Raw genomic sequence first — 57258 nt, 5'->3', positions numbered from 1 at the left:
GCTTGGTGTCATCAGCAAACTTGCACCCAACACCATCATCCATGTCACTAACGAAGATGTTAAACAGTACAGGTCCCAACACTGACCCCTGCGGAATGCTGCTCACCACCGAACTCCACTCGGACATCGAGCTGTTGACCACCACTCTCTGAGTGCGGCCATCCAGCCAGTTCTTTATCCATCAAGTGGTCCATCTGTCAAATCCATGTCTCTCCAGTTTCGAGACAAGGATGTCTTGCAGGACAGTATTGAATGTTTTGCACAAGTCCAAGTAGATGACATCAGTTGCCTGTCCTCTATCCACCAGGGTCATGACCCCATCGTAGAAGCCACCATATTCGTCAGGCACGATCTGCCCTTGGTGAAGCCATGCTGGCTGTCACCAATCACCTCCGCATTCTCCATGTGCCTCAGCATGATTTCCAGGAGGATCTGCTCCATGACCTTGCCAGGCACAGAGGTGAGACTGACTGGCCTGTAGTTTCCCAGGTCGTCTTTTTTTCCTCTTTTAAAGATGGGGGTTATGTTTCCCATTTTCCAGGCATCAGGAACTTCACCAGACCACCATGACTTTTCAAATATGATGGAGAGAGGTTTTGCAACTGCATCCGCCAGTTCTTTCAAGACGTGTGGATGTATTCCATCGGGTCCCATGGACTTGTGCACCTTCAGGTTCCTCAGGTGTTCCTGAACCTGAGCCTCGCTGACCAGGGGTGGCTCTCCAATGTCACATTAACATGGGCCAGATAACATGTCTGACCTCCATAAAACCTGCTCACTGCCATTGCATTTCTCCAAAACAATAGCTCATGCCAAGTTGGGAGGTATCTCTTGTGTAGAATACCTGTTCTACCTCACCACTGGAGAGATGAAATCTCAGCCTAGACTAAGAGACTAAGAGAAATGGTGCTGTTAAATACAATGCAATCAACACACTTGCTGAATACTGAAATATAGCAAGCTAACCTAAAATGCAGAATAGTAACAGATATACCATTGAGAGTTACTTTAAAGTGGTGAGCTTTTCACTTTATGATATTTTTACTTTGGTTGGTCTTTCCATAGCAAAAAACACAGCAAAATCAAATCAAAGAGTTTATTTGCACATGAAAAAGCAAAAATAGCACCACTGAGAGCTACACAGTAAAGACTGTTTAACCCTGGCATATGAACACGTTATTTAATTTCATTTTTCAGTAAAACAGAGGCAAATTTTATCTGCTACTGGGTGAGAAAAAGACTCCAAGGCTGGCAAATGACTATCTCTGGGCTTTAGCCTCAGGTTCTGATTCTGGGGTGCTTATAGACAGCTGTGGCTTCTGCTCAGCTTAGCCAGCTGGGAAGCACCATGCCATATGGTGAACATGCCAGGAGGGCAGGGTGCCTCTTTTCCATCTCCAAAAGACCTGCTGAGATTTCCAAACACATTCAGCACTTAGTGCCTGTGTCAGGTTCATTACTCCCATCTCTCACCACAAACTACTTTGAGCAGAAATGTTTTGAAAATGCAGGTGCTTTGTTGGCTGGCACATATATCTGAGGCCTGATCACCTCCCACATCCCCACCCTTGTGGGTGGGCATGACTTGGTGAGAGGATTAACCTCACAAATGAGCTATTCTGAAGGTCTTTTTCAGACTCCATCCCCTCTTTACTTTCTCTTTACATTCACAGGCTGATTTTGGCAATTAGCTGATAGGGGAATAGGGCCAGCATCTGACTTTCTGCTTTACCCCTCAAACGCAATTTCCTCTAGGTTTCTGAACACCCCTTTGCTCTGCCCCTTTTATCAGAGATCAATCTCCTCTTAGACCAGCCTGTAACTTCTCACCCACCCTCTAAAACACAACCTTCCCAAGTTCTTCTCATAATAGATCATCCAAAATGGTGAAGTTGGGTCACACTTGGCTTTCTAAAATTTTTAATAACGGGATTTTCTGTGCTGCTCTGGCTGATTTTTGGGTGAAAGAGTGGTAGGGATTTAGCATCCCTGAGCTGAGGACAGCATCAAAGATTTTTGCAGAGGAACCTCCCTGAAGGAAGGAAGACAAGCTCCATCTTGTAGAACAAACCCTCTGAGTAGTGAAGGTTTTGCACAGGGAGCAGTGAGAAGATTTAGATCATCTCCATGGTCTCCTGAGGTCTTACTGTGAGATACCACATGGTCCCATAAAAAGTAATTCCTATAGAAAACAGATTCCCTTATGGGAAGAAAAACATTAAATTTAACAGGCATTTTCGGGGAAACACACTGGCTGTCCAGTGTGGGTTGAACATACTGGAGACCTCTTTTTCAGCTTTGGCGTGGCTTTGCCTTCCTCCCCTCCATGTGGATGGCAAATAGCACCAACAATCCTGCAATCAACCTTTGTCTCAAAGTTAATGCCCTGGGATGCAGGATTAGATTTCAGTTTCCAGGCTGAGGGGTAAAGCTTTGGAAAGGATTAACCAGATAACAGACAAAAATTTTGGCATCGGAATGGTTTTGCATAAACATCTACACAATGCATTGATATTATATGCTCTTCAAAAGAGGAAAAAACCATTATTTTTAATGTTTTAATTTGCCCTGATGTTAGAGAAAACGAAAACAAATTGACATATCACATCAAAGATAATAATAATAATAATAATAATCCATAAAAATAATCTGACCGACCGGCAGCATTTGTTGGCTTTAGAAGGCCTCCCATGAAAGAAACACAGCTGAACACATCTGAGAGCTCTCGGCTGGCGTGATGAATTCAAGTTTTAAAAACAAGTCTGGGGATACTCCCTGTGTGCTAGGGCCCTTTGACGTTGGCGGGTCTGGCAGCCAGGCTTGCATAGTAAGCACACTGAGTGGGGTCACACTGTCCATTGGCTCCCGGAGGTCCCTGCGGGCCCATGAGACCAGGTACCCCAGCTTCGCCTTGAGGGCCAGGTGGTCCTGGCATCCCATCTTTGGCATAGCCAGGCTCCCCTGGGAGGCCTAAAAGAAAAACAAAACCACCCTTGGTGAGCGGCACTCCCAGGTGCAGGACTCAGCAATGCAACATCACAGGAGATGGCTTTGCTGCCAACCTGGAGGCAAACATCAGCTTCCACAGACTGGAGTCTGGGTGGAATATAACTACAAGGATGTGGCAAATGTGTCTTATAAATGCAAAATTTCTCACCCCCTAGGATACCCTTGGGCTGCAGAACTGTGTTATTGCTGTTCTTCCTCTGTCACCAGGTCACTGAAGTTGTGCAGCTGCACAAGCCAGCTAATGACATATAGTCCTCCCAGAGAGAAGGTGAGGATGGGAAAGCTTGAGGCAAGACCCAACTTCAGGAGATAACTCATTTATACAAAGCGTAGTGGGTCCATTGTTGGTTTAAGGCAATGCAGGGCCAGTATGCCAAATGCAGTTATGAAGGCTTCCCATAGTTTTCTTACCCAGCAAAGCAGGGTGTAGGCAAAATGGATCAATGTCTCCTAATTTCAAATTAGAAACAAAATATATTTGCTGCTCCTTTGTCAGCAAATGTAAAGCACAAGCTGTATGCCTGAGGCACAGGTTTTGGATATAACCTTTTACAACAACTGAAGCTACCTGGGTTTCTGGGTTCAGCTTGGTCACAATAAGATTCTGGCAAGGGCAGATAAGGCACTTCACTGTGTATCTAGTAATTAAAGCTTTAGTTTAGATTCATCCCAAAGGTCAGTTCACCTAGTTGTTACTGAGACCGATCATTATACCTGTCAATCAGGCTGAGGAAATAAAGGTGGTCAGATATGATGCCAAGTGATACATTTTTTCCCTTTGGGCCAATTTCTACTGAAACTGTGTATGCCATATTTATGTTATCCTGATCATCTATCTAATATGGCAGAGACCTCTGTCCTTGTAGCAGTTGTGAATTATGTGTTTTGTGGGACATTCTGAACAAACATACCTGGAATTCCAGGAGGACCTATCTCCCCTCGTTGGCCAATGCCAGTATCTCCTTTCTCACCCTTTGATCCTCTTTCTCCTGTAAAGAGGGAAAGAAAAATAATGAACTGGTATGATCTACAGAACTAAAGAATACTACCATACATATTCCATCCAAACTAAAGCCAATATATTTGCTAAAAATAGTTCCTAATTGTGGCCAATCCTCTGAGATGAGACATTAAGTGAGAATGAAAACTCACTCCACTCCAACCCTGGACAGACATGGAGCACATGAGCAATTGCTGGTTTTCAGCAGACTGAGGCTACTTCTAACACATGCATTTTAAGGACCACTTCGATGCTACTAAGAGGAGAGGTGGATGACAAAATGTGGTGGGGACACTACTTTACTGGACTTTGCAAACACACCAAGTTTCACTCACCTTTGGGACCAATTGGTCCAGCTGCCCCTTCAGACCCAGGCTGGCCAGGCCGGCCAGGCTCTCCCGGAGGGCCAGCTCTTCCTGGGAGTCCTTCCTTCCCAGGAGGACCAGGAGGACCTGGTCTGCCATGGGATGCTTTTACTTGTGCAGGCTGTATCTGAGCCAGGAGATAGGCTAACTTTGCTGTGAAGAGAGGGAAATGGATTTGTTAAACTAGAAGGTCAGTGCTCCAAGACATGGAGAGTCAGAACCAGTGGCCCAGTAAAGTCCAAGTATTGTCAAATATCAACTTTTCAGGGCCACCCATTTGTTGTCCCCTTGCAATCCTTTCTCATAAGCCATGGCAGTGTCTCCTTGACCCTCTCTAGATTATTTAAATCTCACTTCTTAGTGAGAAACCTCTCCTAAATTTCCTACTTAATTCTAAACACCTCTCTCATTCTCTGCTCCTTGTCCACCAAAGATCTGAAATGTCCTTTCCCTTAGCTAAGCTGCTGTGGATGTTTGTCAAACTGCTGCTCAAAAAAGAAGAGCCAATTTCTACTTTGCTGCACAGAGCGAGGTATTACATGGCTGCTCTGTAGGGAGAAAGCTTACTTTTCCTGTTCTGGGCTGTTACACATGTGGAGTTAAAGCTTATGTCCTCATTTCTGGGTGTGAAGTTAGAAAATGTAACTAAGGCAGCGCCCTGTGTCAGCATATTCTCCAGTATCCATGCAGGCATATTGCTTGCGCCTTCCAGAATCAGACCATGAGCAGCATAGCAAGCTCTTAAGACATACTCAGCATCACAAAAACACCCTACAGAATGGAGAAAAAAGGGTTTTCTATCTTCTCTTCATTGATCTAAAATCTTGAATGCTTTTAGATCGGCATGGAATTTGAAGTCTGAGAGTGTGTAAATAACATCCTTCACATAAATCATTCCGCTGAACCATGTTCTTTAACCTCAGGAAAATGAGCATAGCTACATTTCAGCTACTCCAAGAGCTGTGCGAGAACAGCAATACAGCTCAACATTTCATTGTAGATGGGGTCAGTAGTGATCTGCCATTCACGTACTTTGAGAGAAGAAGCAGATCACATCTACTGCACACCCCCTTCTCATGCTGATGAGTATTAAATGTAACAGCCAGAAATCAGGAACACTTCTCCTCCAGCTGCCAACTTCAAAAGCAAGTTTACATCCCACTCTGATTACTTTTTCTTCCAGGACCCCAGATTCGTATCTGGTTTAATTTGTATCTTCTCTTGTCCTGTGATCTCAGCTCAGGCATCTGCAGGAATGAGTCTGCAGCAAAGCTCTTTTGGTAGCAAAACACCACGAGGTGATTAGCACAGGCAATGGCCTTTGGTTGAAGAAGGGAGAAAGCCCTTGTAATATTGCTGGGAGCACAAAGCCTGGGGGACAGTAAAGATTGCTAAGCACATTTCATTTTACACACTCCTCTTTCCATACAGGTTTGTCACTGCATTGCTTTCTGTAAGCGGTAGAGGTTAGGGTACCACAGCTATGGGAAGTGGCATGCCACACCACTACAGCTATCCATAGTTCCTTCCTACTCTCAGATATATTTACTGGCTTCCCAGAGCTGTTAACTTACCATCTAGCTGCTTGTCTAACTCCTCTTGGATGAGTCTTCTCAAAGTCTCTAGAGATGGGGGTTCCCCCTGGAGAGTAATAATCACAGGAGTAGTGAGACATAGTAATCACACCCAGGGGATGTGCAATCCCTCCACAAAGGGTTTGGTAGGTTGCATTTCATCACCCACTGCACACACAGGACTGCAGGGCCTGCATGGAAGAAGAATGTAAAGGGACACAAAACAATTCCCAACCTGCTGGCAAGCCATGGGCTCAACCGTGTAAGCAGGGAGCCTGGACAGAAGGCATAGTACTCTGTCCCTGTCTTCTAGAGAAAATCTCTCTCCTATACACTCGCAGGCAAAGTAGTAGAAACCAAATCAGGAGACAGCCTCTGCCCTACTAGACCATTGTGGGAAGCCTACCTCCTTTTTCAGCACTGCATGTTTCCCTGCAGAGGGAAGCAGGCATGCCCCAGGGCCGTTAAGGTGGGTATCTAGACTTGCTATAAACACTCATACTGGATGCATCGCCTGCCAGCACGTCTTATCTCTGGAAACAGAAGCTAGTTTACATATATGATACCCATTCTTCCAAATGAGGATAATGTTCTGCCTGATTTCAGGCTGCTGAAGGGAGACAGGGGATGTGGCTGCCTGGCTTTGGTTTCCTACCCAGCCTCCAAGGGACAGTATCTTTCATCTCCTCTCTCAACTCTTCTGTGTGGCATTGCTGTTGAACAGCTGTAATAGCTGTCAAAACTCAAAGTTATGTGAACAACAGCTCAGGATGATGCAACTGAAAAAATGATGAAAGCATTTTTAGGCTGTGGCTTTCCATGAAGATAAAAAATAAGGGGGTTTAGGTTAACCAGATTCTTGTCTTTGCATAAAGTCAAAAGAAAAAACGTAGCTGTATCTCAAAAAACATCATTTTGAACCACGACCAAATATTTTCCTTGTAAATCAAAGTGAGATGCTTCACTTGAAATACACTTCATTTTTTTGCTAAAATTACCCTTTGAATTCCTGCCAGTTTTGAAAATACTTCTGGTCAACCTAAAGACTAAATTCTTTTATGTATGAACTATTTGCATGAAAGTGTTGCTTTTCCCTCACACCAATATTTAAACATACAAGGATACAGTCTGTCCTCTGCGTTTACAAAAACCTTGTGAGGTCTTCTGAATCAGAAGTTATTCTTCATTAAGAAATGTAGATTTTATTAAATAGTTAAGAGACATTTCAATTTTAATCAATAACATTGCTAGCAAGTACAGAGTTGGTCCATTTGCTGCCTTCTTCTCAACACAAATTTTGCATGTGAAAAAGACATGTTTATTGGTGACAAAAGAAACAAATATGTCATTGCTACTAACCATTTGTGATGTAAGTAAACATGATGGTGGAACGTACTTTGAAGGCTTAGAAATTATCTTTCCAAGCTTTAACGCTCCATAATCTCTATGCTGCTGAGACACACTCAGAAATTTTTTGTCTAAAATTTATCCAGCTTTTACATCAGAGATTATTTCACTGTTTATTCCGCTCTGAGGTAATGTCAAATTCATCCTCAGGACGGGCATAGCGGCTTCACTAGTGTTGGTAGTTTTTCTCATTCTTCTACATACATTACCCGCCGGCACTCTCAGCAGTGAGATTGTTTCCCGTTAGGGAAAAAAAAAAAAAAGAGAATATTAAACAAAAATAGGATTTAATGAATTCTGATGAGCTGACTCCAGGATTTCCAGGAATACAGCAGTGACCTTTCCACGGCTCAGCATTCTGTCTCTCAAAACAACCTGCAGCAGACGAAGGCATAAAACCTCCATATGAAATGCTACGCATTAAGATCCTTACAGAAAGAAGCTTCTTCAGACTCCAGAGCCAGGGCCATAGTCATGACCTGATTTAGGCTTTTTGGGGTTACAAGGTGTTAAGGACTGGCTGCCCTGGCTGTAAGTCCGGACTGCTCAGCTCTCCTGAAATTCAACCCAACACTCCCACAACACACCCCTGACGTATGCTATAGCTCTCTTTCTTATGTATCAAGAGATAAAAACACTGCCTCCCCATTATAACACACACTTGCTTTGGCTTCTGTCAGCCTTACTGTTATCTTAGGAACTTTACTGATCACACATTGCGGCAGTAAAATGACTGTAGAAAGCCTTTCTATGGCAGTCTTACCCTTGGTCCTGGAAATCCTGGCTGTCCTGGGGGACCGGGAGGTCCAACTTGCCCAGTGTCTCCTGGGGGGCCATGAGGACCCATCAGTCCTGGATGGCCTTTATGACCAGGTATCCCAGGATCACCTGGAGGGCCCTTTTCTCCAGGAGGGCCTTTTTCGCCTTTGATGCCAGGTTCCCCCTAAGTGGAGAAAAAAAAAAAAAAATGCCAACACAAAATAAGAGGCAAACTTCTGATTTCCAAGCACAGTGAAACAGAAACAGCTGAGCTGGCAGAGTTACTCACTACAACATCTGGTGCATTACAAATGGCCCACGAATTATTACTGACGGAGAATGATTAAATAGAGGGCTGGGAGGGTGGGGAGCACAGCAGATCTCTACAGGCCATGCTTCTCTCTTGAATGACCCTTTCCTCGACCCTTAACTCAAAATAGCTCTCTTTATTTCAATGTAATGAAATAAGTAATAATATTCTCCAACCTACCCTCTCTCCTTTGGAGCCAATTTCACCTGGTTTCCCTGGTGCACCCTGCAACAAAATAAGGGTGAGCATGAAACAGCTATCCATAATAACAGCAAATAAGAAAGTGCATGCCTTTGCAATGATTCTTATGACCTGGGAAAAATTTCTTTCCCTGTCAGTCTCACAGGTTCCTGAGAGCTCCCTGTTTGCTCTCAAATATCAGCAATTCAATAAAAAAATCAGTTTATAGAAACGCATGCAGCAACCTTGAATGTTTTTTTGGGGTTTTTTTCCCCCAAGACACCAGGCTTACTTTATAAGAACCGGGAATATAACTTACCTCTTTTCCGGGAGGACCTTTCTCTCCGGGTTCTCCCTGAGAGATACAGAGAGTAAATTTAGCACCACACTGCAAGTTGGAAGAAAGACCTTACCTAACGACCACAAGTCTTGCTTTCTGTTAAGAGTCCAAGTTTTCTGCTACACAGCAGTGGGTTTGCACAATTTATCCTTATCCTACTACTATAGGTTATTCCTGGAAAGACACATCCTACCATTTAGAAAGCAGTTTTTAGTAAAGCTGCCTACCATGTATGTGTTTGTAAATAAAAAAGGAAGTAATTTCTACCGAACCAGCCGAGATCAGGACAGATGTTTCACTGAAAGTGTGTTCCTGCTTTCAACACATTTTATTCATTTTTCTTACAGACGTTTCACAACGCTTTGTACATTTCACTTGGGCTGGTTTAGTTTAAGCAGTGCTAATGTTACAGCCCTAACAGTCTAAAGATGTAAAGGAAGTAAATTTTGTAAGAAGAGGTACCATTTTGTATGACACCAGCTGAGATAATGGATAGAGAGCCAGTGATAAAGCAAGTTTGAGCCTAGAAGCTTGCTTGTGTTTCAGAATTATATCATAGAATGGTTTGGGCTGGAAGGTTTAGTCAACCTCCCAATATCAAATAGCGTCAGTTTAAACAAGCACGCTGTTAGGATTTTTTCTCTATACTCTACATTTATAATGTGATAAACAGGCAATACAGTCTTTGCATTTTAGCATTTCAGTTAAAAAAAATAAATACTGCAGTTCTGAAGTGCATGGATAAAGCAAAGAAAACATTAAACAAGTTACTGCTAAAATTCTGCCCTGTTTCCCATATAATCAATGGTAAGATTCATCTTTATATTCCAGTTACAATCCACACACGTGATCGTATCTATAATGTGTGCAAGCAGGTGGTGTTTTTCCCACAACCTGGAAAGGAATATAACAGCTTTGACAGTGCTAGCATACATCCATGTATGCATGAGCAAAGTAACTAATCACAGATGTGTGATTACGTCAGCTCCAAATTAGGCAGCATCAGACTCACTCAAGTATTCCTTAGGGCCATTTCAGTTTTAAATGGCCACCACGTTTTAATTGCTGTTTTAAATTAATTTTCCAGAGAAGTGTTTCTTCATCACAAAACTCCCTTTCTAATCATAAAAATAAGGAAGAAATAAAGAATCATCCAGTGAAAGATTCAGCTCTGCTAATTCAAATGAAAACCTTTTAAATCTCACTTTAAGTCACAGCAGAGCCAGAAACAAAAGTATTTACCTAACATTCATCTGTTCCATCTTTCCAATGGAATGTAACATGTTTTACTTGGCTTAGAAGGGCTAAAAATATTTGATTTCAAGGCTATGATATTTTTATGTGTGTAGGTATTGTTTTAGACCACTTTGGGGTGTATATGAATGCTTTAATTGTGATATACTTCTGTTGCTGGCAAAATACCTGTATTATTATCAGCATTTAAAATTTCCCTATTTATTCCTTTTGGGATTCATGCAGAGATATAGCCTGAGTAACCTACACACCCCATACCCATATTAGGAAGACTACTGATCCATCTGATCCATGCACACATTATTAGGGCTGACTGACAGGTACCAGTTCAATAAATGAGATTATGGATGTTCATCCATAAGAAAAATACTATTTTTGCAGTCCAGTTTCCTTTAGATGTAAAGAGTTTGGTTTCTGGATCTGTCAGATTTCCTCACTCTGTTTTTTACACAGTTAAAGATGACTATGATGTCCCACCTTCATCAGTCTAACATTTAAAAGCAGGCAATGAGTGGGTCTAATCCATTCCCATGCATACTTACAGGGGGTCCTCGGGGTCCTATGAAGCCAGGGAGTCCTGGGCTGCCACTTTCTCCTTTATTTCCTTTAGGACCCTTAGGACAGAAATGAGACAGACACTAGTAGCCCCTTCTCCAAAATATCCTTCCCAGAGCATGCATTTACAGATACATTGGACTGGGAAATTTCACTTTAGCAGCAGGACTCCCAGAACTGACAAGGAAAGGAAGAACAAAGTCATTTAGAAAAGCAGATTGCAAACACCATGTTTGCATTATTTATAAGCTATGTGGGGCCCCTGTGGAAAGATGAAAAGGAAGTGACAATTATGGAAGTGACAGGAGGTCTGTTCAGTGGCTATTCTGGCGCTGCATGGCTTATAAGGTGGTGTTGCAGAGTGGAAACACAGTGATGTGCAACAACAGGGAAACAGTGCAGATGGCCACGCTGCTCAAACCTGAGAATACAGTCAACAGACAGCTACTGAGTTGCTCCTTTGCCTTTATTTCTAGGTGCAATTTAAAACATGTCTGCCTTTTCCTTATCTTCTGTGATATTCTGCCAAACTATCCCTTTTTCTTACACATCAGGGCAGCTTAAACGGCAGTTCACGATACAGAGCCATTTCACATACACTTCTGATTCTTTTTTCACTCCTATTTTAACCCCGTCTTTCACAACTTTGTCCCCTACCTTCTAATCCAGAACATATCCCTTTACCTTCTTAGACTAAAACCTGTCTTCATTTTAAGCTCATCTTGTGTAACATGAGCACCAACGAACCTGACAGGCACAAAGCACATGGCTTTTGGGTAAGCAGTCAGCCCTGGAGATTCAGGAGCTGGGCTGCATTGCTGTGCGCAGGCTTGAGCACGAGCACTGTGAAGTGCAATGGGCACTGTCAAACAGCAGATGCAAAAGGAGAAGGGTCCTGAGAGGTTTTACCTTGTGATTACAAGTCAGCGATGGTGAAGGTGACCCTTATTGCCACGATAACCTTTCTTGCTTCTCTTTTTTTTCAAAATAGAAATGTAATCTATTGGCTTGTCACACCACATTGTGAAGGAAATTAGCACGTTTCCAGACAAGGCTGAATATAAATGGACTTGTGTATAGCACAAGGAAATACTTCCCATAATAACCTTTATGAAAGGGAGAGGATTCATTTTAATGACAGAGAAGGATACTGATGAAATGACAGTATGTTCTGCTGACCAACACTGCCTCATTGTTTCCCTGTTCTCAACCGACTGACTTTATCCTTTTTCAATCTCTTACGTTATTTTTGGACTCTAAATCCTCTGGAGCAGAGACAGCTGTAGTTCTGTGTTTGTGCAGGAAGCTACCTGGTGAGTGCCTGGGACACTAGCTGACGGTCCAGGTAATGTGATAACATGATGGTGATTAAAAAATAACCCCTTTTTGGCACTCACAGAGCATCCCAAAGCCACAGTGGCCTGGTGAAGACACAGAGAGCCAAAAAGCAATAACAGGAACTGGGAGCAGGGGTAGGTGTAATGAGAAGAAATGAAGGTTGAAAAGGCAACAGCAGGTACATGGAGTAAGAAGCAGTGGCAGTGGTCCCAGGAAGGTAAGAAGAATTTATGTCAAGTGGAAAAAAGCAGCAGCACTAAGTCTTGGCTGCAGAAAGGCTGAAAGACTGCAACACGCCTACCCAACCTGTAATCTGTGAGTTTTCACCTCCCCATGAAGAAAAAAGGTGCTACTTCCTTCACTGAGACTACTTAGGAGGAGACATACCTGCAGCAACATGTGCTCAGGGCACACGACTGTGGCAAGGCTGAGGTTGCTTTATAGCACTGCAGGGGTTACAGAGTGCAGTTCTGCTGCAGTTTTTCAGATTCTCTTGCTATGCCTTTGTTTCTATCTAAATCGAAGAGCCCAGCAAGCTATAATGTCTAGCTGGACAAAGAGGGAAGAGTCGTGCATTGTAATAGGTGCTACTGGACACAAAGGTACATCTGCATGGATTTGCTGAGCCCTGAACAATTTGCAGAAGCAGAACAGAGAGAAAAAAAAAAACCAACAACAACAAACCCCACAACTCCTCACTGTCCTCCTTACAGCTCTTCATTACCATGCTGTTCTTCTGCACAGGATGGCCCCAAGGGGATTTCATTCTGCTTCGTGATCTTGGTTTACTGCCCACTGTTTGCTCTTTCCCCAAGTGCCTGGAGAGAATTTTTCTGCTGCTGCTATTCCTCGGTGGCAGTCTGCCAACTCCCTGAGGTCCTCTCCTTCTTTGTGACAATTCTCTGCTGGCTGCACAGTCTCTGCTTGGCAAAATTAAATCTACCGGCAAAGATGAGGCATGCCAATCTTTTTTCCATACTACATAGTCAATCATTTCCTTTTTCTGTGAACACTTAACTTTTGATGGGAAAAAATGATGACCCAGCTAAAAGCTCAATTCCAGAAACGTAGCCAAACCCTCTCCAGTGTTGTGGCCAGACAGTGATTTTCAGATTACCGATCTTCGGACATGGCAGCTCCAGGGATGGTAAGCAGCTACATATAATCCACTCCATCTACACTTCAGTCACCTCTCCTTGACCCAACTGCTTGCTGCATGAGTTTCCCTTCATGGTACTTACTGGGTTACCTGCTGGGCCAGGTTCTCCTGCAGATCCAGGTGATCCATTCTTGCCCTGTGTCAAAAGGAAAAAGGTTAATGAATAGTGTATACTACAATTAAATTGTCCACCTACTGCTACCAAAGAAGGGATTTCTTTAGCATTGTCCAACCCACTCTCTTGGCAGACTGCAGGGTAAGGATCTCTTACTTCCACTGCACTTGACGCTACAAGTTCTTCATCCCTGATTGCATGGCAGATCCCATCTCAAGCCAAAACTTGAAAGATGTGTACCCAAAATCCCCTAGTCTGAGGAGGACCAAAACAGCACTCCTTTTCCTCCTTCTTTTCTTCACCCTTATCCCTATCATATACAGCATCTTCCTGGACACATGGAGCCACCTACTGTGGCTACTCCAAGTCACCAGTGTTCAGAGAAGCCCCTTTCATCCATGAAGGGGGGATGCACCTTGAAACACCTCTTGGTAACTCACTGATCAATGTTAAAGAGCTCTGCACTAGCCGATAGATATCTCCAGATCCTCCCACATCTTAGTCTTTTAGAAAACTTCATCTCTTTAGTGACTATGTCCTGCAAATTACTGCCTACCATCCTCTTCTCAGGGCCATTAACCGAAACACGGTCCAGAGACCAAGCATCTATTTTTTAATCTTCTTGGATTCCCTTTTGGGGAAGGGAGAGAAACACTTATTCTAAAGCCTTGAGGCATTTCATACTTGCCTGACACCAGACAACTCAAGAATGAGCCAAATTATCCTTTAAAAGGACCAATTTCTCACCATTCCTTATCAAAGCAGCTGAGATGACCATCTACACTGTTAAAAGTTTGGTGAGATGAAATTCTACACCCTGCTTCTCTCTCCCCTTGACTCACCATGCAGAGATGTTTTCCCCTGCATTGGAGTTGATCATAAAGACCAACCATTTTACTGGCAATATTCAAAATCATATCTCACATTCCTTTTTAGAGAAGAAAAAAAGCAGAGGAAGAACAAGAGAAACTGATACTTTTCCCTCCAACATACAAAACTCTAAGTTGCCCTTCTCCAAAGAAGAATATGGCCTGGAGTTATGATAAGTTCTGTCCCCTCAAATCTTCTTATTCATTGCTAATGTTGTGCGGGGGCATGACATGTTAGTGAATGATGCCAGCAGTACAGGAATAATGAGATAAATTACAAGGTAGACACAAGGAGCTCTCCATATGTTCCTGCAGCCTAATTTTTAAACCCCAACCCTCCCAGCACAGAGGGACCTGCTGCTCCAGTCTGTGGCATTGCTGGCTGAATCAGCATTTTGCCCTGATTATGGAACATGTTGTAGAATCTGATTCACTAGCAAGTCTTCTGAAAAGGAAAAGAAATCATTCACTGCAACTTATTAAAGATGTGCCTAGGTTCAGCAACAGAGACCTGCATTCAAATTTGGAAAAGGTTGATTTTTAAGAGAAGATTGGAAACCCCATGAAATTAATAAAAGTAATTTCTCAGCCATCCCAAATGGCACTTTCTGAAATGTCAACTAAATGGCCATTTCTCCACTGACGTCGTAATAAAACTCTACAGGTGTTCAATTAAACAAACCTTTTCTTAAAATTACGGGGGTTTTTTTCAGAAAAAATTACAGAGAACATGACAAAAATGAATAGTATCACAACTAGACCCCACATATCTCAAACTGGGCACCCGCAATTAGTGTCTGTCTTTGAAACCTGAGGACATGTGAGAAGCGAGTGAGATGGCAGAGGCAGGAGTGGAATATGAGCCCTTCTGACACTGCAGTCCTGGCATATTCCACTAAACTACTCTTCCCACCAAGTCAGCAACCATCACTCCATCGCACTATTATGAGCCTTCATCAGTTTCTAGCAGCATCATGCTGATTTGTCGTTCTCACAGTAGGCAAAGTGTTTTAATCAAACATCATCTGAATCTTGCTTAAGACTCTTCTTCCACAACAGACTTCTGGTCCGCAGGACATTCCCACTATACACAGGGTACCTCCAGAAATGGCTTTGTCAGGAGAGAAAACTCACCGGCTGCCCTCTGAGTCCTCGAGGGCCCTGAGGTCCTATGGGGCCAGTATCACCCTGAAATGAAGAAACGTATTATGGTGTGTGAGGAAGATCTGCCACGGAGGCAAGCAAACAAGCATTTAAAACTGTTCCTACCAAATTACACAGTTCACACATTAGGTGGAAACAGCGTTAAAGAACCATCCCTATCCTCTTCCAGGTATGTATGAGGAAGACCAACCTTTTCGATTTTAAATATCTACCACTAAATGCAGTCTGATTACAGGCAGAAACCATGATTATCAGATAATCTTTAAGCTGGATTTCTCAGTGTCGTGGTTTAGCCCCAGCCAACAACTAAGCAGCACACAGTCGCTAGCTCACCCCACCCCCTCCCCCCCCTTGGGATGGGGGAGAGATTCTGGAACAATGAACTAGTGGGTTGAGATAAAAATAGTTTAATCGGACAATACAGGCAAAGGAATATACAAAACCAAGTGGTGAACAATGCAACAATTGCTCACCACCCAGTGATCAGTAGCTCATCCCTGAGTAGCAATCACCCCCCAGCCAACTCCCCTCAGCTTATATAGTGAGCATGACACCTTATGTCATGAAATATCCCTTTGGTTAGTTTGGGTCAGCTTTCTGGCTACATCTCCTCCTAGCTTCTCTACAAGAATCTGAGAGAACAGAGGCAGTATGAGAAACAGAAAAAGTCCTTGGCTTAATGTAAACATTGCTTAGCAACAACTAAAACATCAGTGTTATTGACATTCTTCTCAACACAAATCTGAAACATAGCCTCATACTAGCTACTATGAAGAAAATTAACTCTATTTTAGCCAAAACCAGCACACTCAGGAACAGAGATGCTCTAGTATTTCTCAAGAATTTACTACTTTGGTCTTTCTTGAGGGAGGCTTAAGACCTGCTTCTATCTTCTCTGAGGGCTTCCCTTAGGTCTGTCTTCCATTTTACTTTGTCTAGTACCACTTACAGCACAACAGTTTTCCAGTGATACAAGGGGATGCAAATGAGAAACCACTTCCCCAAGTCCTGTGGCAGTGGCACATCAGCCACTCGGTACATTGCTTAGCAGCTGCTGCAGGATCCCACGCCAGCTGCACTCTCCCAGGACTTTGTTACGTGACTGCATTTGACACTAATAATGTCAAAGGATCTGTTTGTACCATCTTTCTTTCCTCTGAGCAGCATCATCTTATTCCATAGGTATTTCATAGACTTCAGCGGAGCTACACACTCAGTAAGGTACAAATTTTGCAGAGGAAGCGTGACAAAACCTGGCCCAGTGGGACCTGCAGAACGAAGCACCGCTCAGAGAGGGGTGACAGAAATCAGGTCCGTGGCTACGCAGCACATCCTGGGATTCAAACAATGCAGTTTTCTCTGCTTTCCCAAAGATACTCATTTTAAGTGTCAGCAGCTAAGCAGTGACAAAGGCCCTCAAATTCTTTGTTACCCTAATGATCTTTGCACAAATCATTCCCCATCCACTGCTGCAGTAATTCACTCTTTATTGCAGTTTCTGCAGCTGTTTTAGGACAGGGTCACTGTGAATGAAAATCTTCATTTGTCAGGCAGCAGGAAATTAGTTTCTGCTTAAAATGGTACACTTACATCCTTCCCTGGTGGCCCCTCACGTCCAGCTGGACCTGTCGCACCTGGCTCCCCCTGCAATTCAGCAAAAAGGAAAGAAATATCAGCTCAAGGTCAAAGACAGACCAGTAACACCACTGTAAGTGGTATGGAGTTTCTGCAATATTGGGCTAAGCTCAGTGAAAACTTTTTAAAGCCAACAAGAGCCTCGTACATCATACATGACACACAGTTCACAAAAATAACTCAGAAGCATCTTCTGTAACTGATGCACAAGGCAATGCATTACTTTCCAGAAGCATATTTGCTACTTTGAGTGCAGTCAGTGAAAACCACCGACCTATTAATGATACAAAAACTACTGTAAAGAGGAAGAGATGAGGAACTCCAGCACTGGATTTTTCAGCTAAGCTCCTGCAAGCAGAGCATTTTATTTCATAGAACCATAGGATGGTTTGGGTTGGAAGGGACCTTAAAGATCATCTAGTTCCAACCTCCCTGCCATAGGCAGGCATTCCACTAGCCAGGCCCGGGTTCCCCAAAGCCTCATCCAGCCTGGCCTTGAACACTTCCAGGGATGGGGCATCCACAGCTTCCCTGAGCAACCTGTTCCAGTGCTTCACCACCCTCTCCATGAAGAATTTCTTCCTGATATCTAATCTAAATCTCCCCACTTTCAATTTAAACCCGTTACCCCTTGTCCTTTTCCTACAGGCCCTTGTAAAAAGTACCCCCTCAGCTTCCTTGTAGGCCCCTTCAGGTACTGGAAGGCTGCAAAAAATTTCCCTGTAAAAAGCCAGAATTAGGCAGAGGGACACTCAGTTTTGTATTATATTTTCTACATCCAGGAGCTTTTTGTACTGTAGTGCTCAAAACAGAGAGGAGACCAATTTTTCATACAGGACATGAGTTTTGGACTTTATGATCCAGAGGTAACTAAGTCAAAGCACTAGAGACATTTCTATTCTCATTTCTGTAAATTTTGTCCCTCAACTTACTTTGCACTTTTGGGCTTTCTGAAGGAGAGCTAATACTTGTCAAACAAAGTGTAGTAGTCTTCACCTTGCACATCAGCATTTTTACCAGAGGGATGTGGTACGGAGACATCCTTCAAACTTTCTCACAAAGGGCTGTCTCAAAGGGAACATCAGAGGACTCAGCTCTACCACCTGCTTCACCTTATCTGGAAGCAGAACTTCAGCAGAGGGAACGAATTCAGCTGCTGTGATTTTATACTATGTGTGTGGCCCATGGAATTGAAAACAGGGCTGTCATCATTTTTATCTATTGCCTCAGAAAGGTCAACTTCAATTCATACAGTCTTTCTCCAAAGGATCCTCTTGTATGTGTTACTTACCCGTGGGCCTGGGGGACCTGTATCTCCTCTCTGTCCTTTGAAACCCTACAAAAGAGAATGAAAGCAACAATCACCCATTACTCTGATGCATGAAATGCTAAGAAAACTCTATACTGAATCTGCACTTAATAATCTTCCCAATTTTGCCTGAGATTACTGGGGAATGGTCAGCATTGAGCTGTTGTGTTCCGGAGAGTGATTAGGAAGGGCCATATCAGAAGGAGAGAAAAGCCCTTTCCAGCGCTCCTTATGCTGCAGGCCAAGACTGTACCATTTGTATTCCTGGTGTGACTAGCCCAAAGATTATTTAACCTTAAATTTCCTTGTCCCCATCCTTTCAGAGGATGTGTAACAAAGCACAAGGGGTACAGCTGTGACAATGCCTTCTGGTAGAAGGGGTGTCATGAGGTTATGTGCTTTAAATTCTAGGGAAGGGACCTACTCTTCTCCAAGTGTAAAGAATTTGGAAATGCCTGTGTTTGATTTCTGTTGGTTATTTATTTTTTTAGTCACAATGCCATGACTATTATTAGCCAGGCCAGCCCTTTGCTTATATGTTTGCATCAGTAAAGACCTTCATCTGCCCAACAAAAACTTCCCAGTTACAGTACAGAAAAGTGACTGGATTGAATCCTTCAGAGCAGCACCTACCGGTAAGCCCCTGGCACCCTCCTGCCCTGGGAGCCCTGGTTCTCCAGGTTTTCCCTATGGGAAACAAGCATGTTCATGTTAGTGAGAGTATCAGGTCCATCTCTGTCCTGTTGAAAACCTCCTACTCTCCTCCTTCAGATGAAACATGACTGAGAACTGTGATTGCCCAGGGTTTCTCCAGCAGCTTTGGAGTCTGAGTGTGCAAGGAGGACAGTAGTGACAGACATTTCCATACATACCCTTACACACACTGTCATAAATGCAGCCTTTGAGGTTCAAAGACAGCTGAGATCTTTGGACTGCTGCACCTTTACAATGCTTTAATGTCAAAATGGTAATGTACAGCACTGCACCAATACCTAGTAAGCACGTACAAAATCAGCATCTGCAAGTAGGAACCAGGTGTTTTGATGGTAGAACACAACTGTCTGCAGCTGCTTTGGCAAGCACTGCTCCACGTACTGCTTGTCCTAATGACTGGGGACTTGGCTCTTCACAGAACCACTTAGTTCCTTTTCACAAGTCAAAGAAAGAAGCTGGCAATTCCAGATACTGGAAGCACATCCTTCATATAACAAACACAGTTGCAAGGAATAACATTCACTGCCCAATTTAAAACATTTCCTTTTGGCTGACAACTTCACGGCTCAATTTTTTTTCCCTCAACAAATGCAAATATAGACTAAGTAGAGAAAATAAAAAGTCTAATCCTGGATCACAGAACTGTATTCTTTACACAAGTATTCTTTAAAGACACTTCCTCTAAACTTTTTATGTCCCATAATCTTCCACCTAAAAAATGAATCACTAGGTTTAATGTTACAAGACAACCTTCTGTCTCTGCAATATTTATGGTAGCTGTAAAAGTGGAACCACTGCGTTTTAGTGTATTTATGGTAGCTGTAAAAGTAAAAGAAACCAGTTTCTTTCCAAGATTGCTAGTGTGTGACTCATAAATTGCTCAAGACAATATAGTCCAACTGGTGTTAAAAAAAAAGACTTTCAAACACGCTCCCTGCCACCCTCCCCACCAAGGAGTCCACAGATAGGCAGCTCCAAAAGCAATAACTAGATGCAGGCTCTGATTGCTTGAGCGAAACAGTTTTAAATTACATTACCGGTTCCCCAAGAGATCCTGGCTTGCCATCTTTGCCATCATTCCCAGCAAGGCCCTGTAAATGAAATGCAAAACAGGGTATGAAGAAAGAGTCGAAAGAGAATATTGGTGTTGTTTTTGTCAGTGTGAGTTTCACAGTGACAACTTTGCTTCATGGCATACTTAGGTTTGCCTAATCCTCCAAAAACTACCCAATTTCTATAGCTCAGCTATAAAAGTCCCCTTGCCACACCACTGTAACTTCATAAACTGTTTCCACTTCCAATGTATTAAGTCTAAGGGGTTTCCCCTTTTGAGTATGATGAGCACTCCAACAATCTTAAAACAGGATTCTAAAAAAAGCTGTTATAAATCATTGTAATGCCATCATCTTCATTCAACTAGGCTACTTTACACTAGAAATGTACCCTATCCCTATGGCAGATTAAAAATCCCCAATGTTGTACTAATACATTTTCCAAAAGAGAAGAGTCTATGCCCAAGATGCACTTGAATTAGTGCAAGGGAATTATTTCAACAGTAGATTCAGATGAAGACATAGTCTATGAATTTTTGTGTCCTCACACTGGAGCTATTAGTTGATCTTGCTCTGCATAAGAGTGTTTCTTCCAATGAGAAGGCAAATAAGGAACAGACCTGATTCATGTTGGTAATTAACACCTAGATTTAAAGTGATCAAAGACAGCATTCACACTGTCCTGGATCAAGGACATAACATCAACATGACAGACACCATTACAGATCATGCATAGCTTTCAGAGTACCTCAAAAATGTCACCCTTGCTCTACACACTTATGTGTTTATGAACAGTCTAATGTATGGAATTAGAAGGAGCTGAATTGCACTCACTGGAAGTCCAGGCAACCCTGGTGGGCCCTGTGGACCTGGAGGGCCATCTTTACCCTGGAAAGAAAGCAGAAACACTGTGGGTCAGTGCTTCTATCAGATGAAGATTTATCAAATGTAGAGTTTGATAAGGGACAACTGTGAGAAGCTGGTCTTGTAGCCCGTGTCATAGAGTGTATGAGGTTTCCTTGGATTCCTTCTAGCTTAAACTGGAGGTCTTTATTTTCACATAAAATATCCAGTTTTATAAATTATTACACAAGGGGAAAGCACTGAAATCACTGGTAATTTTTCTCTGAAGTTTAATTATATTTAGTCCTTAACTTCCTGCATGAGGTATCCAGCCAGAAAGTTGAAGACCTTTATTTTATACCTAACAAATGAGTAGTTATGATAAGTGCCTTGCTGACAGTCCCAAGAAACCTCCTTAATTTACGGGACTGGACAATAGTATCCCAGGTCTTTCACAGTGTCTCAGCCTTGATCATCCATCTGAAAGGGAATTTCAGCCAGCCTGTCCATGTAGTCTCTGGCCTCTCTGCTGACAGTGCCCACTGATTTCATAACAGACATCAGAAGGACCATCACTGTTCACCTATGATGAAATTCAGGTTGAAATGGATCTGCAAAAGGCACTTTGCTCATTAGGAAACTCTGCTCTAGAAATTAATCACAGAATTACACAGTTTTAAACTGTTCCAGCTCAACAGCGGGTATTACTCAGGGAAGGTTCATTTTTCCCTTTTCAACCTGAAGTTAGCATTAATCACATTGCTTATCTCTCCCAGGGGTTTCTGATGCATTACCATAAAACAGCATCTGAACACCCTTCGAATGAAACAGAAGTAGAAAAATTCTTCATGAACTCCTCAAAGGTTGCATCTGTACTAGTATTTTCAGTGGTGCCAGAGAATGGTCTCAGGCCCTGGCTTCTGAGCAGTCTGTGCTGTGACATCCTTCAACAGGCTGCTGGTTTCATTTTGGCTATCCCCACGCACAGTTCAGGTGCTAGCCTGGGTCATGAAGCATCTTAACAGATTTAGTTGTTCTGTTCTAAAGGCTAAGAGATGTTAATAGCAAGGACAGATGGACAAGTGGTACAGAAACCTCCTTAGAGGACACATGGACTGGATTATACTCTGGCTAATGTGGAGTTTCTTTTGGTGAGTGTGCTGGATTCAGCCAGGAAAGAAAACCACGACAGTGAGTAAACAGAACAGCAAGAACACAGTAACCTGTGGTTATTTGTGGAGGTCCTATTTGCAGGTGTAGAGTTGATTCAGGCTGAATAGTTTGGGGAGCTTTCAAGGGACATTACATGGGTTCCAGCTCAGCTTTACTTCACACAGCTAAATAAAGGTGAAGCTGGTGGTAAAATACACAGCTTAATGCTTACTATGTCTCCTGGGTTTCCCGCTGGTCCTATTGGTCCTGGTGCCCCATCTGGTCCCTAAACAAAATAAACCAGAAACAGCATGAATGATTAATGGATTTTGTACATTTGTCAATAGTCCCTACCACAGCTGGATGGCAACACTGAAGTTTTCTTCAGTCACTCAGTTCAGCATTCATTCCATCATTTCTTCATTCATCAGAGAAAAGCAGTGCCAACCTCTGCATTCAATCAGCCTCCAAAGCCAGAAATAGTCAGATATTTGAGTTTGGTCCTGGCCCTTCCTTTTCAAGATAGGAGACAAATAGGAAAAACCCAATCTTGTGACAAAAATAACTCTGAAGAACAGAAATTATGGGAGCAGTTTGAAGCACATTCAGTGGCAGGCAAACTCCCAGAGTCACGAGTCAGTGCAGACAGAAGAAAAAGTCAGCAGAAGTTGAAGAAAAAAAAAAATCATCAGGTTTTGCTCTGCTTTGACAGGCTCAGTTTTACTTTGCGCATTTCCTTTGACTGTGAGTTATTCAGAGGGCCTGATAAGACAATTTTAAGAATTTTAATCCTACTAGAATAACCCTATGGCTGTGCCACTATGAGGTTGTTACAGATACAGTAAAAGCTTCCCCTAAAATAATGCTTATAGGAGCAAGAATGACCCACAAAGCAGGTCCATGTGTCATCCCAGTGGCAAAGCATGCAGCATCTTTTAGGGTCTGCTACCATATGAAAACAGAGTTGTAATCTAATCCTCTTTTCTGATATGTCCTGTCATTTAGTCACTGTACTGTGAATTCAGCTTTGAAGAGACTGTGCTGATCACCAGGACAGAGGAAAGCTGCACACCTTTAGCATGGCAGAGCCAAATTGCACCATAAGCAGTGATTATGACAGGCAAAGAGAGGCATTTTGGAAATAAAAGCCTTTCTTTAAGGAGAAGTCCCAACTCTTGGAGGGCAAGCAGCGGTACCATAGGCAGGAGAGCCAAGTTATTTCAGCCCTGTTCTGCACTGTCACCCCTTTTTAAATACAAAGAAGCACAGTTGTATTTATGGAGAGAGTAGAGCTAGGAGTGAGAAGGTATGTGATGGAGGCGTTTTAATTCAAAAGTAACTCACAGGATATGAAAATTGAAGAAAATCAAGTCTCATACCACTGTGTAAAACTGAGAACTACAATACTCTTAGAACTGCTGGCTGTAGACTGACAACTCATTCCACATGTAAGAAAACACCTATACACATACTACTAAGTAGCCTCTGCGGATGATCTTTAAGGTCCCTTCCAACCCAAACCATTCTATGATTCTATGATCATTGTCTTGTATAAAGAGAGCAACTGAAGCTTTGTATCGATTTACAGTGTGAGCTGAAGCAATCAGTGAAAACTGGCCAATGTATTAAACAACAATTATCATGAGTGGGGGACACTCAGGGGACCATTAGGAACCCAGTGAAAAATGCAAATACAATGCACAAAGAGGTGGGAATGGTCCTTTCTTTCCATATGGAGCTCACAACAACCTTTATTAGTAAGGAAAAAAACAGGAACATCTTTTCAACAGAGGAACTTACAGGTGGACCGGGATTTCCAGGAGCCCCTGAGAAGCCAGGCATTCCAGGATGGCCCTGCAGAATGAGAAGAGGGACTTTCTTTATGCATTACGTACATCTCTAGTTGCATGGAAGTTGCCTGTTGATTGAACATTGTGAAGTAACATCAAAATGAGACAGCACACAGAGAGCTGGTTATAAGGAAATAAGGAACCATGGCTTTTTAGAGCATAATTTATTTGCAAAGCATGCACTTCAGAAATAAACAGTTACATTTAAGGTGCACTTTTTCTAATGTGTACTTTAGTCTATACTATTGGGAGATGAGAACAAATATTGTTGAATTGTACAGGCCAGGAGATCAGGCAGGAAACCTGTTTAAAGTATCCTATACATATAATTGAAAAGCTGCTGATTTGCACCTTAAACTACTGACTCTGCCCTTGGCAAAATTAATTGTGAAGGTTTCTCTAATTTAGATCATTCTCCTCTTTCCTGTGGCATCTCAGTCCCTCCTGAAAGAGGTAATTCTTGCATTCAACTTCTAGGACAAACACTGTCTTTTTCGACCCAAAGACACCTGACCTCCTGGATCCCGTCTACACATTATCTGGGGATGTCATGAAAGGTTGAGTAATGTATAGAATTGAATGCACTTAATCTAGAGATGAGGAAACAGATCATAAAGGAAGGTATTAATTGGAGATGGGGATGGAAGCCTGTGGAAAAGTGCTACAGTTCCACTCCTTAGCAAAGCCCATTTGACATTTATTAGTGATGAAGAGCTGCCATCTTCCTCCTCTGCTTCTAAGAAGGGTATTGTTCTACTGGCATCACGGGAGTTATTGATGAAGGAACAACCACAGTGATATCATTGTTGGAAAACATATTCTGTCTTTACCTGTTCACCTTTTTCTCCTGCATCCCCAGTCATACCACGGTCTCCTTTAGCACCCTGTTAATGAAAAAAAAAACCAAACCCCAACAATGAAAGTCACTTAGAATCAGTATTATATCAGCTTTTGACCTATTTCATAAAGCACTTGGACATTTGAGCATAAAACACATAAATTAGGACTGAATCTTACTTGCCCTTCTCTTAAATTCTTTCCTAGACTTTCACTACCAATGTTGGAGTCAGGAATATATGTGAAGAATGGCCTTTGAGAAAAACCATCATAGCTCTTATTTTTTAAATATTGTAGTCTCATGGACATGAAGAGGACTTCCACATCCTTAGAAAGTAGACAGGTTGTTAAGAACTTCATTACTTTAGATCTTGGCAAGGCATCCTCTGGCCCAGCAAAGGCATCCACAGTATGAGCTAGTAATCTCCTGTCCCTTCAGGGACAGCACCAATAAAAATGGCATTTCTAAGGTACCATACCATTCTCATACCCAGAAAATGTCCCCTCTTTCTCTCTCTCTGCCCCAGTGACAACAGAACAGAGGAAGCTAACTCAAATGTAGGTTGTATTTATCAGTGCTTGAAGTAAGGCAAGATGAGTCTCACACAGTGAACAACACTGAGATTATGGAGTGCAAATTATGAACAGTGCACAGAACACCAACGAATTGCTGGCCATGGAAATAATACTCTGGTTTACTACATGAAAAGAGACAAGTGGAGGAGGAGGGCTGCTATGTACTAATTAAAAGAGGCCTAATTCCTATTGCCTGAAGGTGTGAAGCTGCTCATGAGCAAAGATCTGTTGTTCTCCCGCTCTGTTTCAGAATGGGACCTAATACTAGTTTGGATGGTGTTGGTAAGAACAACATACTACATGTTCAAAAGTTCAGAGCTCTTTGGGTTTTCCACTGCAAGGATCCTCCTAATGGATTTAGAAAGGAGTCACAAAGACTGTCTTTGTGCTTGCACCTTCTTAGGGGTCTTACAATATTTTAACATATGCAAACTCTGCGAATATACCTTTTTATTAAATACAAGTTAGAATATCAATTACTTGATTTTATTTTATGTACAAGTAAGTTTTAAAATTGGTCCTGTTACTTCAAGTAAACATTTAATCTTGCTGCCCAAATCTCTGCTTTCTCATAGCATTCAAGAAAGCAGAGGCATGGTATATCTCAGACTGTTGGCATTTCTGCCAGTTATTGTCTTTATGGGTTACTAATTCTTTTGTAAGTTTTCTCCTGGAATATTCTTTCATTTTGATCAATGCTATATTTACTTTTGAGGCTTTACTGCTCTCCCCACTACACTTTTAATTGCAAGATATAAAATTAATACATGAATCTCTATTAGCCTTTCCTACACTCTAATTAAAGTGCAAATACAAAGACGTTAAAATAGCAGGAGCTGTTTTAGACAGTAAGTCAGTAATGCAGGGAAGTCTGGAGGAAAATGTGGTCCATCATAAAACCACCTTATCTCTTCCTCCATTGATTTGCTTTGATTTATTTCACATTAGGCAGTTGTAACGGTTTTAATTGTGACTAGGCACTGGCATTGTGAGCAGACTGATGACAGACCTCTTCATGGGAAATGCTTGAAAGGGATATTATTGAAATCCTTCAGACACTGGAAATTCTGTGTTGGCAGAAGTTAGGCCAACTGTGTTGGCAGAAGTTAGGCCTAGACTGTTAGGCAGAAGCACATATCTGAAACAAGGAGTTCTTCCTATAGTGTGTTTCAGGAAACATTCAGGGTCTGTGGATAAAACCACTATGGAAGAGAGCATATATGGAGCTCAGCACCCCATTGCATCACCCTTAATTTAAGTTACTGAAGCATATAGGATACAAAGAGGAGAGGAACCTGAAAGGCGGCTACTGCAGAGGCTTTAATTTTTTCCTCTCCTGATTTGGACTGAAACTGACTCTCAAGTTCTTGTCTTTCATCAAAACAACAATGTAATGAAATTCAGCATCAAGAATCAGGCTTTTCATGTATGTGCATGTGTGACAACTGCAAAGGGATAGCAGAAGACACTAAGTGAACCAGTGTTCATGTGGGGAGCTGTGCAGTTCTGCATGCATGTGCAATTCCAGTGAATCGCTAGTACAGGGTCCATGCAAGAGGCCATCCTTACCCCATTACACAGAGATGGATGTCACCAAGATCTTGCTTCATCCAGTGTACTAACTAGTGACAAGTAAGTTTTCATTAGACAACTAAAGAAAATCAACCAACCTTTGGGCCATCCAGCCCAGGTGGGCCCGCAGGACCTCTGGGACCAGCATTTCCCTGCAGTGCAGAACAGGAAGAGTAAACACCACTTCAGTCCATTGACTCCACAGACATATAAAAACAATTCAGCAGGTTGTTGATGGGAAAAAAAAATACATCAACCATCTGAAAACATTGTAAGAAAAACAAGGTTACACCACATCCAAGACATGGTCACTTACCATTTTCCCATCCTGTCCATCTCTACCTGGTGGTCCCCGGAGACCTTTATCACCTTTGAAACCTGGGATGCCTGGTAGCCCAGGTGGGCCAGGAGGGCATTCACTGCACACGTCCTAGGAGAGAACACAGAGAAATAAATGAGCAGTAGACTGAAGGTGCGTAGCAGACCCTGCAGACCCCCCCTACAAATGCAGCAGTGTGGTGCAAGTATAACGTGTAGGCCTGTGCAGTTTGAGCATGCAGGGGAGGATCTGGGTTACTTTGCCTTACAGAACCGAAGCGAGGGTAGCGTGGAGCAGAGCAAGGGTCAGCAGCTGAGCTCACACAGGCTCCCATGGAGAGTTTCCTATCAGCTCTAGTTGGACAGCTCCTAACTGATATACAGGATCAGGAAACCAAGGAAAAGCTCTTCCCAGTGAGGAAGTCAGACAGCCTCAAAGCAAGGCCAAGAACAACTTTGCTTTGACGCTACAAAACTAGTAGAAAACTCTGTCTATACCAGTCTGAAAGAGCTGGGTTACTACTCAGAGGGCAGATTGCTAGGAAAACCCCAGGTGCAGGACAATGTAAGAAAGGATTCTCGGCAAGGAAAACTATTCAGCTGCTAGCATGTCCAAGGAGAACTCATCCAATGGAGTTTATGAAGACCAAGTGAATGTCACAGTGTCTTGGCCAAACTGTATCATGAAGAATTACCACCTCCCTCCTTCAAAAACTCTTTGAAGCATCAGCTCAGTAGTCTTTACATTTCTGTTATCCTCAGGAAACAAAATACCATGGGTATGATATTTCCATTTCAAAAGCAGGCTCCTTTCAGCAGAATGGGAGTGAATCCTGCCAGTAAGAGACAACATAGCCCAACAGACAGATCATCAGGCCAAGAGTTAAGAGATCTTACTCCAACACCCAACCCTATCAATGATCCATTGCAAAACTGTGGGGCAAACCATCTTTCAAATCCTCAGCCCCTTCATGCATACTTTTCTACTTACAATATAAGTGCTTTAGAGACACCAAGAAGAACAGAGCCCTAATTTCATCTGGAGTTTCAAGGTGCTGCTTTACATAGAGCTGTACTAAGTGTGGAGTGAAAAAGTACTAAACAGAAAGAATATGCAAGGCACGTGAGTGTGTTTAACCATAACATAATCAAAGGAAGAAAACAAAGGAACATGAAAATGACATCCTGTTCCCCAGAATCAGTTCACTGCTGTTGTCCTGACCAGAAATCCCAAACAATACCATACAGTGGATTCTTTGGAAAAATACCTGGCTCCTTAAAACATACCTTCAACAAAGAATTCAGTGTAGCAATCCTAAAAGGGTTCTTTTGTTAATGGGGTTGGTAAAGAAAGGTAATTTTTCAGCTTCTTTTAATCAATAAGAAAAGATTTCTTGCCATGTCCCAAGACTGCTTAAAATCTCCCAACTCAGACCATGTAGATCTGTAAAGATTTTGCAGTCAACACCTATCAAATACTGACCCATTTCCCAGACAACTCTCTACAATGGAGAGTAAAAGCAGACAGACAGATCATCACTTCTGAAGCATGAGTACATCTGGGGTTAATTACCTGCATCCTTTTAGATGCACTATGCAAAATGACTTTGCACCCACAGTTCAAACCTATTCCAGTCCCTGCTGAAGGTATGCATGAAAAATCAGACGTTTTAGTAAAATGTTTTCCATTTGCTAGTTTAGGTAATACAACTTGACAATGTTTATTTCTCATACATGTCTCTGAAAGAGCTGAAAAAGTCTCAGAGCTTTTGTAACATACACCATTTTATAAAGATCTTTGTAGGTAATGTCACTTCTGGGGACAATGGACAGCCATTGGATTTTGATCCCCAGCATGTGCCCTAGGGTCCCAACACCAGTGCGAGTGGGTGACATGCAAGTTTCAAGCTTTGACAGTGTGTTTAAAGGGACCTTTTGCACTTGTAGCTCATGAACTTTGCCATCACAGTGTTTAGTCAGGTTTGAATCAAACATACGTACAAACTCCTTCCATCCTCAAAGGCTGATTACCTTTACTAAGAGATTTATGTCCTCTGGAGAGAGCAGGGGTGAGGAACCCTGTGGAATGAGAAATTAATTATCTCAGACTGTTTTAAAAGACATAAAGGTATAAGAAATTTTTCTGAACATGCTTATGGACTGTCCTTGGTTTACCTTGCTCTGTCCAGGACTCACTAAGCCAAACACATACTTGCTGCCCTACATTACCAATGCACATCATCACACCTGAGATCGGTTTAACTCTTCATACACAGGAAATGCAGCTCTTGCCAAGGATACTGCATAGTGGTGCTAAGAAACTGCCTTTAAAATTTAGTTTTATTGGCATGCTATTCCAGTTATTCACATATTAATCCAAAGCTATCACAGATAATTTGATCGTAACTCCTTAATGGTTAGGGTAGCTGAAGTTCATTTCTGAGGTAAGGTGTACAGGTGGAAACTGAGTTCAAAGTAAAATGTAATGTAGAAGTGAAGTGACATACTGGTTTTCCAGGAGGTCCCCTTTCCCCTGGATTTCCAGGTAGACCCTGCAGATCAAGAGAAAGAGAAGTTTGCAAAATTATTACACAGTAACCCCCTGGTTGATCCCACAGTCTGTTGACTGCTCTGGACTAGCACACATTTCTGCTTTCTGCCACTGAGCACCACTGCTCCTTGTATGTGGTAAACAGTAAACTCCTTTAAATAGCTGCAACTTTAAAAGTTGTGTCTCTTGATTTTTTTGCCATCGCTTAATCATATCCTCTGCTCCCCTCCTAAATCTCACTTATTTACCATGTGGCCTTGTTAAATTCATTTGAGTCACACAAAGACTGAAATTGCTTTAGCTTTTCTTCCGCTCACAGGAAACACTGAACTGCAGTAGTGTGAAGGATGAAGTTTTAAATCCCTGAAGAAACCTATAGCATGCAAAATCAAGACCTTGTTTTGCATGAGCCTTGCAAACAGGTCTCTTGTGCCTGAAATAGCAATGAGCCTTTTTGTTTGTTTGTGGGTATGTATGGTTTATCAGTTTTCATGAGACAGAGATATAGAAATGACCAGCATTCTTAGAATTTGAAGTCCAGGAAGTCATGGTTTGGAAAAGAGACCTCCCCCACCCCCTCAATGGGCATTTCTTATGTTGTACCTCAATGGGTACAACAATAAACAAAACAAAACAAAAGATTATTTTTGAAACTTTGCATAAAGTAATGCTAACACTGGAAAATAAATCTTTTGAAGAGGACAGTTGGTCACTGTCCAGATGGTGACAGAAATCTGCATTGCAAGGATCCTTGCAGTGGTGTTTTAAGGTGGCCTGGGTGAGATTTCCCCAAACCATTCTCTGCTAAATGCCTGTATCCAGCTGTCCCGTCACCCTGTGTCATCACTCAAGCATATGCATGTTCTCTCCATCTTAAAGAACATACAAAATATCTTCTAACTCTTTTGACCACATCCCACAGGCTGTCCTGCATGGACATTTTTATATCTGCAGGACCAGTTTCTACTCACCATTTAAAGGCATCTTATCTGTGTTCAATTTCATTGATTCCTCAGTAGGACCCACCTGGAGAGGTCTCTGGGATGGCACCAGGTTCCCCACCCAGGATGTCAATCAACACACTGAAGATACAAGCAGTGGCTCTCAATCAGTCTAGGCTCAGCAGGAGCTACCTAGGGGACTCTCTGAGGCTATCCAAAATTTTCACCTGGAAAGCTCCTTTAAAAATTGGTCAAATGCTTTGTCAGGAAGAGGATTAGGCTTGTGTTAAGGCAAAGTTGTGATATCCTGCTACACCATAGTTACAGCTGTAGAGCAAACTTGAATTTCATCCTTGTATCTCATTTATAACTTAAATTCCATATTTCTTGCTAGAGGAGAGAAAATGAGAAAATATATTGATAGTTCTTTTTCTATGTCCACATAAACACTTCTGGGTGAAGAACAACCCAGTAGTGGATTACCTTGGTATTCAGCATGAACTGAAGTGGAACTAGAGTAGTGCTGAAGTCCATGGAGGAAAGCTTGTTTCCCAAGTTACTAAACCTTCTACAGGTGAGAACCAAGAGAAGATAAGTTGTGAAGGAGATTCTTAGGGCATAATTCCCCACAAAAGTCCTTCTGGGAATTGAGTAAATATAAGGAAACATTGTAACTATTTATAATTTCGCTTATTCCACAGAGCGACAATGTGGTGGTTAGAAGATTGTGGGATGTCCCCCTAGTCCCTTTACTTTCACAGATACTAATTGTCAGGTCATGCTTTTAGCATCTTCTCCATTGTGTTTCTCAACCACTTCTGCAAGTGGGAAGAGGGTTGCCTAAATAATTACAGAGATCTTACGTTCCCAGACCTACTTTGTTCAGGAAGACTCACACAGCACTTGCTTTAAGGAGTGCAATGCAAAGCAAAGACTTGAGCCGTGAGAATCATCCTGGATCAGAAAGCAACACAGAAAAGACAGTTGAAAAATATTTTTTATGCTGACTATTAACACAGCTACAAATGAACTATTTCTACCATAGGGTTTGCTGACAACCTTTGCTTAGGGATCTGAAACATGAGGTGATGTGCTGCACGTGGCTGTCTGGTGTTTATTCACTAGCTGGGGTTAAACCACATCACATGGTACTAGAGGTGGAATTGGAGCATTTAAAGATTTATTTAAAGAAGAACATTGGAAAAGATACATAAGAAGAGGGTAATTAAAACTGAAATCCCAGGAAAGATTTAAGCATGGCTGTGATATGCACATGGTATCAGAGTGCCTTGAGACAAAGAGGGATGGATTCATTTCCTTGGTGTGTGATGTGGAGCTGGTGAAGTCTTTAACAGGACATAAATAAGCCAGGAAAAGAAATTAAGTTATGTGCCAAATCTGAAAACCACTGCATCCCCAGGAAAAGTCAAACAGTTGAAAGGTACAAGACTGCAAAAGAGAGATTCCTTCAAGGAATGCTTGTCCGAGCTGAAAAGAACAAACCAAATGTAGGATGTTGGCACTTCAGCACGTTGCATTATTAGAGAACAGGTAACTGGAAGAAGAGTCCAAAGTAAAGGAAAGATTGCTGGACTATGGAGACCTGGAGTTAGGAAACGGTAACAACAAAGGCTAAGCTGCAAATATTGCTCAGAGCATAATGAAAATGCTAGAAGGCGGCACAGAAGGTGTAACTGCAACTGAGAAGCTGGCTAACAGGGGAAGAAAAGGAAAAAAGGGAAAGTCACAAAGAAACTGCATGGCACTGAAAAGAAACGCTACTAATGCGATGTGAGAACATGCACAGACCTGAATACCGACGAGTGTTGGAAAGCTCATAAAGTTTGAACACTCAGGAGTCTGCAGCCAACAATGGCTGACACAAAGCAGAATATGCAGTAAGCAATACAACATACCAGTGCAGGAAAAAGATGTCCACAACGAGGAGATATGATGCACTGGATCCAGAGTACTCTACTGATCCGCAAAATCTGACCCACAGCATTGTCTCTAGCTGGGAAGCGATGGAACCTGTGCCAATGACACACTGAAAACTGATGCTCAGGTATGTGATGTACATGAAAGAGAAAGTGTATAAGGAAGCTGGTCACGCAGGTTTATGGTGGCATAGTTCTATTACAAGACTGAAAATTAAATTTGAAATGCAATAGCTTAAATAATTTATAAGTCCCAGGAATAAAAAGCCAAAAGGAGGTTTAAAAGGTGTACTCTGGTTTGGGGTGTATGTACCCTAAAACAAACACAAAGGTTCATGGAACTGTCCTTCTAACTCTATGGGAAAATCAAGGCCAGAACAGAAAACTCTGCTTTTCAGATACAATGGCAGTAATGCATGCATCCACAAAGTTTTCATAATTATGAAAATAAATGCAGGGGAATATTAACTTTGCAGTAATACTGGAACTTAGTTATCAGAAATAATTAACATAATTAAAAAGTGATTCATTCAATGTTTATGTTAATTAAAACGATCATAATCAAAAACCAGAAAGAGCCTGTTAAATGGGTGCCCTCACTGCTCATAGCAGGACAAGAGACTGTCTCATTCAGCTTGGTTTTTAATCTAAAGGAACTAAGTAGGTATGTTGAACAGGAACAATGTAACTCCCAGCAGACAGGCAGAGGAGAGTGGATGCTTCCTGAAAAGTGTGTAGTGTAAGGGAGTTTGGCCTGCTCCTTTAGGGCAATCTGGTCATGGACCATTTTCAATACAAGGGAAAAAAAGAAGGAAGCTGCATGTAAGAACATACAGGGACAGAAACCTGACCAACGAATAATAAGGGAGGCAGTGATAGGAACCAAATCTAGGCAGTCACACCAATTGATGTGGGCATGGGGTGTGGGAGGATGTTTATTCCAGCAAGGTTATCTGATCGGCCATGCACACTTAACATGCAGAATAATTTTTTGCAGCTTTCAGAATATGAGATAGATTTGCCAATTTCCCTGAATAATGTACTTAAGGCTTTTTAATACTCGCTACAGGAATACTGCCAGCTTAAAATGTGATTCAGATGGTTTTTCTCCAAAAGCAAGTACAAACAATATTTGAAGTAATGGAAGGCATGAAAGTTGGCGTGATATGTTGTAGTCCTGTTACAGAGCAAATTAATCCTACTATAAAGAAAAACAAAGAACACAAAAAACCTACAGAAAGCACTTTTCAGGCTTTAAGAATTGGAACTTTAGTTAAGTGGAAAAAAATGCAAATTCAAATACAAGAAAACAAGGTACATGGGACAAAGACAATATGTCTCAGCTTTGTCCCAGAAGAGAATCTGTAGGGGTTTATGGACACAGTGAACTCTAGAGGGCAGTTCATACAAATAAATACCAATCCTTTTGCTAAGAGTAATTGAACAAAGCCAAACCAGCATGACTGTACTGTAAACCTGGACAAGGATTTTCAAAACCTAAATTTTAATAAAAAGACAGTGTCCTGAGAATGCTTGATATTTGATCAAGATGCCAAGAGACGTTTCAAAAGGTGACCTTGGTCAATGCTATTGCAAAAAATACCTATATATTCACCTATGGGAGATAATTTGGGCCAAAGCTATTGCAAAAGAAGTATTGACTCTTCCACCTCCCCAAATACAACTGTAAATCTCATTTGGAAACATCAGGGAATACAACAACTTAAAATAGACACACTTCCAAGAACATGTGATGAGTCTGCAACTGGAAAAATAATGCAGAGCATAACCTAATGTATGTAAATGTGATTTATAAGAATTATTCAGTCTCAGAAAAAACATGGAGTATATTTGCAAAGGCCACAGCAGAGCACAAGACATTAAAGCAAGTCATTAATGGCAAATTTGTATTAGCAAATCAAATTGAAGCTTTCCTAACTGATGACATACTGTTTAAATACAACTGAGTACAAAAATGGGCATGCTTCAAAGAATGCAGGAATAGTACATTGATATGGAAGAGCGCAAATCAGAACAAAAAATCCTTTGTACTAGTCATAAATAAAAGTGGAGATCAAGAAACTGCAAATGCATTATCTTGTCAAAACACGTATCCTTGATGTTATACCAAGAAACATTAGTGTGTCCTGTAGTTACGCTTCCTGAAACACAGGTAGAATTACTTAATAGGTGATCAACCAGAATAGAGGCAACTCCTAAAAGACATATGGAGTGCAATTAAAGCAGTTAGTGTAATAGAGGATGTGTTTTAAAACACCATAAGGAATGGTTCTGTTTGGGTAATTTTCTGCAGGGGAATGTAAAGATGCAATGGCTGTAGTATTGTCTCTCCAAGAGCTGACCAGCCAGTGCTGATCTGAGTAGAGCCAGGAAGACTCGGAAAGGCTGGCTCTGACACACCTCACACACAGTTGTAACAAACCCTTCTGTTGCATCTCCTGTTTAAAACCTCTGGGTTAAAAATCTCGACCATCTGAGATAAGGTGAAGATCTCTAGGGGCAGTTAGCAGGACACAATCAAACCTGAATCTGTGGCTGCTCAGGGACACAGGGTGATGGAAGCAAAAGACTATTTCTACTGTTGTGGGCTGCGATAATAATTTGTCTCATGACAAAGTAGGTGGGAAGAAAACAAAACCTTCTTCAGATGCTTCTGGAGGAAAGGAGATCCATCCTGCAGGAGAGTACACCCTTTAGGCCAGCCGATGTAAATCAGTAAAGCAATATTAGGGATGAAAACCACTTGTAATGGATTTATTGAAAACTGGTACCCATTTCAGACACGGCAGTATCATTTGAAAACCTCAGCAGCGCTGAGGAGGAGAGTTACAGAAGGCCACTGCCCCCTCCTCACAGCGTTTCCTCAACAGGCACAAATCCAAAGATCAAGCCTTTCAAAATGTTCAGAGCCCCCTTACTGGTTTTCCTCCAGCACTGTTTTCCACATCGCAGACCTGGCTGACCAGCAGAGAAAAAAAACCTCTCCCATTTCTGATTCAACACTGCAACAAAGCCAGGCAGTGAGAGGGGTCAGCTTTCCAGCTGGGAGTCTGCCACGTTTCTCTCTATCCTTCAGCTCCATGACTCACTCACTGAGACAGCAGGAGTGAGGACAATACACCAAGAGGTAAAATGTCATCCCTCATGCTCAGCAGCAGCAGCAAAATGAACCCACAAACAGCTTTTTAACAGCTGTGGCCCTGTTTTTGTAGAAATAGGTTACTTACATGAGTGGCTTCTAAGAAGTTCCTAGACAGCTTAACAATCATCCTTTTCCAGTGTGGGATCGTTCCCCAGTATATGCTGCCAAGTCCCTTCTCCAGTGTCATTTTAAAATGGTTCAGTGGTAAAATCCACCACTTTTCTTGGGACAAACAACCTTAGCCTAATTGTTTTCCTCTCTGACATCCTAACATGCAAAAGCTCCATTTCTGTGAATCATCTCCCTTGGACCACCCTAGTAACACTCAGTGATAACAGTTGAGTATGAGCACAATTTTTAGGGAAATAAGAATCAAGCATTGTCTATTTTCTTGAGCACTTACACTTTCATTTTACTTACATCCTGGCCAGGAGGCCCCTGTGGTCCAGGGATACCAGGTACACCACGAGGACCCTGGTAGGAAGAGAACAGACAAGCCTGCTAATGTGAACAACACTTATCAGGTGCTTCTTAGCTGAAGAGAAGAAATTCTCAACCCAATAGTTATTGCAAAAAACCCCCAAAAAAACTCAAAAATAAATAGCAGTTAAGCAACTATGACAGAGTTTAAGAAAGAAAAATTAAATCTCACATTGCACTATCACGAGGGACTTCACATGCATCACTAAAGTCAAGACTCACATACCAGGATTGGAAAGGTAATGGTGACTCTATAGGCGAGTAGGTTTAAGAATAGGGAGAAAATATCAGCGAGAATAGGACTGTAGAGGAGAAAAGAAGATCTAGCTCCTAGTGCAAAGCTAATACAATTGGCTAGGACTGCCTGTAGTGTTGGAAATTTATGCCATTGTATACTGAGAGCACAGTACAGTTATTTGTGTCACACCAATGGATTGCATCTTTGTCAAACTGCATGTTGAGGAGCTAGATCTGATTGGTGAACACTGAAATGCAGGGGTTTCTGTAACACTTAAGTGAGAAAAATGCTTTAAAATGGTTTATTTTAAAGCTCTGAGACCTTGCTATAAGGAACAGCAGTGTGCCTTGAATTATGTGCCTTGAAATACTTAAACAAGTGATTCATTCTTTCTTTTGTAGGACTATTGACAGGTAAGGAAAAGTTGTCACCATGCTGAGTCTTGATCAACTCTCTCTGTCACAACCAAATATAGCAGACAAGTAGCTGATAATGCACAAGTGAAGTCCCCTTTGACCACCACCCTGTGACCCTACCACCCTTGGGCAAAAAGAAACTAATCAAACATGCTTTTGTGAAATTACTGGTAGAAACACAATTAATGCGATTGTCCCCTCCCCATAAAATCTGTGTGTAGTTACAAAGACATACTGTACCAATGACCCTTTGTCTCCTGGGGGTCCCACAGGGCCCTGCAAACAGAAAAGACACAGCCATCAAAACACTAGTGGAGCTTAAAATTATCAGGATGGGTCCTGAAGCACCAAGATAATAAACAATGGAGAAGGAAGGATGAGGAAAAGGAAAAATTCTGATAGGCTATGCAGACGGACATTGTTGGAGTGTGCAATACTCACAGTAGGATGTTTGGGGAAGGATCAAAGGCAGACTAAGGAAGAATTGAGGTAGATCATGGAGGAAAACGTGTGAGGAAAAAAAGAGAGATTAAGGGACTGAAGAGGCCAGCTGCATGCTAACATGTTGCTTGTCTCACTGAGCTCTGCACTTCACCACCACAGTCCATTCTGTGTTCTCATTAAATCCTATTTGTAACACTCTTCAACACGGGTCAGCTCATGAATTTGAGCTGATGTGGTTGAATGTTAGCAAGCTTCAAGCCAGATGAGATGGTGCACAGGAGAGGCGTGAGTGTCAGGAACCGGGGTGCAAGGCTGTGAACCCAAGGGACTCGCAGGTCTGGGTGCTAGCAATTGGACACTGGGGTGCAGGACCCTGGGCACTGGGCAAAGCAGGTGTCCATGAGCAGATGCTGGAAAGATCTATATTTCATTTATATATTCCAAGAGTGGACTTCAAATCCCATCAGCCACAGAGGAGAAGCAGGATCGAGACTGCCCATGTTTCTGAGAATGCTGTTTAGGTTTCTGTGAGTGTTGATAAAAGCATTGTTCTCTGCATTGGTCTGCCTGGCTGCACTCGTGTGTGTATGTGTATGCATTGTACATGCACGTGTCCACTGGCAATACGTGCTCAGCCTTGCTGCGGGCTGGATGTGGGCATACAGAACCACAGCACCCTCACATCTGTTGGGCTGCAACAAGACAATTCCCCCAGGTCCTGAAGACCACCATATTCAGTTACCTCTAACACAAGGAAAAGCATCCCAAGGGACTTCTGTGCTCTTTAAATGAGGTCAAAGCAGGGAGTCCAGTGGGCTTGCATATGTTATTTGTTTGGGAATGCAACTTAAAAAACTGCAATCGAGTAGAGTGAGCCACTCTAAAGTATCCAGTTCTGCAGGAACACCACAGAAGTGATGTAGTACACATATCTATCAAGGATGACTCAATCTGGCATTCCGAACACACCCAAACCAAGGCTCAACCTCACATCCCTGGGGCTATGTTTGAATAAATTGACTCACATTATGACTCCTCTCCCTTTGGTTTCTATTTCAGCCACATTAGTTCAACTAATCCTCATACAGTCCTCCATGCAGGATGCCTTAATGCTCTGCTCAAGCAGAGGCTAAATATGTAATTCTGAACCCATATTAATATGAACAGGGCAAGGCAGAGCAAGAGCAAAACCCTTCTACTTATGCAGCACACATCCATTAGGCAACTTCAGCATGAGCATGTTAATTCACCCCATTTCTCCAAGCAGTGCCATCTTCTGTGTATAGTTCAGTTGGGAAGAACACATTCTGCTAACACTCGGTTTATGGCTCAGTGTTATGTAAATAGCAACTCAATACTTTAGCAGACAAACTAAAAAATCCTCATCTATGTATACCTTTTATGCAGGGAGCAAAGCACAAGAGAGGTTAAGGACACAGGAGGAAACAGGGTGAGGACTCCAATTAAAGACTTGCGGGCTCTCAGCTCTGAAGCTGAAAGTATTATACACAGAAATTTGTCACACAGCTAAAAAGGGTACAGGCTGACACCTTTAATTCAGAGTGTAATATGCACTGAAGTAGCTCCACTGACTTTATTCTGCTTTTTTTCTCTGAGACTCAGTCTTTGTGAAAGCCTGATGGATCCAAGGTTATACAATGCTTTTCAAATTCCAGGCCTTTACACTGGACCTGGCGTTATGATGAATGTACAGTGGAGAAAACCACCATAATATGTTGTTAAAAAGAAGTATTTAGTGCAGCAGTTGAAATACATAAAAAAAACCTAATGGGGAATAGTGTGGCATGCAGGTGGCTACTGATCCTGACAGTGGTCACACAATGATAACACAGGAAAAAAAATAATCCTCTGGTGTGAGAAAAGTGATGTCTACATTTCTTAGCCATTTGTGTTCATGGATATGCGGATGCTAAAGCCCCAGTGAAGAATAACTGTCATCTGGTGTACATCAGGATGCAGAAATTAACTCAACTACCCCTGTGCTGAATGTAAAAATCAGTAATTAAAGGCAAGCCACAGCCTAGTGACTTTCAAAAAAGCCAGATGTTCATTTGCTAATTTAATTTTAATATTAATGACTGAACATTAAGAAATGCAAGAACATCGCTGTTCCTTAGATAAAACACCATCCAGAAAATCCTCAGTCATATGTAACCCTGTGAAGACCATGAAGGCCATGACACACTCACAGTGTGAAACATGACTGACCCAGTCTGCTTTACCTTATACAATATTCAGCATGGTAAAAGCAAATATTAAGTGGAGATACACCTCAGAAAGATAGATTTGTCAACCAGTTTCACACAGCAATATGACTTACCATTTCAAAGTAATTTCCTGTACTAATAGGGAAACTTATATCTAGATAACCAGAGCATGAAAACATTGACTGTGACTGGTACAGTATCATATGTACAAGGGGTTGCAAAAGAATGCAAGGTCTCAGATGTTCTCTAGCAATTACAGCTAGGAAGAAAGTTTGCTTCCTCCTCAACTTACTTCACTTGCAAATTCAGTGCATATCTGGAGGAATCTGAGCAGAGCTACAGTCAGAGTACTCCCAAACCCCCCTCAACTCAAGAGGAGTTGTACATGACAAATACTGGAATGACTGAACCCCAGCAATATGAGAATCCAAGTTTCCAAAGCAGATTCCCAGATATACCTCACAGCCTACTGATAACAGGAGGTGAGGGTGGAGCTGGTTGAGGTGCAACTAAACCTTTGCAGAATCATAGAATCATAGAATGGTTTGGGTTGGAAGGGCCCTTAAAGATCATCTAGTTCCAACCCCCCTGCCATGGGCAGGGACACCTTCCACTAGACCAGGTTGATCAAAGCCACATCCAGCCTGGTCTTGGACACTTCCAGGGATGGGGCATCCACAGCTTCTCTGGGCAACCTGTTCCAGTGCCTCACCACCCTCTCCGGGAAGAACTTCTTACTGATATCTAATCTAACCCTCCCTGTTTTCAATTTGTACCCGTTACCCCTTGTCCTGTCACTACAGGCCCTTGTAAAAAGTCCTCTCCCAGCTTCCTTGTAGCCCCTTCAGGTACTGGAAGGCTGCAATGAGGTCTCCTCGGAGCCTTCTCTTCTCCAGGCTGAACAAGCCCAATTCTTGCAGCCTTTCGTCATAGGAGAGGTGCTCCAGCCCTCTGATCATCTTCGTGGCCCTTTTGTAGGAAATTATGGGGACAATGGCTCTCTTGGAACACAGCAATTTAAGCAACTTTGTATTTCCCTATCAGAGAGCTGACTGCATCGGTGATGTGGGGATGTGTGTCACACTCATCCCTTCTAATACGGTGACAGCAGGGTTACGTCTGCCCAGTGGACCAGGCCTGCTCATTCACCACAGGTCTCGACTCACATTCCCAGCCAGCGTGTCAACATGATGCAGAAAATTCTGGAGGAACAGCCAGTGGTATCAATTACTCCTACAGCACTTCCCTGCCTTTCTTTCAGCTGAAACCGAGTGCATCAAGAGCCCTCACGACAGACATACAGACATCTGAGATGCAAATGGCAGCCTCTGGACTAGTTTATAGTTTGCATTTTCAGAAGGTAAAATGTCACACGGGCTCCTGGCACAGCTGAGCCCACGGAACCCATTCCCTACCTGGCGCTGGGTAAGTTTTCACCCTCTCAGAGGTTGCAGCAGCAGCACTTGGTACTTACAGGGGGTCCAGCCAGACCGATTCCTGGCACACCTCTGTCTCCTGGTTGTCCAGGGAGACCAGGAGCTCCCCTCTCACCCTGAAACAAAGGAAGATGTTAAAGGCTTAGCGCACTGTTGAAAAAGTGTGCTGAAATGCAATTAGGTTTTACAACATGACATAACACTGATACATCCTGACCTGATCCTGCCCACGGAGGAACAGTACCAGGTTGTGGCAGCATGGCGATACGGCCAAGAAAACTGCCCCCTTCCTTCACACGAGCCCCAGCCCACCTCTGTGAGCACTCACGTAATGTCAGTGTGCGCCACATCCCATAACTGAGCAGGAACACAGCCTCTACAAGTGTTTAAATTAATTCTAGTGTACAGCATCCAATTTCCAGCATTTGCAGTTGCCTGCAGGGTATTAGGCACTCTCCTTGGCTTCGGGAAACACTAAGCACCATAATGTGCTTTTCTTTCTCTGTTTCTATGGTAGATGGCTAACTTGCAAACATTGTTAAATACAGATTATTTTTCTGGGGAAGACAGAATTAGGGATCTTTGGTGACATCTTAATATTCTCCTTTCCTTTACCAACATAGGTCTACTCACAAAAATAATTCAGCAGTTTTACCAGTCGCTCTAGAGGACTATACTACAAAAGGAGAGACCTCCCTTCTAGAAAACAGGATTTTCATAGTAAAAACTGCAGAGCACAGTCAACCACTTGACTGCTTAATGGGTACTGTAGACAGAGGGTTAAGAAAGTATTCAGCTGCAACACTTAAACATCAGTTCTCCTGTTATAGGGAGAAATCAAATAAGATTTTTATGGATTGTACTGCAGTTGTGGGATTTGGTCTCATATTGGCAGTAGACTATAACAAGGAGTCTTATTTATGTTATTTATTATTACACTATTTCCAGCTATGTAGAAGCATGATAGAAAAATTGCTACCCACTAATACTGCCCACCCAAAATCCAGTCTGCAATATCTCCTAATTTTTATCCCTTTCTTTCTTTCTTTGTAAACCAATCTTATATTACAAAGAAAAAATATTTCAAGGACCGAAAGAGAAAATTTATTTTGACTATTTCAAACACTCCAGCAGATCCCTTATCTGTTATTTTATTCAAAAACATAATTTCAATACAAAAAAGTTCAATACTATTTTCCCATGCATAATTAAGATTCTTACCATCTTGTGTTGATATTGAATAAAATATTTAATGAGATTTCTTTTAGGTTTTTTTTCCTGACTTTTATATTAATTCACAGTCTATTATTGTGTGTGTGTTATAAACTATCAAAGAAAAATAAAACAAACTGCAATTCATTTATACAGAATGCAGCAAATCAAAAAGAAAATATTTCATAGCAGTTTGATTAGTTCAGAAATACAGGACCTAGATGGACCTAGTCTCCTACTGCTATATTCTTACTTATATCATTTACAGAATCTGGTTCAACATCCGATTTTAATTCCAATCCAGACCAGGACATGGTCATTTCAAGGAGGAGGATTGCTGACATAACTGATTGAAGATTCAAGCACAGTGCAGATGCTCCCGGAAGCAAAAGGGGGGCTGTTTTATTCCTTTTTCTATTTGCTGCGTACTTATAAGATAATAAACATTATTTTCAGCTGAAATTAAGTGTCATTAACTTAATCAACTAGCTACTCTTTGCCTTAACTACAATATAGGAGGAAAGCCAGCACTATCTGGTCCCATTGGAAAATAATTCACATCCTCTTGAGAGGAAATGAGTGCTATGGAGGAGTGCTCTTCGAGGGGCTGAGGCAGTCTCAAGAGTGGGTCATCCTTCAGCTGTGAAATGCCTCTTCGTTGTATGGATTAAAGGTCCCCAGTCACAGTTTCCCTGAAAATTGTGCAGCATTTAGTCCTTAGTCCATGATGAATTCACATAATGCTCGAAGAAATTCTAAATATGGAAAGTGAGCACAGCTAATTCATATTTTAATAGTTAGATCTACAGACATATTTGAATAATAAAGAACCTCCTAAAAGGCTAAAAATCTATTTTTGAGTGAGAGTTTCACAAACTCTATATTCCAGTGAAAAACAGATCATGTTTTCACCATAACTTTTTCTCCAGTTCCAGTGAGAGAAGTAGCCCACAATAAACAATAAAACCCATGCTCACCTTATGTCCAAAGGGTCCTGGCAAGCCTGGTGGGCCTCTTTGTCCCTAAAGTGACAGAGCCAAAACCAAAGAAGTCATCATCCAGCCAAACAGCAGCCTGGACATTGAGACAGTCAGGGCAGCAACCATGCCCAGCACCACCCTCCTCACCTCGCACCATCTTGGCAGTATCTTACTGATAATATGTAAACAAATTAAATATCTGCTAATTTGGCTAGAATTAAATTCTTTTAATGAACTTCCACCAAGCTAAGCATTTTTGTACTGGTCACAAGGACAATGGTTACTCTTTGTGGAGGTCCTTATTTTCATGGCACACTGAAGGTTTAATGTTCAGAAATACAGCTTCAGTTCTTTTTTGATGCAGCACTGTGAACTGCAGCATTTTGTACAACCAGGCTTTTCATGTCTTCAGCAGACAGCCTGCCAGCATTTGTGACAATGCAGCCTAACTCTACCAAAAATCCACCGTCCTCCTGCAGAAGCCATGCTCATCTATCTACACTCAACACAGAACTTAACAGCAGTACTTACCTGTTCTCCATCTTTACCCTTACCAGGCAAACCTGGCACTCCAGCAGGCCCTGGCTCACCAGCTGGACCAGGTAAACCCACTTTTCCTTCTTTTCCAGGATCACCCTGTAGAAGACAATCCAGCAAAACCCTTAGTAGCATGCTAAAGGTCATTCATGTCTTAGGCCTTTCACTGGGACTGAAAGATACGTGTTTTTTTCTAGCCTTCTCATCTCAAGTTCTCTTGGTATCATAGAAAATCCTCTCTTATAGGCAGCCTTTTCCTTCAGTAATCTTGAGGCATTTGTAATTTTCCTTAAGGTAAGTAAAATAAGACTTCAAAATGTTTTGGCAACCAGCTGTATGGGAAAGCCCTTGGTCCACCCATGACCCTGAGGTACTTCTCAGTAATTTGGAAGATTATTTGACTGAAGTGGCTGGAATTCATCCCCTTTTAAACCCCGTACATATGCATACATGGGGCCATGTTGTTGATTAATCATTCCTACTCCAGCAAGGAAAGATCAGGACTCCAGCATGCTGGGAACCGTGCAATGTATGAGCAAATTACAAACCCCTGACTACACAGAGTTTATTGCTTGGCTATGAGATCGGACATAACAGTTAGGCAAGGCAGGCAAAAGGCAAGTGAGGGTTACAGGAAAGCTGAACTAATGGTCCCATTAAAACAGCTTCTCAGGAAAGCAGAAACCTCAGTTTCCTAATAATGAAAGCCAATTTTTCTTCCAGCTCTGGATTTACAGTGGCAAACAGGAGGAACTTAAAACCTCAAAATCATAGAATCTTTTAGGTTGGAAGACCTTTAAGAGCATCAAGTCCAACCATTAGCCTAACACTGCTAATACCAGCACTAAACCATGTCCTTCAGCACTTTATCCATATCTCTCTTAAATACCTCCAGGAATGTTGACTCAACCACCAGCCTGGGCAGCCCGTTTCAATGCCTGAAAACCCTTTCAGTGAAGGAACTTTTCCTAATATCCACTCTAAACCCTGACTGGTGCAACTTGAAGCCATTTCCTTTTATCTTATCACTTGTCACTTGGGAGAAGAGACCAACAACCACCTGTCTGCAACTTCCTTTAGGGTAGTTGCAGACAGCGATAAAGTCTCCCCTGAGCTGCTTCTCCAGGCTGAACAACCCCAGCTCCCTCAGACACTCCTCACAGGACTTGTGCTCCAGAACCTTCACCAGCTCGGTTGCTCTTCTCTGGACACGGTCCAACACCTCAATATCTTTCTTGTAGCTAGGGCCCCAAAACTGAAGACAGGATTCAAGTTAAGGCTCACTAGTGCCAAGTACAGAGGGACAATCACTGCCCTGGTCCTGCTGGTCATACTGTTCCTGATGCAGGCCAGGATGCCACTGGCATTCTTGGCTACCTGGACACACTGCTGGCTCATATGCAGCTGGATGTTAACCAACACCCCCCAGGTCCTTTTCTTCCAGACAGCTTTCCAGCCACACATCCCCAAGCTTGTAGCATTGCATGGGGTTGTTGTGGCCCAAGTACAGGACCTTGTTGAATTTCATACAGTTAGCCTCAGCCCATTGATGCAGCCTGGACAGATCCCTCTGCAGAGTCTTCCTACTCTCCTCAGGCAGATCAACACTCCCACTCAACTTGCTGTCATCTGCAAAATTCCTGAGGGTGCATTCAATCCTCTCACCCAGATTATTGATAAAGATATTAAACAAAACTGGCCCCAATAGTGAACTCCAGGGAACACCACTTGTGGCCAACAATCAACTGGATTTAACTCCATTCACGACAACTCTTTGGGCCCGGCCATCCAGCCATTTTTTTTACCCAGTGAAGAATACACCCATCCAAGCCATGAGCAGCCTCTTTCTCCAGGAGAATGCTGTGGGATGCCCCCTCTTGTCAAGCATTGAGAACAGTAGAAGACAATAATTGCATAAATGTGTAGCAGTGACTTCCCTGTATCTAATTTATCTCAGGGGTTTTATTAGGCATATCACAAAGCTGCAATGGGGTGAAAACCTTATCACATGTTTAATGGAGGAGGTCAGACAAGATGATCTAATAAACTCATGTGTCTTAACTACCCACCAGCTTATGAAATCATTTCCCAGTTCAGACTGCTTCTTTGCCAGGTTACTTAAAAAGCACAAGAAGAAAAGAAACGAATCCATGAAAGAACAAACTCACCTTCTCCCCCTTTGCTCCCTCCTTTCCTGGTAGTCCCGGGTCACCAGGCACACCCTGGAAATAAAAGAACTTTAACAATTAAAACTTTCTTTTTAGGCAGTATTTGATCCTAAAGCAAATGGGTAGACCTGTGGGTTCACTACAATCTACCTCAAGAATTAGCATCAGTGTTACATTTCCCAGTACAGGTAACCTGTAGTGCAGAGAACACCACAGAAAAGCCGTGTACCAAGTGCTTAATGGAAGGTTTTTTTCAATATAAAAAAGCGCTGAACAGCAAAAGCAGAAATTAGCAACCTGGTCTAGTGGAGGGTGTCCCTGCCCATGGCAGGGGGGTTGGAACAAGATGATCTTTAAGGTTCCTTCCAACCCAAACCGTTCTATGATTCTGTGACATTGAGCTAATCCCAGATTTTGCATTCTCTTTCTACTAATAACTATATTTTTTATTCTCTGAAATCTTCAGCAGTTACCATTCCATTACCAACAAAGACCAAATCATCACCTCTGTATCTGAAAAGCCAAAAGTTTCACAATGTTAATTTTTTATGGTTACTGCTCTCCAAAGCTATGCACTGGAAAACAGCTATGTCCATTTTACACTCTACTTCAGTTTTCAATCCTTTTCATGTCTTGGCAGATCTTAAAGGATTTTTTGTCAAAATATAGATGATTTAGAGCTCCAGATGAAATACTGTAACTTTCTAACTCACCAAAACATGAGTTAGCAGTATGGAGTGGTACTGCATTTTAAGATGTGAAATGATGTCTTGGTACCGATAAGATTGAATTGACCTCCTCATAGGATGGATGTGATAATTATTTTAGTTTTTACACCAGCAAAAATTATTTCCAACTATATTAGCCTTGAGAGGTAATATATTGGTACTACTGGTATAAAAGTTTGCTTAAAAGAATATTATATTGGAAAAGGTCTTCATTTTTTTAACATCTTTCAGTTTGCAATTAAATCACTACATTAATACAATTAAATTAAATTTACCTTAACAAGTAGTAGAAAGGCAACTTAAGATTTGTTGGACTGCCCAGGTAATAAACTCCACCTTAAAGCGCCCTCCATGCTAAACGACTGTGCAACAGTACATCATAACATGGGGTCAAACTGTTGTTTTTCACTTACTCTGGTGTAAACCCAGAGAAACCCCAGGGATTAGAAAGAAAATCACTAGTGGAGCAGGAAGTAGAGTTAGTCCAAAGGTTTTTTTTGCAAACATGAAAAGATGTATCATGCACAACTTAATTATGGTGAGGAACATCTCCGGAAGTAAGGAGGACACCCTACTGATTTCTAGGCTCTGACTGTAGGATCAAATACTTACATGCTTTTCTAATAAAAATGGGAGTTTACTATGCAATTTTTATATCAAGTAAGACATGTTTTCAAAAGGAAAGGATAAATGAAAATGAGACAGAGGAAACAAAACCAGAGAGACAATAAAAATTGCAATTTTTCTGTTGAAGAGCTGGCAGCAAAAATTGCTTTTGACAATTTGGTGAGGAAAGAAGCAGCTCCATACCTTCCTCTTGCTACTAATGAATATAAGAATATATTTTATTGATATACCATTCCTAGGTGGCTCCAGATCTTTCAGTTCAACCATAAAAAAGGGTTGTGAATCACAGACTTTCGAACCTGATAGTAAACCCTGCAGAAGGGAAAACTAAACATAATAAATAAAGAAATCAGAGCACAGATGGGAAACCAAATACACTGGTGGATACATACCACATTTCCTGGCAAGCCTCTTGGACCTGGAGGCCCTGCTGGTCCAGTCACACCCTGTTTTAAGAAAATGCAATATGTCTGCATATATAATTCACAACTTGTACTACCACAGGAACAGGATGTTCCAAGTGAGACTGGAGTTCATGTCAGACAAGGTGTTGTACAAGCACAAAACGAAAAATAGCATTTTTGTGAAACACTTTGTAGTGTAAAGAAGCATGAAACAATACAAAACGGATGAAGACTCTCTTCGGGAGCTTAAAATTACAGTCCATCAAAATAAATCCTAAGTCTAGCTGAGATACAGGGGGAAAAGTCTGGGCCTGAGACATCAAAAGAACAGAGCAAAATATGTTTTTTTATCATTAAAATAAAAATCTAGGTCAACAAAATGTGCTTTGTTGACAATTCTACCCTTCTCTACTCTGGGTAACAACACCTGAAAACACTCATTTGTGCTAAATAGATTAACAGCTCAAATCATACAGACTGTTATAGCTTTCAATTGCAGGTATTTTCTGTCTGCAAATGAAAGATTTTCGGGTGGGAAAGCCCATGTGTGTCACTGAAAATGCATGGGGCCCATGAGAGGACATATGTTTTGGGATTTATGTCCCTATAGAGATATATGTTTGGGGTTATCAGACTATATTTAGACATTTTCTTCTATACCTGACCATATCAAGTTGAAGTTGCTACCTCTGTAGTTGCCTGTGAGCCTGCACTGGCCAGCGTTCACCTGTCATCAGTTTTGCAAGTAAAAAGATTTTTGTTATCATGCCTAATCTGTTTAGGGCTAAACCAGACAGGCTATCTAAAACTATCTTCATCATCAGACTAAAACAGAATCATAGAATGGTTAGGGTTGGAAGGGACCTTAAAGATCATCTAGTTCCAACCCCCCTGCCATGGGCAGGGACACCTTCCACTAGACCAGGTTGCTCCAAGCCACATCCAGCCTGGCCTTGAACACCTGCAGGGATGGGGCTAATAATCTGTCTGTCTTGGAGTACAGTACAGAGAATCCAATCTGCTGGAAAGGCCGGGCAGTAGTATCATATAGGACAATGCAAACCGCTGGGAGATGATGAAAATTTTTCACAGCACAGCTCTTCAGAAAGTGACTGTCTGTCGGTTGCCTTTGGCCTACTAAAAGAGAATTAAAGGCTTCCTCATTTCTGTGTTATTTACAGTCACTAGTCTACAAGCCAATAGAAACACTTGGAGCAGTGGCAGTCTGTGAAAGGATGTAAAAAGAAGGGTGCCTGCATATGCTTGCATTTCCATATCACTGGCATCCTCCAAGCTACCAGGTTATACAAAGGAATAAACCAAATGGATAGGTTTGGTGGAGGGGTACATTTTTTGCCTTTTTTTTCTCTTTTTCTCCCAAAAAAGATTAAGGAGTCCTTCAATCGAGAGTGAAAGATTGCTGGGGCCAGGAAGTTCAGACTTTAGGGTCAAAGCACTGCTAGAGACAATGTCTAAGCACAAGTCCAAGAAGGAACCATGCACACAAAGGTGGAACAAGAGATTTCAGTGCTCTAGGATGCTTAATTTGAGCATTTCCTATTTCCTCATTCTCCCAGACACAAACATTCTCTCTCTCAACTGTTACTTCAAATAGTTCTCCAGTCTTCCTTCTCTGCTTGCAAAGACAGTATGTGGCCTTTTATTCAGCTGCAAAGGGCTTATACGCTCTCACAATAATAAAACAGGACTTGAATCCTCTGGTGTTCTTTAGCACACAGTCAGACAATAGCAACACTCCCTATGACACATGCCTGAAAAAGTGGTATGGGATGATTCGTTTGGTGATGAGCCTGTATTAAAGATATCAAAATTGACTAAGAAGCCTAAAAACTAGCCATGACCAAAAGCTAATTCAGGCTGTTGATGGGAAGTGAGCTTCCTGCACCAGCTGGCTGCCTGGGCTTGGCTGATATCACAGTGCAGTAACAAGCTCTGCCTGCACCTCACCCAGAAAAGAGGGCATTTTGTTAGAGAGGGGGAGACTTGGCAAACAAAAGATGCACAATTTAGAGCTGGGCTGATTGGGGCATTGATCTGTTTGGTGCAGCTGTGCCTGTTTGCCCACAAGCAGCAACTCTTCCAGCTGCAGTTTAGGATGTGTCCTCCACCCAAGCAGCTTGGGACTGTGAATCTGCAAGGCACTGACTTCAGAGTCCCTTCAGATGTGTTGCTATCAGGGAAAACTGCTGCAAGGAAAGCAGTTACTCACAGTCTCTCCAGGAGCTCCGGCTTCACCTCGGGCTCCTTTCTGTCCCTTTGTGCCCTGTGCAGAAAGAAGAGAGATACCAGTTGATTAGACGTGGGATAGGACTGCCTGCCAGACAAAAAGACTTTAAGATGCTTGAACGTGCACTAGGCAATGGTTTTTGTTAATCAATTCACAGAGGAGTTTAACAGCTGAGGAAATGGCTCACAGTTCTCCATGCAGTGAGAAAATGAAATAGAAAAAGAAAACCCTGAGACATAAGAAGAATCACTAATGACTGATCAGCTCAGAGGCTGTTTCACAGCACAGGATGCTGAAACTTCCAGGCATTCATCTGGGTGAAACTCCTTCCTATCCTCAGGCCTACCAGCTGCTTCATTTCCAGCTCAACTCTGATGGTCTCCCTGCACAGAGGAAGTCTTGCCTGCAGTTCTCAAATACAAACAACACACATTTGGAAATGGTCAAAATAGATCACAGTCCAGAGGGTTTATCCCAGTCCTAGATACCACATAGCCCTTTCTTAAGGATTTTGGCAGGACAGAATCCACTCACTGAACAGTCCCCCATTTAGCAGATGTTAGTTAAAAGTTGCATGGTACTACTGTTTTTCCATAATGTTAAGACTGCTGTTAACTTGTTTAAGCTGTTGATGCCTAAGTAATAGCTGACTATATGGCTTGGGCACAGCATAGATGATGGCAGAGTGAACACCCTCCCAAGCTGACATGAAAATATACCCAGGTGATGACTGGAAAAAATATGTGTGAGCCAAGAAATTTTGAGAAGATAATTGAGACTATAAAACCATTTCACACAAGCCATAATGCATTCAGGGTCAAATGGACTGGAATTGAGTCTAAATGCTCTACAATGTTTTGCTAATGTACTGCAGTAACTTGTGTGTGAGACCTGTGGTTCTGTGGCATCAATACAAGATGCCCTCTTGAAGGATACTGAAGTTGGAAGAAGCCTCTCAGACAATACTGATCATGCTACAGAGACACCGTGTTTCTGTTTTGATTTTCCTCATGTTGTCCTTATGGCAAGTAAAAATAAATACCTCTGCAGAAGTCCCTGAACTTACAACATTGAGGAAGGAGAAATTAGCTGTTGGTGTATAGAGGAAGAATTATTTACAGTGATACAGACCTTGAAGGCACCCCTCTCTCATTATATCAAAGATTTTCTTCAAGGCTGGGCCCTCTTACCTGTACTCCTGCAGGTCCTGGGACACCTTGTTCACCTGGGACCCCAGGTAATCCCTGCAAAAAGAGAGGGAGAGGTAAAGGAGCTGAAGGAAACTGCTCCTTTCTTCTCCTGAGCAGAACGAGTTTTCTCTTTCCTCCCACTGAGAGAAGAAAGGCTGGTTTTTACAGAGGCTGTGACTACACAGGACTCTCTGTCTCCTGGGGGCTCCATCCAGAACAAGAGCAGTCAAGAATACAAAGGGAGTAGCCAAATGCACAGTTTAGCTGGGTCACATCACTTCAAAAGCCCTTAATAAATCCTGTACAACCTTCCTGTCAGCCAAGCTCTGTCAAGCAAACCCCATGGTCTTCTTTCCAGCCACTAAGGCCCAGAGCTATAAATTAGGTGCTTAAATTCATGTAGTCACATAGTTTCCTCTACAGTCAGTACAAAGCCAAGCACCAGTATGGCCATTTCCAATACCAGAAGCATCCTAGCTATGGAAGAAGCATGTCCCCCCACCTCCCTCCAAACAGGCAGCTCTCATGTCTTCTCCCTGCTGAAGTTCAAAACCAACTGAAGAAACACTTGGCTGTGCTTACAGGTTCTCCACTCGTTCCTTGATCTCCTTTCTCCCCTTTTGGTCCAGGTTCGCCCTGATATAAAACAGTAAGACAAAGAGAGAAATAAAAGCTATTTCCATGGCTGTATATGACACTAGTACTGTTTTGTAAGAGGGCTCTTTCAATCAGATATCAATTTCTAATATAGAGTAGATTCCTCAAAGGACTTTGAGGTCAATGAATCAAAACTATGATATTACACACTAAGATTTGGAGATCTTTGTCTAGACTTCTTGGACCATTATGACAACAATTGCAAAAGTATTCAGTTCAAAAAGAGAACAGTTTTCCCTCAGAGAGAACAGTAGTTAAAGAATTTACCTTTCCAAAATCTGATCAATTCAGCTTCAATTGATCAGAATCTGAAAAGGCCAGATGATATAACCAAGAGCAAAAGCACCAGTGACACTGCACTGCCTCTCTGTAGGACCACAGACCTATGCTTCCTACACAGACCAATTTCCTACAACTGGGGAAATTATCCCATATGCAGACAGTTCCCTATTCCGCCTATAAGAAAACAGTGTTCAGGGTTTCATCTTAACCACTTCCAGAGATGTGTACTACGCAGCTTTTCCTGATCTCTAGTTCTAATATCTCCATACATCCTTGCAACTTCCCCTCCCTCCTGTGATGTCAATACATTATTTCATGCACCACCATCACTAATAGGATTACTTTATTCCTGTTCTTCCTCCTTACAGTAAATTGGAGATGCTTTCAGACAGTTCATCAGCTTTGTTCTGAGCTCTAGAAGAATAATCAATAAGTCCATATTTCTGCTTTTTATAAATTGAAAAAGAACAGCACACGATTATGGAACTAGCTGAAATAAACCAGGCGCTACATGAATACTCACATTTGTATATTTATATGAACATATGTATTCAGGCAACAGCAATCATTACTTATTCATTATTTATCACACAAGGTGTTTCAATTATGCAATCAAGGCAGAGTAAGAACACCAGTGATTTGAGCTACACACACGCAAGGAATAGTGATCAGCTTAAATGCAGAGCCCAAGACAAATCAGCTTGAATTTTATTCGCATCAGCTATTTGGCAATCATTTCTGCAACACCTGGGAATTCAAAGTCCATTTGCAAATGAATCTTTAACACACAAAATAAATGGAACTGCATAAATATTACTTATGTCTGTATTTATTATGCATCGTGAATAAATGTTCTCATCTGTTATAAATAAAAGGAGGAACTGTATTCTACTAGTAGCACCCCTTTAGATGAACTTTTAATCAGGCAGTCCCTTATGCCATCTAGTGGCCTTCCGAAAGATAACGAGATCACCTAAAGTAGCTCAAGCAAAGGGTGTTATGCAGCAAACCTGTATGGTTGTGCCTGGAAGTTGTTTTGCGTAATGACGTTTCAAGCTCTGAAACCCTTTTGAGAAAGCAAAGCAACGAAGCTCAGGCATACGGCAATAAATTTCTAAGCAGGGATGGTGTTACAGGGTGGAAATAAGGGCACATTTTACCAGGGAAAACAAGACTGCAAAGGGAAGAAGTAACACAATGGAAGCTTTTCAAATATCCTCCCTTCTCCCACTTTTTCCGTGATACTTGACTTGGCATGCTAATGCAAAATTGGAAAAATTCCAGTCTAATGCCCTTGTACAGCCACAAACATGGGTAGAGGCAGCATTTCTTAACTCAATCTGCCAGCAAATCTGCTTGTGAGTCCTTCCAGGCTTGCCGAACCCACAACTATCTGCTGAGCCTGCTAACACTGCCTGCTAGTGCTGCATGTCGTGGAGACCTCTGCCCCCAGCAGCTGGACTTAATCCACTGCCACCCACTTCTTTCCTACAGTTCAATGAACAGAAATGAGGTGGTGACAGCTAACAGCTGCTACCAACCAGAGCCAGATCAGTGCTTACAGCTTCCTTGACCTGCTCTCAGCGGTGTCCTCCTGTAGTCTCAATTAACGCCTTAGTCATTTCTGTGACACTGAAAGGAGAGCAAACGCAGTGGGGGCTCAGCTGTGCCCTGCTGCAGTGGGAGACAGAAATCAAAGTGAGGAGCCATCCCGTTTTACTGCTTTTGCCTCTTCCCAGACATCACACCTGCCCACCACCGTAGTTCTCACACACCCTATCTCCAAGAAATAGTCAATAATTGTAACTCACTGGGCCAAATAAACATGAAAAGGTTCCTTGCAGCCATGGAAGAAACTAAACTGACCCCCTCTTCTACTGCCCTGCTGCATTAGCAAGTGTCTGCAGAGCTCACAGCGCCCAAACCACACAACACAGCTGTGGTGGTGGGTAGATGGGAGCTTAGAATCACTTGGTCAGCTTTTGTATTTCTAACAATTACTAAAGTGGAGTTTAAGTGAAATTGATTTTAGCTAATAATAACTAAATAGAGTGATGGTGCTGCCTTCTGTCCAGCCTGTATAAGTTGCTCCTTGGTATATACACCACATACTCAATGGAAAGCAATGAAGTGGTGTGTTTTGGAGAGAGTGTGACAGCTTTCAGCACCCTGCTGGTCCTGCAGCTCCTGTAACATAACACGTGACACTCTCCTAAGGCTTATCACCACCTTCTGACACCTTAATTTGTAGAGCTGTAAATCAAAGGTAACTACCCTTATCTCACCTTCTGCCCCCAAAGCTTGCAAGCTATGTGTAGACCTGTGCTACACTAAGTATCATCACATTCATCTTGCACAGGGAGAAATACCTGTGATCTGACCTGCTGACACACTTCAAGCCTTTTATTCTTTACTGTCTTGCAACTCATTTACAAGAGCAATGCACTCAAAGCAAAAGAAAAACTCTTTCTGTGATTGTAGCACTACAAAGACCACGCACAACGTGATTTTTCTGCGTAATTCCTTAGTATGTATATAAACAAACTACCAGTCAAGGGAAGAAGTGAACAAAGAAATATGGTCTCAATTTCCAGTAGTGCTCCAAATTCCTCTTTCCTTCCTCAGCCTCTGAAGAGCCTGGCATATACACCTTCTTTCCTAATGGCACTCTTACGGCCTACCTCTGTCATTAATGCATACTGTAAAATGTCCAAATCCTTAACAAGCTTATTCACATACCAATGGTGTGATCCTATACAATGACAGATATTTCACACTATATCCTGCAAGGATTTTTCATCTAAGAGGCTGGGACAGCATACATCTGTGTCCCAGCCACAGCTGGCTGGGGTGCTGCTGTCACCAGGAAATGGTGAATTCACAATGGTGAATTTGGCTAGACACAGACGAACACTGAGCTCTGTACTGTAAGCATTTAAGTAACAGGGAAAAAACTAAGGTGCTGTACACCTATCCAATACAATAGGCAATAAGCAAGAGGTCATGTTTATTAGAGATGTTACTTACAGGAATCCTGGGATGTGGTGTGAAGAAGGCTGTCTGGAAGAGAAACCAGAATATTAAAAGAAGCATTGCCTATTTTCCTTGAAATGCAGTAACTTATGTATTCTCCTTGACAGATTACAGATTCCTTATATCCATCAGTAAGTTTATAAATAAGGGACTCATTGTAACGTCTGGCTACCTTGGAAAAAAAGCCCACAAATATCAAACATTTCCTAGAGTATTTGAAATATGAACATAAAATCAAAAACATCCTGTATGTCCCACTGCTATGACTGTTTAGAGACAATCTTATCCTGAGATCTCAGTTGGAAAAAAATCTATTTCACCCTGGAAAATCTATATGAACACACTCCCTGCTTTCAGCCATGACCTTCTTCAGACAGGTCCCACAGCTGATTAACAAATTACAAATTCAATTTAAGTGCTACCACAATGAAAGATCATTCAAAAATGCTGTTTGCAAAGAGGCAGAGGAGGACACAACCTCTCCCAAAAATAAAAATAAAACAGACCAAATACACCTTGATATACAAGGTGGATAACAACACAAGACGATACTAGATGCTCCAGTCCGCACGCCAACTTCATCGGGGGCCGACCTCAAATGCCTCTATGCGAACGCACGGAGCATGGGAAATGAACAAGAGGATCTGGAGGTGTGCACTTGAGCAAGGGGCTCTGACCTCATTGACATCATGGAGACGTGGTGGGATGGTTCCTATGACTGGAGTGTCAGAATGGAAGGATACAGGCTCTTTAGGAAGGACAGGCAGGGAGACATGAGGGGGGTGATTGCTCTCTATGTCAGAGACCAGTTGGAGTGTGTGGAACTCCACCTGGGGATGGATGAGGAGCTGACCGAGAGTTTATGGATTAGGATTAAAGGGAGGGCAGGAAGAGGAGATACAGTAGTAGGTGTTTACTACAGGCCACCTGGCCAGGATGAGCGAGTGGATGAGGCCCTCTACAGACAGATAACAACAGCCTCATGGTCACATACCCTGGTCCTCATGGGGGACTTCAACCACCCTGATATCTGTTGGAGGGACAACATGGCAGGGCACAAGCAAGCCAGGAGATTCCTGGAATGTGCCAATGACAACTTCCTTATCCAAGTGATAGAGGAGCTGACAAGGAGGGGAGCCATGCTGGACCTTGTTCTCACCAACAGGGAGGGGCTGGTGGGAGATGTGAAGCTCAAGGGCAGCCTTGGCTGCAGCGACCATGGAATAGTGGACTTTGAGATCCTTACAGAGATGAGGAGTGTGCACAGCAAGCTCACTACCCTAGACTTCAGGAGAGGAGACTTTAGCCTCTTCAGGGAACTGATTGGCAGAGTTCCATGGGATGAAGCCCTGGAGGGAAGTGGCGCCCAAGAAAGCTGGAAAGTACTCAAGGATCTTGTCCACGCTCAGGAGCAATGGATCCCAATGAAGAGGAACTTGGGTAAAAGTGCCAGGAGGCCTGTGTGGGTGAAAAACAGCTCCTGGAGAAACTGGAGCACAAAAAGGAAGCCTACAGTGGGTGGAAGCAGGGACAGGTAGCCTGGGAGGAGTAAGGAGAAATTGTCCAAAAAGACAGGGATCAGGTTAGGAAAGCTAAAGCCTGGACAGAATTGAAAAGGGGAAACATAGTCCCCATCTTTAAAAAGTGAAAAAGGGAGGATCCAGGGTACTACAGGCCAGTCAGTCTCACCTCTGTGCCTGGCAAGATCATGGAGCAGAGCCTCATGGAAACCATGCCAAGACACATGGAGAATGAGGAGGTGATTGGTGACAGCCAGCATGGATTCACCAAGGGAAGATTGTACCTGCAAAATTTGGTGGCCTTCTATGACAGGGTTATAGTGTTGGTGGACAAGGGAAGAGCAATTGATGTCAACTACCTGGAGATGTGCAAAGCGTTTGACACTGCCCCACATGACATCCTTGTCTCTAAATTGGAGAGGCATGGATTTGATGGATGGAGTGCTCAGTAGATAAGGACCTAGTTGGCTGGTTGCACTCAAAGCATTGTGGTCAATGGCTCAGTGACTGAGTGGAGAACAGCGACGAGTGGCATCCCTCAGGGACTGGTATTGGACTGGTGCTGATTAACATCTTTGTCGG

General features: G+C 42.3%; 1 protein-coding gene across 1 annotated transcript; it reads right to left on the bottom strand.

Moving 5' to 3' along the window:
- Positions 1 to 2546: 2546 nt before the first annotated feature.
- On the bottom strand, positions 2547 to 55183 carry COL22A1 (collagen, type XXII, alpha 1; the record flags this gene model as incomplete). Its single annotated transcript, XM_010150945.1, has 33 exons — positions 2547 to 2970; positions 3921 to 3998; positions 4345 to 4527; positions 5949 to 6015; positions 8119 to 8298; positions 8605 to 8649; positions 8924 to 8959; positions 10741 to 10812; positions 13333 to 13386; positions 15369 to 15422; positions 16989 to 17042; positions 18325 to 18369; positions 18976 to 19029; positions 20094 to 20147; positions 20943 to 20996; positions 22336 to 22389; positions 23904 to 23957; positions 24784 to 24837; positions 27037 to 27090; positions 27255 to 27368; positions 29288 to 29335; positions 29764 to 29808; positions 36269 to 36322; positions 37223 to 37258; positions 41129 to 41206; positions 43280 to 43324; positions 43814 to 43918; positions 45988 to 46041; positions 47735 to 47788; positions 49977 to 50030; positions 51185 to 51238; positions 51767 to 51820; positions 55151 to 55183. Coding segments are annotated over 33 exons (2262 nt in total), but the record flags the coding sequence as incomplete, so codon positions are not given.
- Positions 55184 to 57258: the final 2075 nt, after the last annotated feature.

The sequence above is a fragment of the Eurypyga helias genome, unplaced genomic scaffold, assembly GCF_000690775.1.
Source record: "Eurypyga helias isolate BGI_N326 unplaced genomic scaffold, ASM69077v1 scaffold5164, whole genome shotgun sequence".
Taxonomy (NCBI): domain Eukaryota; kingdom Metazoa; phylum Chordata; class Aves; order Eurypygiformes; family Eurypygidae; genus Eurypyga; species Eurypyga helias.
The sequence above is the reverse complement of the archived record's forward strand: the minus strand, read 5'-3'. Positions and strand labels throughout refer to the sequence as shown.